The sequence below is a fragment of the Micromys minutus genome (assembly GCF_963924665.1).
Source record: "Micromys minutus genome assembly, chromosome: 16".
Classification (NCBI taxonomy): Eukaryota; Metazoa; Chordata; class Mammalia; order Rodentia; family Muridae; genus Micromys; species Micromys minutus.
The window spans coordinates 27,178,508-27,250,596 of NC_137985.1; the positions used below are offsets into that span (position 1 = coordinate 27,178,508).

General features: G+C 44.4%; 2 protein-coding genes across 2 annotated transcripts in view; one reads left to right on the forward strand and one right to left on the reverse strand.

Moving 5' to 3' along the window:
- Nucleotides 1-14,515: 14,515 nt before the first annotated feature.
- Nucleotides 14,516-40,249, forward strand: KCNJ1 (potassium inwardly rectifying channel subfamily J member 1; the record flags this gene model as incomplete). The annotated part of the gene is made up of 2 exons (XM_080929709.1): nt 14,516-14,542; nt 39,110-40,249. The coding sequence occupies exon 2, from the start codon at nt 39,131-39,133 to the stop codon at nt 40,247-40,249; it is 1,119 nt and encodes a 372-aa protein (XP_080785835.1). The 5' UTR covers nt 14,516-14,542; nt 39,110-39,130.
- A 26,379-nt stretch (nt 40,250-66,628) lies between these two features.
- The window catches only part of FLI1 (Fli-1 proto-oncogene, ETS transcription factor), a 114,282-nt gene continuing 108,821 nt past the window's right edge, over nt 66,629-72,089 (reverse strand). The window contains exons 8-9 of the mRNA XM_080929672.1: nt 70,189-70,236; nt 66,629-68,614 (exon numbers count right to left, since the gene is read on the reverse strand). Of these exons, the coding sequence (XP_080785798.1) occupies nt 68,085-68,614; nt 70,189-70,236 (578 nt within the window). The 3' untranslated portion in view covers nt 66,629-68,084. The remainder of the gene's footprint in view (nt 68,615-70,188; nt 70,237-72,089) is intronic.

The following is a 72,089-nucleotide window of genomic DNA, read 5'->3' on the forward strand; positions in this document are numbered from 1 at the left end:
TTGAGCAAAGAGGAAGGCTGTGCTCAGTGGGAGGTAAAGCCAGAGCTGTTGAGTGAGGCTGCCTTTTCCTGGAGAGTACCAAAGAGCGCACAGGAGTCCTTATTTCCCAACTTGCTCTGCTCCGTTCTCCTCTCCTCTTTCCCTCCCTACCTCTCCTCTTCTCACTTATTCATTTTTCTCTTCCACCCCCCTCTTCAGAAAACAAAGACAAAAACCCAAAGGGTCCTCTTCCCTCTCTCCACTCATTTCCCCCAACATCGAAGTTCAATGTCTACACGAAGACAAGATGGGGCTGGACTTTTTCTAAAGGAAAGGGTTTTGTATGTCTGTTTGCTTGTTTGTTTCCTCTTCCTTCGTTCCTTCGTTTTCTCCCTCCCTTCGTTCCCTCCCTCCCTCCCTTCCTCCCTTCCACCCTCCTTCTTTCCTTCCTTCCTTTCTTCCTTCCTTCCTTCCTTCCTTCCTTCCTTCCTTCCTTCCTTTCTTTCTTTCTTTCTTTCTTTCTTTCTTTCTTTCTTTCTTTCTTTCTTTCACCAGGGTTTCCTCTGTGTAACAGCCTTGTCCAGGAACTTGCTTTGTACATCAGGCTGACCTTGAACTCACCGAGATCTGCCTGCTTCTGCCTCTGTGATCAAAGGCATGCACCACCATACCCAGTTTACACGGAAATTTTTAAGACTGACTTTACTCACATCCCCACCCTCAGCTGCTATGGCTTACTTGAGACTCTGGCTGAGGTTGACTGGGTTAAGGGAGAAAACTGTTGCTTCATGGAGTGAGAGTTTGCTATCTCGGTTGCAGACTGGAGAACTATAAGAAGGCCGGGATCCTGAAAGAGGATCACGGAAACAGATTGTCCTCTTTTCCTTTTTCATGGCATCAGATAGCACCTGTTGGTGTCTACAGTTGGTGTCTGCAAATCCTCTCCTCTGAAACCACCTGTGTTCCTTCAAGGAAGAGATCAAGTGCATGGGGTGTTGATGAGAATCTGGGGGAGAGATCTTCCTTTTCTTCTCCTTAGCTGTTTTTCTGTAAGGCGTGTGTGTGTGTGTGTGTGTGTGTGTGTGTGTGTGTGTGTGTGTGGCATTATGGCACTCCTGCCTTCTGTGCATAGAGCCAGGAAGGGAAAAGTCATGTGTTGATGGCACAGATGGGCTCATTGGTAGTGGTGACAGAGTCGGGTGTGCCCTAGATCACTCCCTTCCTTGATATCAGTAACTGGGGTAACAGGGCCAGGGGCCAGGCTCGGTCCTCATCCATCTGTGCTGAGTTTTTGTCTTTAGCTGGTCGCATCCTGTCTTGGTCAAGGTTTCTATTGCCACAGGGGAGCTCCATGACCAAAAAGCAAGTTGGAGAGGAAAAGGTTCTTCTGTCTTACACTTCCAGATTATAATCCATCATTGGAGGAAGTTAAGGCAGGAACTCAATGGGCTCAAGGGACTCAAGGGGCGGGACCTGATGCAGAAGCCAGGAGGAATGCTGTGTACTGGCTTCCTTCCCATGCCTTGCTCAACCTTTCTTATAGAACCCACGACCACCTGCCCAGGAAAGGTACCACTCACATGGGCTGCCCTTCCCCACTGATCACTAATTGAGAAAACGCCTTTCAGTTGGATCTCATGGAAGCATTTCCTCAACTAAGGCTTCTTTCTCTCTGATGACTCTAGCTTGTGTCAAATACACACAAACAAGCCGGTATGCATACTAACACCAGCATGCCCTGTGAGGGCTGATGTAGGTTGCCTTAGAAGGTCTGCCAAGATCCTTGTGAGAACAAAGTTTCTATTTCCTGTGAGCCATGCCTAAATCCGGTCGTATTTGTCTTCTCTAGTCTCCATAGATCATCCTAGTCACCCCCAAACTTCCATTTTCCAGCTCCAAGTATCCCCCGGAGCCTTTCAGACAAACGTTCCTGCCTTAGTGCCTCAGTTGAAGATGGCAGGGTGAACTCCACCATATACATGGCTGAGAAGACTCAGAGGCAAGCTGAGGACTTCACAGTTCTTGGTTGCACTTGACTTTTCTATGGAGAAAAATTGACGGCAAGCAGAGTTAGCTGTCACACAAGGTAAGCAGAGTTTGGCCATTTTGGAATAGAAGGTAGAAGGAGAAAAGTTATATAATTACCCTCAAGGTCATAGAGCTATAAGTTTGGTACTTTTCCTTTCCCTTGTGCTCCCTGAGGCTCATTTGGGACCTGAATTCTAACATACCTTTCTCACCCTTGACAGAGATCCTTATGACCTCTACCCCAGGGCCCATGAATCCAGAAAGCCAGTGCAGGGCCCAGGCTGGGAGGGCATGCTCTCTGTATTCAGGGAAGGGCCCGGAGTCTGTGGTTTGTCCTGTGTATGAAGACTGTCTCATTACACGGGTGTTGACATCTACGAGCAATGCAGTTACATATGGCACAGGTCATAGTGTTAGAAGAAAACTGTTCCCATCAGCCAAGTGTCCAGAAACATGTCAACTGCAAGGAGCTTGACCGGCCAGGGTATTTTTTGCTTTGTCAGTGGTTTCCAGTGCCAGGGATGGATGCTGGAATCAGGAAGCTAGCCTAGATGCAGGGATGGATGCTGGAATCAGGAATCTAGCCTAGATACAGGGATGGATGCTGGAATCAGGAATCTAGCCTAGATACAGGGATGGATGCTGGAATCAGGAAGCTAGCCTAGATACAGGGTGCTGCTGTAGAAGGTCTATGTACCTGGCAGATTCATGTGCATCTCCTATCTCCTGGAGCTACAGTGAGAACATGGGGGTGAAGAGCTGTGAACACAGGGAGTTATTTGTCATATCTGTAGTGGGTTGGCCTGATGCTGCTTGTATTCTAATGCTAATTTGAGCTACCCAAAAATGGTTGCCCCAGAAATGAAAGAGTTCGAGTGTAGACCCTATCTAAGTGACCCTGTTCCCAGTTAATTGTGATGCCAACAGCCAATAGCTGGGCAGAAGACACATAGGTGGATTTAGTTTTTTCCAGGCTTGGGGTCAGAGGAGAGGGAACAGTAGAAGAATGTACAGGAAGGGAAGGAAGATGCCATGGGTTAAGGGCCAAGACAACATGACTCTCAGGGCTCTACAGTTGTAGTTAAGAACAGCCCAGACAGAACATAGTAAATGGTAAGTGTCTTAGCTAGAATTTTACTTCTGTGAGAAGACACCATGACCAAAGCAATTCTCATAAGGACAACATTTAATTGGGGCTGGCTTACAGGTTCCATTATCACCAAGGTGGGAACATGGCAACATCCAGGCAGGCATGGTGCAGGAGGAGGCAAGAGTTCTCTATCTTCATCTTAAGGCTGCTAGCAGAATAATGGCTTCCAGGTAGCTTGGATGAGGTTTTTTTAAAGCCCATATCCACAATGAAACACCTACTACAGAGCCACACCTTTCAATAGTGCCACTCCCTGGGTCAAGCATAAATAAATCATCAAATTCCACTCTCTAGTCTCCATAGGCTTGTTCAAACATATGAGTCTATGGGGGCCATACCTAAACATAACATAATGCAAAATATATTTAGTCCAACTTCAAAATTTCTAATAAACTATAACAGTCTTATTAAAGTTAAAAGTCCAAAGTTTAAAGTCTCTTCCGAGACCTATCTAATCATTTAACTGTAATCCCCAAAGTAAGACAGAAAACCAGCTTGGCAAACTCCAAACTCTGCATTTCCATGTCTGATGTCAAACAGTCTTCAGATCCCCAACTCCTTTCTTATCTTTGGTTACTGCAACAAACTTTTTCCTGGGCTAGTTCCACTTCACAGTTCGCAGCTTTTCTCAGCACATAGACCACACAGCTCTGGCATCTTGAACATCTTGGGTTCTCCAAGGCAACATCAATGTTACAGCTTCTTGTTTCAAAGTCTGGAATCTACACATGATCTTCTGGGCTCCTCCAAAGAGCTGGCATCATTTCTCCAGCTCTGCCCTCTATAGTATTCTAAGCTCAGGTTGATCCACTCCACTGCTGCTGCTGCTCTTGGTGATCACCCCATGGTCCTGGCATCTCCAATACGCTCAGGTCTTCTGCTGCAGCCAGGCTTCACCAATAGCTTCTCATAGTCTCTCTTCATGGTGCCAAGCCTAAAATCCTTTTTATGACACCTTCAGTCTTGGGCCATCAATTACAACTGAGGCTGCACCTTCACTGATGACCTTCCATGGCCTCTCACAGTGCTAAGCCTTATCTTCTCTCCATGACCCCTTCATGCCTTCAAATCTAGTACCACCTGAGTGACTCTTACACATTATCAAGTACAGCTGCAGCATGAGGTATAACCTTGGTTATCTCTGGAACACAGTTTCTTTGTGCTCTCAGAAACACTCCCCAGAGGATTTCACCTCAGTGATGCTGGTCTCTTCTTAACTACCACTAATTTCTTAGCTCCGGCTGACCAGCATCAATTGTCCCAGTTGTCTTCTCCTCTTGAATATAAAGCCAGAGACACATGGCTGAAGCTGCCAAGTTCTGCTGCTTGCAGAAGCTGGGACATGGCCCCCTTGTTCTACTACATGGTCACTAGCTTTTTGTATTTCAATTTCTTCACTGCCTAAACTTGGAAGTCTGGATCTTGTTCTATAGATAGACCTTGAATTTATAGATCTGCATGCCAGTCTCCTGGGATTAAAAGTGTGTACCACCATGCCTGGACTTAAATTTTTATTTACCTCAAACTTGTTCTGTTCCAGGCTGATCTTGAACTCCGAGAACTGCTTGCCTTTATCTCCTGGGATTAAAGGTGTGTATTAGCGTGCCTGGATCTAAATTTAGCTGGATGGGATCTTGCCCTAAAGTCCCACTCCCTTAATCTGCTCTCTCCTAGAATACAGGATTCAGCTCCATTTCACTTCCTGGTACACCTTTAATACTTGAAACATATATTTTGTATTTTTCCTTTCTCGGCTTGCTATGCTTGTTTAAAATGCTCTTCATGAGACTTAACCAGAGAAAAAGTCTATGATGGGCATTTTTGAGACTTCCTTTGTTAATGCAATTTATCTGAGTCTCCTCAACCTTAACCTCAGGCAGACTCTTCAGACAAGGGCAAAAAGTAGCCACATTATTTACCAAAATACCACAAAAGCAGTCTCTAGGCCATATATTGAAATTCTTCACTGAAACCTCTTAAGCAGTCTGCACAATTCAAATCACTCTCAGTAACAATGTCTTTCATATTCCTGCTAGGATGGCCTATTAAGCCCCCATTTAAAGCAGTCCACAGCTTTCCAAATTCTAAGTTTCAAAATCCACATTCTTCCAAACAGAAGCAGGCCAGACCTATTACAACAATACCCTATTTTAACTTCTGTCTTCGTCAGGGTTTTACTGCTGTGAACAGACAAGCAGAAAGGCTATATAAGAGATGGCCGAGAGATACGTGGATTCTTTAACATGTGCAAGCAAAGCAAATTAAACCAGAAATCACTTTTAGTTTCATGTCAATCACCTAATGAGTGCTGTGGGGGGTGTAGCTTAATAGGAACATGATATCCAGAGCAAAGGAAGTGATATGTCTTCTCCACTTGGGCTAGCAGTGTGTGCTCCAAGGACCAGATTTTTAAGCAGGCTAGAGTATCTAAGGAGTTCTGGAGAGAAAGTATATAAAATGTGGGTGAACCAGAGGGGACTTATAAAAGTGTAGGTGGTGAATCTGAATCTTGTTTGCATCATAAGAAGGTACCTGTCTGGAGACACAGGGTTGGGGTGGGGAGGTTCAGAGCCTCACAAAATTCTGATGTGGTATCCAGCTGTCAAAAGTACTGCGATGGTCAAAGTCACAGATTCAGTGTGTGAACTCAGCCAGCACCAGGATTTTTTTTGGAAGAGCTTTCAAGTCCTTCCAAAACAACTCTTACTACACCTGTTTCTTAAACTCTAAGATACTGTGTTGACAAACTCTGCTGTTTAAGGTCACAGACTACCATGTCTGGATAGCCCTCTAAGCTCAGCCAAATAAAAAAAAAAAAAAAAAAAAACCTTCTTAAAATTAAAAAAAAAAAAAAATGGAGGCCTCCCTTTGTCATCAGGGCTTCCTGTTCTCTGCCTGGCCTTGTCTAGAGAGTGTCTGAGCTCAGATGCCAGGTCTTATTTGGAGGATGAACCTATACATAGCCTCCTACAAGCATTGCGTGACTCAGCACACAAGTCCTGTCTGTATGATAATTAGGTGCTATGTTGTGACCTGTGAGCCCTTCTGCCCCTTAACCCTAAGAACCCTTCTATACATTTCCCCTGGAACAATAAAACGAGCTGTCTCTCTGAAGCTGACTCCCTGAAGTTTTTCCCATCATACAACCCTCTGAACCCTGTTACTGTTTCTGCTCCCTTTGTCCTCTTGGTCCCATGGTTAACAACCCATGTGGAAAGAGAGACCCACAACATTTTTTAGAAATTATTCTCTGCTTCCTTTCCAGGGAGAAGAAACCATCAGCAGAGTAGCACCAAGGTGTAGGTGAACCACAGGATGGAAAGCAGTTGGTCATCTTCACTCAAGGACCTTGCCTTGAGGTCTCAGTGCCACCTTCTCATGAGCAAAGCTTCCCAGAGAAGCTGGACAGGAACACAGGATTCCTAATGCTACCTTCTTCAACTCTAATGAGAAGGGTTTCCCTCAATCATCAGGGGTCCAGAAGTCCATGTGGTTAAATGCACAGCACATGGGGCAGCCATCTTAGGAGAGAGGTCTCTCAATTATCAATCATCTCCTACCAGGCCAAACCATGGTCATTATCCATAGTCTTCTCAAAGAGGACAGTCAGCAGTGAGGTCCTACTCAAGAGCACAGAATCCTGGAGATGCTATTGCTGTTTTAGGATAGACGACATTTGCTTTAGGGGAAACTGATCACAGTCTTACCAGCATTCAGCATATCTGAGAGACAGAAGGGCCCCAGAGCTCTGCTAAGGGACAGGTCTCTTTTTGCAAAGTCCGTTCCAAAGGAAAAAGGCCAAGCACTCTGCGACCAACTGGCACCTTCACACACTTGTTTGTCTGTGTTTTTTTGACTGTTGTGAGTGACAGTGTGGTTTACTAGATGTGCCCCTCACCCCCATCTAGAAGAATTTCATGTCTGTTAAAAGCATACCAGAGATGTCAGAATGGGAAATGATATCTGTAAGTATAAAATTCTGATAGTAACAGAACATAACTCAAGGTGGAAGATAATGACCACAGAGGAGTGAACATCATAGCTTTTGCATTCTGGGTACTTGTCCCTTTTCTAGAGAGACATAACAGTGCCTGCATTGAAGGCTCCCAGAAGTCAAAATCCTAATGATATGACATTGTCTCCTGCCATCTTGTTCCCACTTAACTCTGCCCATCCATCAGCATGCTGTCTCTAAAGCACTGGTTTTTCCTGTGAGGACACTGGCACTGCTTGGTAGGAACTAACTTGTCAATCCTCCAAGTCAGTCTCAGTCCGCCATAATTCTCCTTTCTTATTGTACCCATGTAAACACAGTCGAGAAAGAAGCAACTCCCTCTTCTGTGCATCCCTAACATTTCCCCGGCACTGATGCTTTTCTGTGATTATCACTGTCTTAGCCTCTACAAAATGCTACCTTTTAGAAGGACAAGGGCCATGTTTTACCACTTTGTGATCCTCAAAATTGGTTAGGATGGTGTTTTATTTAATGAGACCCCCCAAAACATAAAAATTCTATATTCAAGTCTACCTCTTCTCTCTCTCTCTCTCTCTCTCTCTCTCTCTCTCTCTCTCTCTCTCTCTCTCTCTCTCTCTTTCTCTTTCTCTCTCTCTCTCTCTTTCCCTCTCTTCCTTCCTCCCTCCCTCCCTCCCTTCTTTCCTTCCTTCTCTCTCCCTCCCCCCTATGTGTGTGTGTGTGTGTGTGTGTGTGTGTGTGTGTGTGTATGTTGGTTCATTTTTTCATATATGGCCTTCTTAGAACTTTTCAGCTATGAAACAGAGATACATTATTCTTCACTTCTAAGGGAGAGAGATTAGAGAAGATAGGGATTATATTAATTAGAAGTCACCTGATTTATGTATGAAATTGTCAAGGAACAAGATATTTTTGAAGAGATAAAAATTCAGGGAAGCCCCTCTGTCCTGTCCCTACAGAAGCCGAGAGGCCTGTGGACAGTGAAATTTTTTTTTCAATGATGGTATCTCATTGTCACCCTTGTTAAATTCAAGAATTAACACTTACCTACAGAGTCAGGGTCAGGGTTTAAGTGAGATTTAAAACATCAAGTCACTCATAGACTGTAGCTTTGCAGCAAGATAAAATGATTTCAACTTGTAAACTTACTTTGCCTGTTTGTTTTGTAAAGAAGGAGAAAAAGTATGTAGAGTTGGGTGGGTGGGGAGAGGGAGATCATCTTGGACAAGGTGAGAAAGGGTACTCTATACTCAGAATATATTGTCTGAAAATATTTTTTAATAAAAATCAAAATTAAAATATTGTGATAAAATTACCTTGATGTAATCAGTAGAACTATTTGGTGGTGATTTCTGAATGGATCCTTTCAATGTAAAAGTCATGGACTTAAAATCTATGTGGTGTTTTGAATGGGAATGACTTTCACAGGCTCATGCATTTGAATGCTTGTTCTCCAGTTGATGGAACGGTTTGGGAAGGATTAGGAGGTGTGACACTTGGAGAAAGTGTGTCACTGGCGAATGAGCTTTAAGGCTTCAAATGCACACTCTTCCTAGATGGTTTTCTTTGCCTTGTACATGTGAATCAGGTACAAACTCTCAGCTAATGCTCTAGCACCATGCATGCCTATCTCTTGCCACTTTTCCTGTTATGATGGTCTCAGACTCTAACCCTGTGGAACTGTAATCCCCAGATCAATGCTTCTATTTTGGAAGTTTTCTTGGTTATGTTTCCCAATTCCTTCCAGAACTTCTAGGTACTTGTCTGGGCTCTCTGTGAAGTGGATGTTATGGATATATATATATATATATATAACTTTTGTTGAACATTTGAAAGAGAGAGGCAGGTGAGTCTCTGTGAGTTCAAGTCTCCTGTAAATTGCATATTCTAGGCCAGCCAAGTCGGCACAATGAGATTCTGAAAAACAAAACCAAACTAAGCCAATGAAAATGAACAACAGAAAGATTTTCTTAAGGGCTATGCCTATAAGAGAATTTGTGGAGGAACTAGGAAAGCCCGAATGATGAGTCGGGCAGCTTGGCATCCTTTGTGAAGGAGAGAGGGAAGCAAAGGTGAAGAGGATACGACCTATGCCTTCCATCTTTGACCCACAGTCCCTTGCTTACATCTCAGCCCTTCTAATAGCTGGGCGATCTTGATGCCCCTTCTTCAGACAATGGCTAAGAACAGCTTATGGAACCACAGTCTTGGAGCTGAAGCTGTGAGTTATTGTGCGTATCTGCCCATGGCCATATACAGTACCACATTCTGTCATCATTCAGATGCTAAATCTCCTGCACCAAACCTATTCTTGTGGTGTCTCTTCTATCCTAAGCTTCCTTTGCTATGTTTCCCATCTTTTTCCTGCTGTGAAAATTGATATGTCCAGGTGTATCCTCCCTCTACCCTCACTTCCTGTACTTGGTTTTATCTATAATATCATCTCAATTTATTTTGTCTTTTGCTTTGTCTCTGTTTATTCTGGGTTTTGTCAGAGCCTCTTTCATGTGAGAGCCTTTCCTCAGATGTCTGATGATCCTTGGCTTCCCGGCATTGAAGAGAGTGACACTTACTGATGTAGTGAGGAAGGGGCTGCATTTGACCCTGCCAGGTGGAGAGATCTCAGGCTGTCAGTAATAGAGATATCTCTTTTTTTTTTTCAGCCCAGAGTTGCCTTATTAGGATTCCTAATGGCCAGGATCCAGCACTTGAGCCCAAAGTAGGAGAACAAGGTGTGAGCGTCTTGTTAGGCAGTTCAGATTTGCACAGAGCATCAAGAGCTCACTGTAGAACACCCTAAGCTGTAACTGAAGAAGCCAAGTTCACACCCTTTCTCCCTTTCTCTAGAGTAAACCTCAAATCCTGGGCTAAGAGACCTACTTTCTAAAGGCCTTTTCTTTTCTCTTCTTTCCTCTCCTCTCCTCACCTTTTTTTGTCCTGTTCTTTTTAATACAAGTCTCTCTAAGTTAGCTGTGGCCCTCTTAGAACTCACTGTATAGATCCCGCTGGCCTTGAATTTATAGAGATTTGTCTCCCTCTACTTCCTGAATGCTGGGATTAGAGATGTGTATAACCATGCCCAGTCCTAAAAGGACTTTAAACCAGTATTCTTATCTTTAGTACCAAATACCAGCCCTGGTCAGAGGTATCTATGCCTCTTCACCCTGGGTTTGGGTTCCAGGAGCTTCCAGCTTGTGCCCTGACACCCATCCACAGGTCCTGAGCTGTGTTCTCTTCAGTTGTTTTCCATTTTCCAAACCTTGTAAAATCTCTTGACTACTGTTTTATCTTTCTTGAAACCTTGAAACTTTCTACTTTTGGGATTCCTTACTCTATTTATCTTTAAAAACAACGACCTCTATTTAATCTATTATATTTTTATTTTAAGATTCTTCTACATCTCTTGCCTGATTTCCCAAAGGATGAATTCTGCATAGAATATTTATGGATCCATAGTTTATAGTTGTTACAAGCGATTGTTAATGAGTTAGATCAGAGGAGGAACAAAGACTCTAAACTCCATCCCCGCACTGGGGGGTATTTTGTCTGCTCCACATATAATTTCCTCCATGAATCAGCCCTTGGGAGTACTTTTTTACCACTGGTCGTCCTACATTTTAGTCTCAGTTTATTCGCAAATTCAATATATCCCGAAGCAATTATCTTCTCTCTGTTCATGTATCAGTAAAAGTCAAGGGTCCCTGACCGATGAACTGCAATGCTGTGTGCAGAGTCCTTGAACAGCCAGGTGAGCTTCTCCTTCCCTCTTTTTGACCCGGTGGAAGTCACCTTGACAACCTTGCTGGGATTGGCAGCTGTGCTTTGGCTGTCTGTCTTCTATGCTCCTCCCACCCCTCCAGCCCAGTGCTTGGTTCTGGTATGCAAAGTCCTCTGTGCTTTTCCTGTGGGTTTCCACCTCCAAAGTTATTGTCCCCAGAGACCTGCCACTGTTCCCCTTTGTTGTAGGGAAAGACTTTCTGTTTTTTCTGAGTCCCATAGACACCATACAACTTCTGTTCTGGCCATGTGACAATATTTTAAAAATGTTCTAAATTCACTAACTTTGGTCATATTCTAGTGTTGGAGTGAGATGATGCATAAGAGTCCCCTTGATGTCAGCAAAGCCAGCATGGTTAGATGGTTAGATAAGAGACAGGGTACCACTCTCCTCACTCTGAGTGCAAGCGCTGTGGAATAGAGTCCAAGGTTTATCCCTAGCTGCAAAATGAGGTGAATCGGAGGATAGGGGCTGGAGCAGAGAGTCGGTGGGAGAAAGGATGGACAGCGCAGTCATACGGGCATCAGCTTTCCTTATTAGACCAGATTTGTAGAACTGGGAAAATGCATTGGACCCGCCCTCCTCTGTTGCTTGGCAACGGGTTTCTTTGTCATTCACTGCAGGTGCAAAGGGGCCCAATAGGGGACAAGAAGGCTGTGGATAAGTTAAGGTCAATACCTGGTCAGCATATTAATGAGACAATCTGGTGCTGTTGTGCAAGAGGCACCTGCCTTGCAAATAAATGAGGCAGTTAAGAAAACATTTATTTCCCTCATTTGGGGCTTATTCTTCATGTCTGATAAGCACTGTTTATCTTTGAGCTCTATGTGTTTGTATACATGTTTGCCTTGCCACGGTCATCTGCTGGGTGTCTGGTGGGATGAAAAGACAGACCCACAATTCACAGGGGCAGGCAGGCAGAGTGTGGGCTCATGAAGATACTGCTTGGGATAGTGGTTCATGAGAACTCCTTCCCTGAGATAGTCTAGTATCCCAGTGGGCTCTCTTGTCAAGCTCTGTGATGGTCCCTGTTCTCCAAGAAGCAGACTACAAGATGAGATTAATGGAGTGAGGGATTTAGTAGGGAATATGCCCACATGAGAGAAAAGTAGAAGAAAGCCAGAAGTAACCAAAGACTGAATAAAGGAGATGGGGAAGGTGGAATGGTGGAAGTATCCTGGACCACTGCAGAGACTGAAGAAGAGCCATATGGCCTCAACAGGCTCCTTTAACATCCTGCTATGCTGTACCAAGGCTTGAGTGTTGCTCCATTTGCATTTGAAGGTCTTTAAGGGTTGTTTCCAGGGGGCTCTATATCCAAACTTGAGGGGGTTACACTGCTTGGAGTTGGGTTGGGGTTAGCCTGAGCTTTGGGACCATTTCATTGTTGGGGTTGAGGAGATCTAACAATTAAGAAGAGAGCCCCACTCTGAGGGGTGAACCTAGGGGCAGAGGCTTGTAGCTGGGGATTAGAGTGCCCACAGGAAAGCTTGTGTTGAAGTAAAGTTTACACTTAGGAGGAGCTTTGAGCTGCTCTTGTTTTTCTCTGTGTCATATGACTGCTCCCTGAAAAACATTTCATATTGAACTTAACATGGGAAATTCAGACAAAAGTGGTTTTACTTACAGCCGTGCCTTAGTTCTGCTTGGATTTCTATAAAAAAACAAAACAAAACAAAACAAAAAAACCAAATCAAACCAACCAACCAACCAACCAACCAACCAAACAAACAAACAAACAAACAAACAAACAAACCACAAGAGACCGGACAATTCACAAACAACAGGTACTTATTTCTACAATTCAAAAGGCTGAAAAGCCCAAGGTTGGCCCAATTATGAATTATGTGTCTTATGAGGGTCTAGTCTACCTGACCAAGATGACTCCTTCAGCATTATGTCTCTACACTGAAGGCAGGAAGTAGATAGATCCCTATCATTGCAGCAGCAGAGAATATACCCATTTCACCAAGCTCTTCTACAAAGATCAAAGATCAGGATACCATCCTTGAGGGCTTTGCCCTCATGACTTTACAACTCCTTATAGGCTCCATCTTTTAAGATGATCACATTATCAAATGCACCTCAACATGTAAGACCACAACAATCTACTACATTCCATTTTCTTGTCTTTGACATGAGCTGGTCATGTACATATTTGAAGCCTGATACCCTTCACCCATGTATTCCTGGATATGTTTCCATTTCATCCCCTTTGTAAACACCATCCTGTGTCAGTACTGCTCTGTAAGGCAATGTCTGTGTGACTTTTCCCAGGGATACATAAACAAGAGTCTGTTCAACCTTGAAAGGACACTGGTGACAGACAAAGGAAACCATTTCGCCCAGGTCTAACTTGATGAAACAATGTGGATATTGGGGTTATTTACAGGAGGGCAGATGAAGCTTACTTATAGAAGTATAGGTGACTGCACTACTAAAAAGCCCACCCTAATATGATTGACAGCTCATCACCGACATCATCAACATGATGAAAACTACATCACCAAAGAATCTTCTGTCTGCTAGCAGTTATTTTCCATCTACGAAGTTCTGAGTTCTTGTGAGTCTTGCAATTCTCTTGTGAACTCTGTTCTTCTCAGTGGAATGCTTCAATGTGGAAGAAACAGCTATGCAGTAGTGATGGTGTTAGAGCCATTGATTGGCACAGCATCTCCAATCTGAGGTGCTTCTCGGACCTTTTGCGTGTTTCCTTGCTTCCACTCCCGAGTTGAGGCTGGTGTTTCCTTGCTGTCAGGTGATGAGGCTGTGCTTAGATGGCCACTGTCTCTCCTGCACGATAGTGGCTTTCTCAATCTTCTCATGGTGATCAGTGGTGGAGTAAATGTTCAGAGAGGACATTGCAGCCTAGGCACCTAGAACAACAGTTTAGAAGGGGTCTAGGATGAGATGTTGGGGTGACTCTAGAGGGTGGGGTACGCTTATACCAATACACTTTCTGTATTATCTCACTCACTTCACAATGCAGACCTCTAATGTAAGGCAACCCTAGGTAACTCGCCTCGGGCAGAAGTTGGTGGATCGGGTCTCAACCCTGTCAATCTATCTCCTCAAGGGTCTGTGCTATAAAGACCAACATTGTCCTATAACTATAGTGACAAGGTAGGACTGTTGGAAGGTCAGGTTAGCCCGACCTACTAGAATAGATGAGTAAGTCACAAGGCAGGTAACACTTTGGAGGGGCTCCCCGAGGACCCTGAATTTCCACTTTAGAGAATCTTGGCCCCTGTATATTCACGTATGTGATGTGGACAGTATCAGCCAAGAAGGCCTTCCTTCTGGTTTTAAGCCCTGGCTCCATAAACCAGTCCCTTTTAATTATCTTGGCAGCTCAACACCTTCAGTGTATCTCAATCATTTAATGCCACGCCTACTCTTGTTGGATCCGGTTATAAAGTAAACCATGTTCTTTGAGAACTGCTGCATATAGATGAGTCAGGAGCCAGTCTAAGCTGACCCACAGACATAAAAACCAAGGGGGCACCTTTAGCTGGGGCATCCAAACTCTCAAATCAAAGGTGCAAGAGACTTGCTCACATCAAGCATCTGCCTGCTTCCTTGGGGACCAAGAAAATGAACATTTGTCTCCACATTTACCCCAGCAATCCATGAGGTAAGAGGAGAAACATCTCATTGCTTCTCTGTTGAAAAAGTAGTTAATTCTCATGCAAGCTTAACCCTCTTTTATTCTCTACCTGTAATCTAGACAGATTTGTCCCTCCCTGCTCAAGGGATAAGAGTGTGGTTTTAAATCACCTCTTGCCTTTGATCTGCTGGTTGTAGGTGGATTAGTAGAAGGATTACACATTCTGCCTTCCCTTGGCCACTTCTCAGCTCTGAGGCTGGAAGGCTGTGAATGAGATTTCGTCACTCTGGCACAATCTTCTCTTGACTGCAGGGATAAGCACGGGGCTTTAGTAGTAGAACTTTCCTCCGACCTTCTCCGCCTTGAAGGCAGAGGATGAAGGTACTTTGGAAGTCTAGTGTAGCCAACACAAGTTGCAAGTTCTACATTCTACATTTTGTCTCAGTCAAGTGCTTTGCTTTCCTCCGTAACAGTTCATGGACCATTTTCAGAGCAGGCATTTAGATCTGTCATTATTTATTCAGCTTCCTAAATATTGTTCTGACAAGTTTTCTGGGTGGTAATGGTACCAACTGGTTCTCTACACTCTTCCAGGCATGGAGCGCCTTCTCCAGATGTCCGTCTTTAATGGATTCTGTTCATGGCTACTCAAAAGAAGGTGGCCCTCTGTAATCAACATTTAGACAAAGGGCAACCTACCACACGTAGAGCAGAGCACAGAGTATGGAAGGAGGCAGAGGTAGACAAGGGTTCCCCAGGCGCGCCTGTGCTAGTGGAGCAGCCCAGTGCTGGGATTTCTCATTGGCCCTTGCTCTGTCCTACGTGACATTTTATGTGCCCATGCTCCTATACAGTCAATCAACTGTGGCTTTTCAAGTCACAATGGGATAGGATTATCCAGGAAAACAGCAGTCGTTCCAAGTTTGTTTTCCCTCCCATTTTCTTTTCTCTGACACTCAGTTCATGGAGATGGGTTTCCTTCTGCACAAGGAAGTGATCAAGTCCTCTCGGCTGAAGACTAAACTTGTAAAGAAGCAGAGAGCACAATTGCTCATGACAGAGTCTTGGACCTTTGATGATGTTGGTGGCTTTTGGTTTGCTTTGTCTGATTCTTAAAAGCAATCACAATGTAAGATGCTTACCATGGCTACACAAGTTCTGCTCTGGAGAGCTGAATCAGAGTCCCCCATGAATGTCCCTTGACTTTTCTCTGCCAGGTGTTTTCGGTACTAGGTTACAAATCTCTCTTGGGCTTTTTCCCAGCCTGGTGATTTCCCACAGATCCAGCTGTGACTCACAAGTTTTGCCTTTTTTTTTCTGCTTAAAGATTTCCGTGGACAGATGGCTTTCCCAAACCCTCTTGATGGAACTTTCTCCGGGGTAACATCTATGTCCCAGCACTTTGATCCTCCCGTAACCCACACTGGAGTTCTCTCTTTCTCTATGACCAAGCATGCTTTCGACGACCCTTGTCTTTTCTTCCTTCTCACTCTCGTCAATATTATGTCTTTTAAATCTTCCTCTGTGTCTCCACAAGCATTCGATGTTCTGGAAACCGTGCTAGGTCCCGGGACAACACCTCATGGCCAGACAAATATGTGTCATTGGCAGCACTGCTGTGGTGAGCTGGCATTCATAGACTAGGCCCTTGTGTGGTGTGTATGGCCTGGGGCTTCCGCACAGCAAGCAGGGCGCTCACAGAATCATGGCTGAGTGCAACGGCAGCACACTGTACTTTGCTGATAGAAGACTGCAAAAATAACATTATCCTAAAAGCCTTAGGTAGGCAGGATGGTATCTTACTGGGGCAAGAGAAAGAATATTCCAGAATAGGGAAATCAGGCTAAAAAGGGCATATAGGCATTGCACATGCAGGGTGTGTTAAGCCAGTGGCAGCAGGGTCGGGGTGAGAGTGGATGTGTAACACAAGAGAAACCATGGGGTGTGCAGGACAAAAGTCCTCACAAGAGGCGATGGGCTGAGAAAGAGGTAGCAGGTCACTAAGGGGCAGAATCTTTGAGACCTAGCTGCTGATTGGCTCTATCAGGGGAAGAATGAAATAAAGCCGGAGACCTGGCAAGGTCCTCAAGGTTCACCCTATGAGCGTGTAGGCTTTGAATGGCAAAGAGCATCTTCCTTCCACGTAATCCTTTTACCTCCATCTGGGCTGCAGCTTCAGAGAAATGGAGTGAGAGATATGTTGGGCAGTGGACTTGCCTCTTGTCTAGTCCACATCCCTGAAATGCAAGGGTGTCTGGGGGAGAAGTTGCAGCCGGTCTCTTGGCTGCTTGAGGCTGAAGTGAGGCGTTGCGGTGGATGTAGAGTCAGTTGGGCTTCAGAGGACTAATCTCTCAGTGGCACCGCAGGACACAGCAGTGAGTAAATGCAGCAGCCTGAGGTTGAGACGATGCCAGGACTCACAGCACAGTTGCTGAGTGTTAGAGGCTCTTCTGTTACTAAACCTATTCACTCCAACTTGGACCAAGCGAGTGTTGCAAGATCATTCCTCCCAAGGATGCTACTGCTTAGGCCCCCTCAGCAGTGTGGTCATTCCTCCCAGGGATGCTGCTACTTAGCCCCCCCCCAACGGTAATGGGATAAAAGGAAGTTGAGGCAATGTCTCTTGAGCTCTTCTTGCTTAGCTGCATGGAGCTTGATGGTGATTGTACAACCTGCGGGGTACGGGGATGAGGCTGTTGAACCTCAGGTCTTCACTAACCTTTGAAGTCACACACAGTAACATTTGAGACCCATGATATCCTTCAGTGGGCCCTGTTTGGGAAGCACTGGGGCAAACCCTGGTATATGCAGACCTGGGATTCATACTTGGGTTCCATGAGACCCCAGGACCCCATTCATCCCTTATCCCATGCCTTTTTAGATATTGTGGGGGGGGGGCGTTGGCTTTGAAATGTTTGATAAGATCCCACAGTTCAGAATGTCAGGAAATTCAGTGATCTGGGTTCTAAGTGCTCACCTGCTTTAGACAGCCACTGTAAAGCCAGCTACCTCAGGACCTCTGTCCCTCAAGATAAACTGACCCTTAGGTCTGGAAAGAAGCCCGAAGTAACTCTGGTTTAGCTTTTGTAATATCTAAGAAAAGGCAAACCCAAGCGTTTAATGAAGGTTGATTGTATGTTCCTGCTTTCCTTCAACCCTCACATCAAGGCCTGGATCTGTCTTTTCAGATAAGATCATCCCCTGCCGAATGGCTGAGAAAAGGTAGCGCAGACTATGGGCACACAGGCGAAAGCCTCCTGTCTAGCTAGTCTGCCTCCTGGAACATGCATGATTCATGAATATTAGCTCTTCTCTGAAAGGGCAAAGAATGGCTTTCTGGGTAATGGACGTAGAAAGTGGAAAGTTAGGGTGTGTACCCTGGAACAACAAAACTGAATATGAACCAGCAAAATCTTCAAGGGACAAAAAGGAGCAGAGGAGACAAGCCTTGTGGAAGAGTCTTGGAAAAGTCAACAGTATTGAAAGTTGACTTAGGTCATGGGAGTCCTGGCACTGACTATATGCACACATGTCCATAGTCAAGGAACTGAAAATAATAGACATCTTAGAAATAATAGCAAGAGCCCAAGGAAGATGCCAGTGACAGGCAGCCTCAGAAGTACTGACAACGCCAAATGCTGGGCCTCCCTCAATTGTTCCTCAAAGCACCTGTTAGTGCTGTAGCTGCATCCTGTCACAAGCAGGTCCAAAACACTGCCTCAAATCCTTGAGCCCGGCCTATTCATTGCACAGAAGAAGAGACTAAGATCCACAGTTTGGTAGAAACTTGCTCACAGGCCACAAGAAGAAGATAGATTCTGAATTCTCCAAGTAAATCTTGAATGCAGTAACTTCATTACTCACAGGAGACAGTGAGCCAGGAGCCAATAGCTGTCTACTCCATTCTTAGTGGCATGGAATCAGTGCCCCAAGAAGCAATGGCTGCTTGCTCTGTTTTCTCTTCTGCATGCAGGATGCCTGCAAGCCTGGCACACTACTTAGATTCATGGGGACCACCTTTGCTTCTGAAAGAAGATTCTTGTTCAGTCCTCTAAGATAAAGTACTATCCACTTAGATTTTTTCAAGTCTCCTCCGATTGCACTGACACTGTGTTTTTGGCTCAGATCCAGGAACTGTGTTTATTGGAGTATATTGTGTGCCACCTGATCCTCAGAGAGATGATTTAAACATGCACCAAACACTATTTGAAAGCAACGGGTTAATATGGTGGTTACTTTTTATTTGCAGAATTAGGGCAAGCAAAGTTCTCTCAGGTGACTGCCCCTAAGGGAAATCTCATGGTTCGTTGCCCTTGATTAAATTCTTGGGAGCTTTCTGGCTCTTTCCAGATCAACCATTTGTCCTTGAAAAGTGAACTTGGCAAATGCAAATGACTGCAACTAGTGTCTCATGGGAAAAAATGTGCATAAAATTTGGACCCATGGAGTCGAGTCCAGTGATGAGATATTCAGACAGATTAGAAGATCTGGCCTCATGCTGATCTGAACAGTCAACCTTCTATTCCCATGTCATTGGGGGGTTGAGCTACCTACAATTATGCATGGAGTGTGTTTGAATTCTGTTCAGAGATAAGGTACAGGCCATGGCATAAGATCATGTTAGAAGACCCTCAGGAAACCATGCCCTGGTCTGGGTGAAGTATGAAGACAGTTCTGCTCCATGAATCTTTCAATCTCATTGGAAACACAGATAGGGTGTCAGGCCTGAAGGCTGCCACCTGTTAGGTAGCTATCCACAGACTTGGAAGACATTGAGGATAGACCCCCATGTTTCCCTGGTAACACTAGATATAGAAGCATCACAATTATCACCTAAAGAGTTAAACTTCTATAGGAAAAACTGGGGCTTGAAGGATTTGGTGAAGCCTATCAACAGACCTGACAGCTAGAATCTGAGCTCCAACTTCTACCTAGGGTTCAGGTGTGATATTCCAGTGTTTCCTCAAAACATTGCCTCCTTTAGTCCCATTCCTGCCAATCACCTAGAAAAACCCACCCCACAGGAAGCTGCCCAATGTACTCAAAGGAATACAGAGGCTACTTTCTAACATAAACCTGAGCAGTGACTGCTTCCATCACGGCCCACTTTCTTGGGATTACATCACTTGATTAAACTGTTTTTTCTGACACCACCTGAAATAAAGTCTGTGTCCTACAACACTATACTGGAGCATCTTTCAAACTCATCTAATGAAATATAAAAACAGGGAGCCAAATAGTGTAGAACGAGACCCAGTGGACATCTTTGGAGTTTTTGCCTGGTTACATTGAATTTTCCTTGTGTTTGGTGGTAAGGCCTGGACTCCCCTCTCTTGGGCAGAGGCTATTCTGTCTACAGCTCCCCTGTGTGTGCACATCTGCGCCTGGCTACAGGATCTTTTCTATTTTCCTATGATGTGACACTCCTTGGCTCATCAGTTCTTGCTCCAAATATACCATGCTGTCTCCATACTAATCTAACTCAGGTGTCCCTTACCACAAAGGAGTGGCTGTGCTATACCTCTTCTATGTTTTCTGGCTGTTTCTATTACCAGCTGACAAAGTCAGTGTTTTGTTTTGCTTTTCTTTTCTATAGCTTAATACCAGATCTTCATGGTGCTGGGTTTTATGTTTTTGAAACATTTTTACCTAATATTACCTAATGTATTTTACTGTGTTCTAAAGGAACTTAACTGTTTCTTATGATACACTGTGTCAAGTATCGGCCTCTTTCTGGGTTCTGATTAGATCATTCCTGATATTTAAAGTCAGGAAACGAGAGCCACACCTGGGAGAGGAGCGAATACCTTTTCTTTCTATAGACACAAAGACAGAGCGAGGTCCTTGTTTGTCAGGATGACAAGACGGTCTTGGACTTTGTGACTAAAGGCATCTCTGGATTTGGGGAGAATATGTTGCCTCAACTTCCAAGATTTTAGACCTCTCAGTTCTTGCCGAAACGACTCCTGAATCCTCAGTGCACACTACGACACACTGCCAGGCTATGTGTGGGTCCTGACTCAAGAGCTCAGACAAAGGCCTCAGAGTTTGCTTTCTGTGCTTTCTTTGATGCAAGCTCCTCTTCACTTCCAACCCATTCGGATCAGATGGGTCCTTTATAATTAAAACAGAATCAATCCACAACCTTAAGGGGAAAATATTATTTATTTGAAGAATGTGGGCCTCATGGCTAAACAACACGTTTGATGGGCCGAGAGCATAAGTCAGGACAACAGCACAGACCCTAACGCTGTCTTACGACTGCACTTTCCTGGTAAATGACTACCAAGTGTTCTAAGCTACCTTTTGTACGTGCTTTCATTATTTGTAGAAAATATCCACATTTTTATGCCCTCCTTGTAAAACTAATCCAGAAATCATCACTGTCTTTAAATAAGATGGCCTCAATACATGGACAATGCCCCCACCTTGGAGTATTCTCCTATTAAGCCAAGATAACTGACACCTTTGTTCAACTTGCCACCTCAAAAATAAAAACCCAGTGCACCACATATGGACACATTTAATGGTACTTAGTAGCTTAACCTGCCTGCATCGATCCCCTGCAAGAGTTGATTGGGGCATCTGAGTACTGTCAGACCCAACAACTCTTCTCTTCTCCAGATCTTCAATAGAACAGGACCTATTTCCTCAGAGGACCCTAAAATATATCATTTTCACAAAATTATAAGCTTTCTTAAAAAGGTGCAAACATTATTACAAGAATTTTAATTGATTAAAAAAATAGAGTACTTAAAATGGGCACTTAATATACAGTAGGTACCTGATAGCGCCCAAAGCAGTTCCTGTGTATTCCCTGACGTGAGAATATAACACTACAGGAGATGTATAGGGAGATGAGACACTACATTGTCTGCATACTTCCCCCATTTTTATAAGATTGGAGCTGGTTGGTCTCTCTACTTATTCTTGGTTGTTCTGGAACTCTCTATTTAGACCAGGTTGTCCTTGAACTCCCAAAGATCTACCTGTTTCTGCCTCTTCAGTGCTGGGACTAAAGGCATGTGCCACTATGCCTGGTTCATTGTCTGTGTACCTAAAGGACGGAAAACTCTATGCTCCATCCAATAAATCCAGCCATACTGACAACGGCTGACCCAATGAAGACCCTTCCGCTTTTTAATTTCAAGAATTTATTTTTATTTTTCAAATTTCTGTGCATATGCATGCGTGCCTACGTGAGTGCCTGCTACCTGTATGTGTGTGTCCTTGGAGGGTAGAATAGGGTTTTGGATCTCCTGGAACTGTTGTTTAGGGGGCGGTTTAGGACTCTTGATGAGGATGGAATTTAGGTCCCCTGTAAGAGTAGCAGATGTACTTGAGCAGGTCCCACTTCCATGTAAGAGTGAAGTTTTCTCTGAGGCAGATTTCTTACTCTGTTTCTGATATCAAAAGAAAATTTAACAAAATTGTCCGTAGGACCAGAGACTCCCCCCTGATATCCCACTAAAGCAAAGTCTGTTTTCTAGAACTAGGATCTAGATAGAGGTAGAACAGAGGAAACGATGATGATGATGATGATGATGATGATGATGATGATGATGATTTTGGTGGTGATGGTGATGATGATGGTGGTGGCAGTGGTGGTGGTGGTGATGGTGATGGTGATGGTGATGGTGATGCTGGTGCTGGTGGTAGCAGTGGTGGTGGTAGTTGTGGTGACGGCAGCAATGATGATGGTGATAATGATGACAGACAGGATGATGGTCATGATCATGATGATGGTCGTGGTTATGAGGAGGAGGAGCCAACGAACAAGAGGCATACAGAATTTCTTACAGCCTCATGGGTGTGAATTGAGATCTTCCATTGGCCCTATCCTGGAAAAAATACACAGGCAAATGTCATGCCCACTTATTGGTCTTCTTAAGGCCACTTCTGGTTAATGTGTATTCCTTAGTCTTTTTCACAGTTTATTACCACAGTGTTTATTGGGTCAGTTTTTAAAATCTGTCTAGTTCACTCTTTCTCCCCAAATACCAGGCCTGCCAATGGATGCTCTTTCCCAGTTCTCAGCAGGGTTCCCTGCATATGACAGGATTCCAGTGAAAATAGAAAAGGCATCAGAGAGCATGGGAAAGGAAGACAGGAGAAATGTGAAGGATCAGTCTTCCTCTGGCTTTCCTGCCTCCCCAACTCCACTGTAGATGTTAGAATTCACTTATTTTTTAGTCAACCTGTTGGTCAAATACTGAGGGGCCTTGTATTTTGACAAAAGATTGGGATCTAAGATTCCATTCTCTGCCTCATATTGAACCCCTCTGGGAGGCAGGGAAAGTAGCATTGTTAGGGGGTGGGGAGGTGGGGTGGGTGGAACAACTTGGCTCTTAGTCACAGAGTAGTGCTACAAGGCCTAGGTTTGGTCCCCAGCGAGTGTCCCAATCAACAGCAGTCACTCACTAAGCCTCAGTTTCCTCCCTTGTAAAACACAGTTGAGCATACCTACATCAGGCCATCTCTGAGAGGCCTGAATGAATAATTATTACTAAGCTCTGTTTCTGATACCACATAGGAAGCCAGTCACTCACCAAGTGCCTGCTCTTTCCTCCTGCCAAGGAGAGATGAAGTCTACAACGACAATGCTACAGTGGGCCTTCAGTCATTTGTTAGAAGTCACTTGTAGAGAATGTAGCTGTAACCACAGCTAACAACACAGTGCCATGGAGCAGTTGTAATAGTTGAGCTAACATGGATTGTGCCTTAGATAAAGTAAGACCAGTAAATGTCATTCTTCTGATCTGTCCCCAAATTACTCTGAGGCTAAACTAGATCCAAGAGAGGTTCATGGAACCTTCAGGATTTTTCCAGCCAGTTTAATGCATCTGGTTTTTTCCTGATCTTCAAAGAACTCTAAAATACCTCTTTTTAAGCTGCTGTTTTCCTATGTTTCGGCATGGGGTTCTCCTTTGTATTCCTCTGCTAGTCAGGAGAGCCTTTTACTTCTTGGTCTTCCTGCTTGGTCCCACCTTGTTAAGGCTCCCCTGAGAAGCAGGAAACCCTCTAGGAATAGTGAAGAGGTTGACAGCTGTGCTCAACTGGTTCCTGAAGGCTATGAGGGCCAAGCTGTGATCAGCATTAAGACTAAAGGAGCACATACTGTCTACAAATGCTTCTTAAATGAGTAAGCCAATGAAAGTCAGCAGACTGGTGTGCCATGTGTGCAAAGGCTTGCGTGCTGGAACTAGTTTGTACCCAACACTACCTATGTGGCCTCACTGAGCTCTCTTAACAGAGGGACCAGGTGGAAAGAGAAGTCGGGCTAGTTGTTCATCCAACAAGCGGTCCAGCAATTTCCTAGGGCTGTATGAAAACCACATGTTTGTACCCAGTAAATACTGAGGAGGGGAGGTGGCAGGAAGGAGCATTAGTTCTCCAGCCACCCTGGATGAACTTAAGAACCTCCATTCATCTTCTTGAGCTACTCTCATACTTTATGACACAACATTTGTGTCACAGACATTTTACACATGGTGAAGTCATACACGAGAAGTGTACATGTTCCTGAGCATCTGCTTCCATTACCAAAGACCTGCTCATCTTTTTATCTTTAGCGTTTATGAACATATCAAGAGTTTAAAAGTTGAAAAGAGAACAAAGCCAATAGTATTCTATGTAAAAGCTTGGAGAGACCAAAGAACATGGAGGTGGGAGAAAGAGAAAGAATCTGAGCAGCTTGAGGATGGTGAGGAAAGTCTGTTACCAGGGTGAGCCTGAGGAGTGAGTGTGACATATCAGGACTTTAGGTTGATGCTGCTGAATTCCTGAATGCAGAAATCATGGAATATTAGTGAAGGCTGGAGGAAGGGAGGGAGAGAAGAAGGGAATTAAGGGAGGACGGGAAAGAGGGAAGAAAGGGAGGGACAGGATGCAAAACTGCTTGGTGATTCCCTTCCCTTAGTCCTGATGGGTTAGATGTCAGAAATGAGCCCTGAGAACCCCCAGGAGGCCTGCTTGGTCATACCCCAGAGGATGGCAGAGCTGGAGTTCAAGCCTGACTTGAACCTGGCCACCTGTTTTAAGGCCAGAGTCAGCGGGCACTTGCTCAGCAGGGGGACTGGGATAGTTTAGGGCTCAGACTGTCATGAGCTGTCTTTAAGTTTCTCCCCCAAACCATCACATATTCCATGTACCTAGAGGACCTAGATTTGACTAGGTGTCATCAATCAGGTTATTATGATTTGTGTCAATCCAGGTGAGAATTCTTCTTTGCTTATTTGGTTTGGTTTTCTCAAGACAGGGTCTGTATTAGTCAGGGTTCTCTAGAGTCCCAGAACTTATGGGTAGTCTCTATATAGTAAGGTATTTGTTGGTGACTTACAGTCTGTAGTCCAATTCCCCAACAATGGTTGGCAGCATCTGTGAGTGGAGGTCCAAGAATCTAGCAGATTTTCAGTCCCACTAGGCAAGCAGGTGAAGAGCAAGAGTCTTCCTTGTTCCAATGTCCTTATGTAGGTCTCTAACAGAAGGTGTGTCCCAGATTAAAGGTGTGTATCACCACACCAGGATCTGTGACATGCTTGTCCCAGATGACCTTGAGCTCAGATCTCCTTGCCTATGTGTCCTAAGATCCATAGACTCTATCCCTCAAGGTCAGGATCAAAGGTGAAAACCCAGTGAGATTGTGGTTCATTCCAGACATAGTCAAGTTGACAACCAGAAATAGCCACTATAGGGTCTTTCTATGTAGCCCTGGTTGTCCTGGAATTCACTCTGTAGACTAGGCTGCCCTTGAACTCACAGAGATCCATTTGCCTCTGACTACTGAGTGCTGGAATTAAAGTGCTGGAATGTGCCACCATGCCCTGCCCAAAGATCTCTTAAAAGGTTGACTTCTGAACATAGAGGTGATGCCGCCTCCCCTGCCTCATGCGTTACTACCTTTGATAATGACACTTCAGGAAGCATGCAAAGATATCGGCCCCGCTTTAATCCAAGGGGCCAGCCTCTAGAAGGTCTGAGATCTTGTCACCTATTGACTAGCTCCTGAGTCTGGACTCCATGTCATCCCTCTGCCAGCTCCTGCTCTCTGCAGCAGCAAGATCCCATCAACCAACCCCAATTTGTTTTCTCTCTTGGGGTCCTAGGGGGTACAGGTGGGCAGCAGGGGAGAGGATGGAATGGTGCAACTACGAATCAAGGCAGACTTCTATTCTTATTTTTTAAATTATATACAAACTATTATATTATTTGGTGTATGCAGGTGTTTTGCTTATGTATATATGCTTCTGAGAACAGAAGCAGGTGATGTATTCGCTGGGAGTAAAATTACAGGTGGTTTTAAGCTTCCATGTAGGTGCTGGAGATCAAACTCGGGTCCTCTGGAAGCACAGTCAGGCTCTTAATTGCTGAGTGATGTCTCCAGTTGAAAAGACCGATTCTGAGTGGTTGTGTGGACTCTTGGGTTGTCTTTGAGTTGGTACTGACTGGGAGTAAAAAGAAAATTAATGATACTAACTCCAGAATACAAGAGCTGTGGGCAAAGAATAAAATGCTAGAAATAGTGGAGGCACAAAATGGCAAAGAGCTGAAAGACAGAGAAAGAACCAGAGACCATGCTGTATGGGCCAGGGTGTGGCAAGAACTCTGGAAAGCCTGTACACCCAATGCACTGAGCAGGTCAAATCCACGAGAACATCCTTCCACCCTCTTTGGTCTGGTCAGAGCCCCAGGAGGCTTGTCTGGCGGGCTAGTGGGAGTGGAAATCCCAGCAAACAGCCCTGGGGTTGCAGAAGAGCACCTGGAGCTGAAATTCTAGATCATAATTCATCCAGTGTGGTCTGATGGAGACCTCTACAGACATGGAGCATATATCTGCAAATAAAGGATGGTGTCCAGAGTGACACTTTCTGCTCTCTGTACTCCGGGATTGCAGTACCTGCACCGCCAACAGCTACTCTGAGTGGGGCGAAGGCCTGAGGATTTGAAAGAAAGATGTTACTCTATTACTTGTGTTACCAGAATGTACTGCTTTACTCTCTCATTCCAGCTCTCCAGATAAACAGCTACAAAGACAGTATGCAAATTCCCTAGCTGCTTGGTGGAAGCCACACCCCCTTGGGTGAGTCTGTAACCTTGGGCAATAAAAACAATAGGAACACAGGTGTGGATCAGCTTGTGACTGGGCCCACCTAAACTTGACTGGAGGGCGTGTGCTATTCCCAATGTCAAGGCATACTAACAGGCCGTTCAGTTAACCCTTGAGAGGGGATGGACATGGTTCCCAACATGGGATCAAGCATTTGTTGGTGGTAGAGGTGTTGGTGGTGACATCAGGGTCACTTGATGGAAAAAGTTGGTTATACCCCTACTCTGTTGCAGGCACATAGTGTATGTTTTCAGCTTTAGCAGGATACAACTCCCATTATGCAATCTCACCATCAGAAATGTACTTCAGTAGTTGTTTTGAATAAGACATTTATAAAGCTACCTGACAATCATCACAATCAATATAAAACTTTTTTTTTTTAACCTCTAGAGAACTATTAGCAGTCATCTTAATATCTGGGCAGCAACTTGCCTAACTTTTCTTCTGTATAGTCTTGACTATTCCAAACACGTCTGGAAAGAGGGTTGTAGAATACCTGGCCACTTTAGTGTAGTGTAATTCTGTCAAGGTTCATTCATGCTGTAGCATAAATGTAGTGCACAAGTAGTGTGCATGTAGTATACATGTAATGTACATGTAATAGATAACCCTTCCTTCTGAGGGCTGAATAATAGCCCAATTCTAAAGGTGCGCCACACATGTAGGGTTGCTTCCTCTTTTAAGTTGTAATGAATAAAGATGCTATAAACATCTGGGTCAAGTGTTTGTGTAGAATATGGATATATTTCATTTAACCCTTTCCATAACAAAGCCAATTTGGAAAACTATTACAACCTGGTAAGGTTTGAGACCAAAAACATTCGCCCCATTCATTCTGATCAGGATAGAAGGACGAATAGGAGGAAAGGAAGAGAAATTTCCTTCACCTTTTCTGGGTCATTGTACCTGGAGAGGGAGGAAAGGCATGGGTGAATTTGCGTCAGCTGCTGCCTGCTGGTCCTTTGGGAGCTGTGACTGCAGTGGGCTGTTTGCCAGCCTGGGTTTGTCCACGAGTCATGGAGGGATGTTCCCTGTGCTTGTCTTTCTCATTTCAGGGACAGACACAGAGTAGGTGAAGGGTGTATGAGTTTTGTAGTCACAGAAGGAATGGGGTGGGAAGGTTCTGTAACAGTGGTACCATTCTGAGAGAGCTCCTTCTGTGGGTTCTGCCTGTAGCAAGGAGGAAGCCATTTCCATTACTCAAAAGAAGAGGCCGAAGAAGTAAACTGGGCACATATGGAGAACAGCTCTGTGGTATACAACTGGAGGGTCACAGAGACTACCAGCTCCACTTCCTTCTGGCCTCAGGGCTTTCCCAGAAAACACCTTGATGTGGAAGGGTAGATGTCGTGCCTCCCCATTAATGTGACTCTGGAGGCTTGGCAGAGCTCAAGTCCAGATGGGTAATCATTGACCTCTGAAGGCTCCCTGGGGCACAGTAACAGAAACTACAAAAAGACTGATCCTCAGCTATTCCATGGGCTACCTCAAGCTGTGTCCTTCTCTTTACCCTTCAGGAAGCTCCATGAAGTGCACCCTTGACAGGGGTCACCGGAACCCAGAATGAAAGGCAGTATAGACAATGGTGCCTTCTAGTCCTTCTAGGCTCCATCCCATCCCTAAGGCTGTTGCAGCTCTGTCTGACCATAAGCTCTGTCTGAATGTCCTTATTCAGCTGAAGAAGCAGACCCTGTATAACTCAGGGGTTATACAGCACCCAGAGTTCAAGGGTATAAATGACTACCTTTAGATTCAAATTCTCAAACCTACTTGTCACATTCTGCTCTGGGGACTCACTAAGACCAGGACAGGAAAATAGAAAACATCAGCTAGAATATGGGACCAGAAGGCTTCCTACACCCCCACCCCAAACACAGAAGGCCTCCAACTTCATATGCACCCCAAGTTGAGTTGAGATGGTCATTGTTCATGGATAAAGGATATGGATACAGGTTTTCATGTTCCTCCTCTCCAGGCCTTAGGGTATGGTTACTCTTCTTAGGAATGTCAGGGTTGGGAATTCTACATGTTTTCTTTAAAGTACAGCATACATTCTTGTTGCAGACAGTATTCAGGTCTTTTACTCACATGGAATTCATTTATTTCTGGGCTGAAAGGACCAAGTTGATGTAATAGAACCCAAACCACAGAGTACCAGAAGGGTCAGACTAATAACAGGGTTTGTGTGCACATAATAAATACACGTTTTTATAAACATTTAAATTCTTTCACGAAACTGCCATGCCATTTGAGGTGGGTGGCTTGACATGTGAAATTTAAGAATAGTGTCATTACAGATGTGTCTAGTTTCCAGAATAACAGACTCCACCCAAACACACACTATTAAGGGATACACGAGTGCTTGGTGATTATTTGATTTGCAAAAAATTGTTCTTCACTTTATAAAATAATCCACTCTAGGATTCCTTTAAACATCTAATACCCTCCTGAGTGTGTAATATGACGTATCCACAGTTTCTGTCTCTGTACTGCCTGCTGAGAATGTTCATTGGTTTTGGTGTAAGGTTATATACCCAGACACCTCCAGTGTAGGGGTTCTCTGCTTAATAGGGAGAGGAATCAAGAGACCAGCAGGCCCAGAAAAAGCCTCTGGGTCATTGTGTTAATTTAATTTATATCCTAAATTTATTAGGAACCAGAATCTGCTGTTAGGACAGATACTCTCAGGAAGACCTGGACTGAGACCAAGCCTGAGAACTTGAGTTAATTTCATGAGAGGCAGAGCAGGTCCTTCTGGCTCTCCATATGTGGAAGAAAGAGTCTGTCCTGGCCCATCTATTTAGGATTGTACCAAGAATTCTTTAGAGAGTTGTGCCATGTCTCTAGACAGTGGCTTTGTGTGTTGGGCATTCCTAGGTGTTTTTTCCCACTGGATGCTTGCCCTCTAACCAAACCCAGAGGCAGGTAGGTCTGATGGAGACCCAAGGTTTATTCATACCAACTCTGAGAAGCATTTCTCCTCTTTAGATAAAGGTAAGTAACTTGAGTGATCTTTGGACACCCAGGCTACCAGGTAGCTGAACAAGGTTTTGTCTCTGAAGAACTTCTCAGGTATTCTCTGTTTCACACTCACCTGCCCACCCAGGTTCCACAGCGACTAAGGGTTACCACTCCAGAGCCCGCGATCTGACATTGCTACCATGTCTTTTTTGAGTCCTCTGTACTTTACTGGAGTCACTTGTTACCTGCCAAGCTGGGGTAACTGGGTACTAGGGACAACACAGAGGACAGAGTTAGTTGTTAATGCCCCCAAACCAGTGCAGAATTAATGTATGTCAAAATGACTGCTCACCTTAGGCAAAGGGTACAATCAAACATCATAGGGGAAGGGGATGGTCAAGCTGACATTTTAGGTTTGTCAGGAGTGATAGTGAAGTTGAGGCCAAGAAGTCTGTGTGTGTGAGGGGATGGTGGAGGTAGAACATCAGTCGTCCCCAGAAGAGGAGAGAGCATGTGAGAGAGATTTGAAGAGGGCATTGTTTGGCTTCCATCATAGGAGCACAACAGGGGTGGATTGCCACCTATGCGTGTCTGTCTTCTTGCCACCGAGTGTCACTCTTGTGTCTAGGCATGGTAGCACTGACTCTGCAGCCAAGACGGTGTCCTGTGCTACATGGGCTCAGCTTGGTATCACCAGCAGGTTCTCCCATCCATTGAGATGGGGGGGGGGATCCTCATCTTTCTATCTTAGTTGTCACCATCAGAGTGAACTCCTGCCTGATGGAGATGCAGGAACCCTGTAGGTAACTATTGGCATCTCCAAATGGAGGACACCATTCTTCCAGCTGCAGGCCATTGCCTGATCCAGCCACGCAACCTGCAGAAAGAAGCAGGGATTTTGATGGCATAAAGTCTTCATCTGCATCCCTAGGTACCTTTTTCTTCCGCTGGCAGTTTGACCGTGTCTGAGCTGTCTACTACAATGAGTGGCAAACCTTGTGGCACCAGTGACACTCAGATCCAATCCAGTGTACTCGGTGCCCTCCCCACTGAACCCCATCCCCACATCCTTCTATCATCTTCTTGGTGCTTCTGTATAGACTCTTCCTTGACCAGAAACCTTTTCTCTCTCCGCTAGTAGGATATTTCCTATTACTATCTCTGACCATTAAAGTGGCTTCTCGAACAAGGCAATGTGACGTGTGTGTGTGTGTGTGTGTGTGTGTGTGTGTGTGTCAAGTCACCATCCCAGCCCATAGCAAGCAGGTGTTAAAAACATGTTTGTCTTCTCTTGCTATTACAGTATTCTGAGTATACGATGGGGCTTAACAACAAAGGTTCTTCTAATCTTTGTGCTTGTTTTTCTGCTTTGTGACCCTGTGCAAGCTGTTTGACATTCCTGGACTTCTGTTCTCAGGCTTTCAGAACTATTATGAAATCTAAATGCAAGGATACAGGCAAGGGACTTTTGCATCTGCCCTTGGCTTTTGAGCCCCAAGATGTCCCTATCAGAGAAGCACTACTTATGTTGTGCTCCAGGGGGTGCTGTACACACAGCATGCAACAGTGTCTCCTGGGGTGCCCTGCAGGACAGAGAGGTACCCTGGGACCCCCCTTTACCACTCTCCTCACACTTTCTCTTTTCACTCTCTCTTTTCAAGGGTAGGGGGCTTTGTCTTCATCCACTTTGGGTCCCAAGTCTTCACTTTTAGCTTTCTTTGCTGTTAACTCAGGCTCAGCCTACTTGCAGGTAATACAGCAAAGTTTTCCTTTGGTAAAGCGCTGTACGCATGAGCTCAGAACTGGTGGAGCTCTCCTTCAGTTCCAGCAGAGGCAGGTGGATCTCTGAGTTTTGAGAGTACCCTGGTCTACAGAAGTGAGTTCCAGGACAGCCAGGGCTCTACAGAGAAATCCTGTCTTAAAAAAAAAAAAAAAGAAAAACAAACAAAAAGAAAGAAAGGATGGAGAGGAGGGAGGGAGGAAGGAAGGAAGAGAGGAAGGGAGGATGGAGAAGGAGGAGAAGAAAGAAGAGGAAGAGAAGGAGGAGAAGGAGGAAGAGGAGGAGGATTGCTTGGGAAAAAATGCTAGGAGTGCCACTGTGTGCTTCTGAGTTTCCATCCCCGCCCCCCTCCGCACCCCTCAAAGTTCTATTCTCTGCTGCCATCTTCATAGACCCTAGGTGAGTGCTACTTATAAAAAAATTGAATAAAGTAGGGATTATGTGTCATTCTTTGCATACTTGTGACATGCCACCATTTCCAAAGGTTCTCAAGAAACAGTTATGAGGTACACTAGGCATTCTGTTGGGAAGCCACAGAAGTTCTCAGCATCCAAACTGATGCTTTTCAATCCCACAGAAAACATGTGCTTCCACTGAAGAGTGGTAATGCCTCACCTCACAGACATCTTCCTGGCGTGCAGCTTTGTCTGCTCCCAGCCTGGCTTGTCAAAAGGAATGATAGCACGCTTATGCCTCCCACTGAGACCCAAAGCAGAGGTGTCTCTCTGCTCGTGAGAGCTGTGATTCTCTCAGGGTGCACAGTGACACCCCATTCCCCTACCCCCGAAACACACACAAACCAGTTTTCTAGACAGCATCTTAAACCTGAGCTTGCAGTCTTTATGTCATTACGATGGCCTTCTGTACACCATTTGGTAGCCTCCTTCATAGCAACGCAAACCAATGCTGAGTAGTGCTTGCACACGTGACTTGTGCCAGCAAGCAGTCAGGAGTGTCAGCTTTCACCATTTGTAGTTCATGTATCTGCCTGTCTCCACCCTGAAACCTTCGGGTGACCGGGTTACACACTTGGCTTATTCATATGGGCTCTAGGGATCTGAACTCGGGTCCTTTATCCTTACATAGCAAGTACCCTTACCCCTCAGAGCTATGGTGAGCCGAACGCTTTTGTTGATAATGTCTGTGACACTGTTTGCCCATCAAAACCTGATTATGGGTACCAGGCAAGAGGCTGCCTCTTCAGAGAACAAGTACACTCAGCAGCAATGGTGGTCACACTCCACTTAGTTGCTGTGGTAGAGAAGATCAGCTTTTGCCTCAGATCAGCCTTGCTAAGAATTGTTCCCTCTCTCTATCCCATTCTCTCCTCTCCGAGAAGAGGCTTCTGCCTTTATTATTGACCAATCTCTTCCTGAAATAATCTTTGGCTTTCCTAGGCCAGAGCTTTCTGGAAGTGAGCTCTGAGGCCAGTATCACTCATAGACACACTTGTAGTCAGAACCTTTCTTTTCCTCCCCTTTTACCACCCTTTTCTCCTTTGGTGTAATTACAGCGTGACCATGTGTTATTCCATGGTGGTGAGATTCAGTGATATGCTGTTTCAGTTTTGGAACCATGAATATCCTTTGCTACTGTTTGTTGGATGCTCTGGGGACTTTGCATATTCTACTCTATGACATTTGTAAGGACACCGTTAGAGCCAGCTCACCGAGGAGACTACAGCTTTGAAAAGCAGAGTGACTTTCTTGGCTCACCTGGCCACTAAGTGGCCCACCTAGAGTTTAAGTTTAGGCCAGGGGACACAAGCTGGAATAGTTCCACTTTGCTAAGTTGCATCTGGTCATTGCCTGTTCTAGAAACAATCTCATCCCAAGTCTTCTATCTTCTTATGTTTTGCTTCCCATGCAAAATGCAGCAACTCATTCAGATAGTGGGTTTCAACTACATGGCTCTGAAGTCCTACAGAGCACGGTGTGTCTGTGAGGGCACTGATACCACCCGACCATATGGGATGGCTTCTTCTAGCTTGTTCCCAAACTCCCTTCTGGACAGAGAGAGGGACCCAGGAAGGACTATGTTGCGTTCCCATCCTGGACAGGCTACTCTGGTTTCCTGAGGCAAATGTCATGAAGCACACGTAACCCTCAAGAGTGATATTTTCCTGTACACTATCCAGTTTAGATGCCCCTAGGATGTAAGGCTGGGAAGGACTGAGTCCAACTACCCTCTTTAAATGAACTAGACCAGCAGTTCATAACCTGTGGGTTTTGACTGCTTTAGAGGGTTGCAATCACACTTTTTATATCAGACATTTACATTATGATTCATAATAGTAGCAAAATTACAGTTATGCAGTAGCAATAAAATAATTTTATGGGGGGGGGGGTTCACCACAACATGAGGAACTGTATTAAAGGGTTTCAACATTAGGAAGGTTGAGAACCCACTGAACTAGGTGCTCAGTTATGATGAGAACAAGCGAAGTAAGCTCTAACATGCCCAATCAAAGGTCTCCAACTCTGTGGTCTTGGGAGAGTCTAGAGGTAACACAGGAAGCCAGAGAACTGGAGGTTCCACAGGCTCTGTCAGTTTGCAGATCCAACAGGGAAGAAGCTTTCAGACATCCTTAGCTCTCAGCTGATTTTCACAGAAAAGAGGAAGTCCTCTACAGAAGTGTGTGTGTGTGTGTGTGTGTGTGTGTGTGTGTGTGTGTGTGTGTGTGTGTGTTTTGGGGGGTGTCTTTGTGGTATTCTCTCTTTAACAAAGGTGAGCTCAAGAGGTTAAACTTGAAACACATTAGTTTAGTGCATGACAATTACGAGTGACTCTTTGGGTGCAGCTTCTTTGTTTCTATCATGGCACCTGGCACTTAGTAGGTGGTCAATAAGCAGAGCATGTGCTCAAGTCTTTTGATTAAAACACAAGAGAGGATGCACCAGTCACCCAGGGACACATTAGTGCGAAGATCTGGAGATGTTTGTTGACATCAGTTGAGTCTTGGACTGAGACAAGACAGAAGGATTTCACAGAAACTTGAAGTTCCTCTGCATCACAGTCACCAGGGGATTAGAGAAATCATTTGACATCTACCTCTGGGCCACCTAGCTCTCATTTCCTACTCTTAACATGTAAACTTGACTCCCAGCAATATCCTTGAGTTAAACTGAGCTGTGTAGGAACTGTGAAGAATCTTAGTTAAAAGGCACAATAGCCTCTGTAATTCAAACTCATGGGTAATACAAACATTGAGCTTCCTCTGTTTCTGCCTCGGAACAGTCAGGGCTGGGAAAGAGGCAGAGTGATAAAAGCTGTAGGAAACCCCAGTTCCTGGTGTTCTTGGGTGGATGTCTCAAGAAAACCTCTGCACGGAGGTTCTTATTATCAGGGAACATAAGCTCGAGGAGAGCCAGTTGCTGGAGTGGATGCCTCGTGCAAACAAAGAGCACGTTTTTTACAGAGCCATAGAGACTCTGAAGGAAGATGCATTTGTTTTCAAGGACCTCCACACAGTGCTGTATTGAGCTGATTTAGAAGTATGAAGCTCTGGAGTTCTGATAGGAGGACCATCCTTCTCAGAACCATCTTATCCCGTGGATCTGCAGCAAAGGAAGAAATGGCCCCCAGCACTGAGTTCGGTACCTGGCTGACTTTCCAGCCCTAGGCTGTACCAAGCTCCTTTAGGATTCTAGTACACGTTCCCCGGATCTTCTTTCTGCTCTATGTGCTTGCTTTAATTCTGGTACTCCTGTCTGGGCCAGGCACACAGTTAAATGCAGGGTAGTCACTGTAGTACATAGGAATGCCTGTCCTAAGATAGGTTTCCTGCAGGCGGAGCTGATGGCAGTATGGGTAACCACCAGTTCTCAACGTTCACACACACATCTATCTATTGACTTATCACAGCTCATTTGTGTAGTTCTTGCTACCTGTGATGCCAACACATTTTAGGGGCTGGCTTCTATGTCACTGTTCTGTTCTCAACAGGCACTCTCTGGAGGGTACCTGCTGTGTCATATCACAGTGACAGTCCTCCGTGTCTACTCGCTTATGGACTCATCTGTTCCTCTCCCCTAGACCAGCTGAGAGCTGCAGGTTGTCAGGGATGGTACCCACGTGGTCAGGCATTGCTTCTGTGATGTCTAGCACAATGGCTGGTACATACAGTAATGTCAGCATGTTGCCAAGTACGAATGATAGATAAATATGTTAATAGATACAGAAAGGTGTATGCAATTGGTTGAACATATCCCCAGCTGCTGAATCCATAGCTAATGAGAAATTGTGCAGAGAAGTTGTTTTGGGGGGTTACGCAGACCACAGTGGGTTCCAACATACTCAGCCCACCTACCCATTTGACTATGAGTCCTTTGAGTATAGGAAGAGTGTGCCTATCTTTCTAATACTAAGGAATAAGCAGAAAGCCAATGAGCAGAAAGTGTAGGACAAAGTCTTGTTTTCTGCAAATGTCCTATTTACAGAATAAGAAGGCTAGGGCATAAATAGCAAGCACCAAGAATATAATCCACTTGTTTTTCCAGCCACCAAGAATATCTGGGTAAATATTAGCTAATGGGAAGCCCTTTGCTTGCTATTAAGATTTACTGATTTCAATAGAAAGGAACCTAAATGCTGGGGCACGTTATATAACCTAAGACACCAATGATAATCTCTAATTGCCCAGTCGCTCATAAATGCACATCGGCTCTGTCTGTGGTTACATTAAATGGCACAGTCCAAGCAAAGTGGGTTATGCATAATAGCAGATCTACCGTGTGACTGATGGGTTTGGTTAGTGGATGGATTTACCTGTTTCCTTTGGCTGTCTTAGTTCTCCTCTCTCTTTCAACAAACAAGTCAACATCATAGGCTGATCCCATGTAAAGCTCACCCCCAGTAAAGTCCAGTTTTTCCAGATTAAACTTCACAATAATATCTCACATTTCTTATATAACAGTGGCTGTTGTGTAGGGAGATTAATGTGGTATCTTGTTTCTTCCTGGTATGATCTTATTCTTGTCTTGCTAACATGTCCCCATCTATGACTCTCCATCCACCTGTATCTTTGTGATCACCTGGAAAGGTTAGTATTCGGTATGTTTCCGAAAATTGACTGGGAGATTGATGATAACTAATTGTTTCCAAGCCAAAAGTTATTTGGCATGCCTTAGGAGAACAGTAAGAGAGCCACAGAGCGTGGCAAAGGAAAGGGGGGTCATGCTGGCATCCAATCCGTGTCTGCTGCCCAGGACCTCAGCTGGTGGTTTGTCATGTCTTAGCATGACGGTATTCAAGCCATGTGAGGTGTGAAAAAATATATATATACCTAACTCCAGCCTCGATCTGAGAACAGCCACTTGTGTTGGTTTAACTCACACAACTCCACTCTTGTGTTAACCATTGAAAGCCAATGCAAGTAAGCATCATGGTGAGGCTTAAGGTCTGTTAAGGTGGGCCTAAAAGAAGTCAGCCTTTGTACAGTCAGCGTCGAACAGCACCACCTGCTTGCTTTTCCCAGCATGGCTGCCACAGATCGGAGTGTGCTCAGAGTGCTGGTGAGTGTGGGTTATCTGAAGAAAGCACTATGGGAGGCTAGGAAGTGACTGCTGTATTTTGCTAACACAGTCAAGGGAAAGGCAAACTTACTGGGGACATGTCTTTGCTTTACAGACATACCCTTCACCTTCAAAGTGAAGTGAACTTTAGAAGGGTGGAGAAGGGTGGAGGGCGAGAAAAGCTAGGAAGCTGATGGTTTAGAAGTCATCTTGAATTGTAATGTGTGTTGAAGAGAGTGTGGGTCCCATGGATAATGCTGGCCTTAGAATTGGAAAGAGTCAACCTGTGAGGAGTTTCCACACGCTTGGACACCATTGAGTATGTATCTGTCACCATTGGGTATGCGTCAGGATGCTCCTTGGTGCATATTCAGCAGACAGCAGTAGCCGGGGAAGAAGCCTTTGGCCTCTGTGTCTCACTTGGGGCTATCTCCTAGTCTGACTCTTGGAGACTTGCAGTCAGAGAGGGATGGACAGAGCTCCCTCAGTGTGTGCAGGGCTTGTTTGGCTCTCTTGGTAACTCTTTCTTGTTCTTATTTTTAGAGCCTGGCCTATACATTTCAAAACGCCACTATGGCTGTGGTTTTCCACTCGCAGCTTCCACTTGGTGTGGCCACTGCGTACGTTTACCTGGGTGAAGACCAGGAGCATGACACTGAAGGACGCCACCTTTGTTTAACATGTGTCACTAGGCTGGTTTCGCTTCCTAGTTCTTGTGAGCAAACACATTTGTGAAAGGGGATTTTGAGATCTATTTTTAAAAATATCTTTGCATTTAATGAAAAAAATACCACAAAGACAGTGCTAACCACAATGGACACACCTTGATTTTTGGGGGGACGGGTGAGGCAGGGGAAGAGGTATTCTAGGCTTAAGACCCTTGAGTTTCACTGTTGTTAGCTGTTTAGGGGGAAGCCCCATCACTCTTTTGCTGGACATCAATCTCTCTCCTCTTTCTCTCCCTCCCTCCCTCTCTCCCTCCCTCCCACCCTCCCTCCCTCCCATACTCCCACCCTCCTTCCCTCTCTCCCTCCCTCCCTCCCTCCCTCCCTCCCTCCCTCTCTCTCTCTCTCTCTCTCTCTCTCTCTCTCTCTCTCTCTCCCCCCCTCCGTCCCTCTCTCTCTAACACACACACACACACACACACACACACACACACACACACACACACACACAAACACGCCTGTCTCTGACATTGTTGTGAACAGGCGACATTCTGTTACTATGTGCTTCCCATGTGTACCGATGCAGACTGGTAATGGGAAACACTAGGCAGTGGGATCTAGGAACGAGATTAAACATGGTCCTACCTCTGTAGAACATCGGTGAAGTCAGCATGCATCAGCTTGGAGCCCAGTTGATAGCATGGAATATCACTGACCACCCTCATTCCATGTCAGCTGGGAATCTTGGCAGAACATGGTGGAGGAGTAGAAGCAGGTTTCTAGATCCTCAGACAGAGCCTCTGAGATCACCCGGTGGGTTGTGAGGTCTGTTGAAAACAATCAAAAGAAATCCAACCAATCCTGTCTTCAAGTGTTCTAGGGAAGCACACCGTTAGGATAAGGTAGTTGACAAAAGAGCCAAAGCATAACCAGAACTGCTCCAGAATGAAGGCAGTAAGCTGGGATGCCACTTCCAGACATGGGTTGGTCTTATATCCTGGAGAAGTCACTGAAACTTGTTGAATCTTAGTGCCTTCATTTATAACAGAAGATATGAACTGAGTCAGAATATCCCTTGATAGATTGGTAGCAGCAAACAAGACAATTTAGAGGATATATTGATACAATAATATATTGATGAGTTTTCTTTTTCAGTTACTTATTTTTATATACCACAAAAATATGAACAGTCCTCTAGGTTTATGATATTACAAAAATTATTTTATCACCTCAGGTTAAATTTTAACACTGGGGTGATTTGCATAATAATACCCAATAAAGAAAAGCACAGGTTATAATGGGTCACCCCATTTTTAAGGTCCTGTGGGACAGACTGGAGTCAGGGAATACTTGAACATCTTGTCCGTTAGTAATGTCCCACTTTCTGTGTGACAGAGTCTATGTATGGTTTATTCTGACATCCAGAACAAACGAGTTGGTTTGTGCAAACGATTAACAAGTCTGATGATTTCGAAATTTTCTTCTCAGAGGTATTTGGGTCTGTGTGTGAGTCACCTCTTTTATCATGGCAACCACTATAATCTTACCAACCCTCTAATATGTTTTCAGATCAGGGCACTGACAGAAAGGATGTTCAAATATCTTCGAAGATGGTTTGTCATTCACATATTTGGGCATTCTCGGCAACGAGCAAGGCTGGTCTCCAAAGATGGAAGGTGTAACATCGAGTTTGGCAATGTAGATGCACAGTCAAGGTTTATATTCTTTGTGGACATCTGGACAACTGTACTTGACCTGAAATGGAGGTACAAAATGACCGTGTTCATCACAGCCTTCTTGGGAAGTTGGTTCCTCTTCGGTCTCCTGTGGTATGTCGTAGCTTATGTTCATAAGGACCTCCCAGAGTTCTACCCACCTGACAACCGTACTCCTTGTGTGGAGAACATTAATGGCATGACTTCAGCTTTTCTGTTTTCTCTAGAGACTCAAGTGACCATAGGCTATGGATTCAGGTTTGTGACAGAACAGTGTGCTACTGCCATTTTTCTGCTCATCTTCCAGTCTATTCTTGGAGTGATCATCAATTCCTTCATGTGTGGTGCCATTTTAGCCAAGATCTCTAGACCCAAAAAACGTGCTAAGACCATTACATTCAGCAAAAATGCGGTGATCAGCAAGCGGGGCGGGAAGCTCTGCCTCCTCATCCGAGTGGCCAATCTTAGGAAGAGCCTTCTGATTGGTGGTCACATATATGGCAAGCTTCTAAAGACAACCATCACTCCGGAAGGAGAGACTATTATATTGGATCAGACCAATATCAACTTTGTAGTCGATGCTGGCAATGAAAACTTGTTCTTCATCTCTCCACTGACAATCTACCACGTTATTGACCACAACAGCCCTTTCTTCCACATGGCAGCAGAAACACTTTCCCAGCAGGACTTTGAGTTGGTGGTCTTCTTAGATGGCACAGTGGAATCCACCAGTGCAACCTGCCAGGTCCGAACATCGTACATCCCAGAGGAGGTGCTTTGGGGCTACCGCTTCGTTCCCATAGTATCGAAGACCAAGGAAGGGAAATACCGAGTGGATTTCCATAACTTTGGTAAGACGGTAGAAGTGGAGACCCCTCACTGTGCCATGTGCCTCTATAATGAGAAAGATGCCAGGGCCAGGATGAAGAGAGGTTATGAGAACCCTAACTTTGTCTTGTCAGAGGTTGATGAAACAAATGACACCCAAATGTAGCAGTGGCTTTTCCACCTGCAAGAAGCCTCCCAAGGACCTCAGGGCTAGCTGTGTTTGGAAGCATCTGGCAGTTGGGGGTCTGAAAGCAGGATGAGAACCTGAGAAGTCTACCAGCACAGTCACCCCTGAACCCCATGGCTGTGAGTAAGCATACAATGGATGCTTGTGAATAAAACTGGTATGTGAAAGCCAAAGAGGAGCTCACTGTGGCTGCATGAGCTCATACAGTGTTGATGGAAATCCAAGGACATATAATAAAGTTAGGAGCTTTAGAGGCTGCAGGAGCTAGCCATATTTCCTGTTTGATTCTACAGATAAAGAAGATGTCATTTTTATCTTAAAGTAGACTTTTATCAATGGAACATCTGTCCTCTGAGTTGGGAAGTGAGCCAGCCAATCATGACAATAAGAGAGTGTCATCCAAAGAGTCACTAAAGGCTCCAACCTTCTCAAGCTCTGCTGTTTGAAGCCTTTGTCTGAGTCTGGGCCCATGTCTTCTAAGGGGTAAGGTGGCCACTGACTGCATCTCTCTGAACCCAAGATACAGAAGAACAGGAAGCCCCAACCAACTTCATTATTAGCCCACAGAGAGTTTGGCCTGAATGATTTTCTGCAGTGTATTAAATGGAGGGCAAGTCCATTCTTTAGACACTAAATGAGCATTCTCTTGCAAAGGAGGATGTCTGAGTTGAGAGTGTGGGTGAGGAGACTAAAGAGATGACTGTAAAGTGCTTGCTGCACAAGCGTGAAGGCCTGGGTCTGGACCTCCAGTAACACATACAAAGTCTGACCCCTAATCCTAGTACTGAGGAGGTGGGGATCCAAGGAAGTCTTGGGTCTGCTGGCCAGCTGGATGGGTGAGGTCCCAGTTCAACGAGAGACTGTTTAAACAATGTCAAGGGGCTGGAGAGAAGACTCTAGTTAAAGCCCTGTGGCTGCTCTTCCAGAGAACCTAAGTTTGGTTCTGGCCCCGGTACTGGATAACTGTCTATAATTCCAGTTTCAGGGCATCTGATGTTCTTTTCTGGACTCCATGAGCATCAGGTGCACAGACATACATGCAAGCAAAACACCATACACATACAATTAAAAAACCAAGGTAGAGAATGACTGAGAAAGAAATCTAGCCAACTTCTGATCACACACACACACACACACACACACACACACACACACACACACGGCATGGTGATGTTTGTTTCAATATTCGATGGATAGGTTATGGGGCTACAGGTCTGATAAAAGAGGTTTTATTCCTTCCTCTTTCAAGATGGTACAAGGAATGGCTAAGCGGTCAGCCTGGAAGAGGGTGGGATGTTAATCCTGAATGGTTGTGTTTCTCTGCCTAGTGGTTGAACTGAAATTCTAGGTATGAAGGAAGAAGGAATGAGATACAGCTTCACAGACAGGATGTTGCCGCTTTCTTGTCTCTGAGGGCCATCCCTACATCTTCCAAAGGGAACAAGTTAGCAGGAGAATTTACTTTGGAGGATGGTTCCGACGTGAATGTCTTGTTTGTTCATTTCCCTATCTGTATCATTCTGAATTCACCTTGAAAAAAAATACACTTTAAAACTCCTCAAAAATCAAAATACTTTTTAGTGTGTGATTAATAAATTTCTGTAACTGTATGAGCAAAAGTGTCACTTATGCATTAACTGGGACAGGGTGACTGAGGACAATATTCTTGCTAAGTTAGACTTTCTCCCTAAGGGGGCAGGACAGGTGGGAAGGAGGCAGACTGCATGTGTTTGTTGTCTAGACTTCCTAGGAGGAAGTGAGCTAGGCTGCAGACAAGTCTCTTCTGGTCCAGCTCAGCACAGCTCTTCAGCATGAGTCTTGGCACAGAGAAATACAGCTGCAAATCCCTGTGGGTAAGGATAGCTTTGTTTTTCTATCTTAGGGGTTGAGTTTGTACAGATCTTTACACATACACTTCTCTTGGCCCAGACCGATGGCCTTGCCAGTGGTCACAATAGTGAACACATCTGGCCCACATGGAAGGTTACTCTATTAATGACATGATTTGTTCACCAAGCTAAAAGAAATCAGCTATCATGAGCCTACCGGAGCTGGAATTCTCTGCTGGTCCAGACAGGAGGCCTTACCACTCTGCAGCTCCTTCTAAACCAGCAGAAATGGTATTCATTAAGGTCATACCCTCGGTGAATACTACTTTGCTCTCTTCTGCCCCCTGGCAGTGTGCTCAGGAACTGCTGGGAATGCTCAGAAGCAAGCCATCCCTTTGAGTGTTAAGGGAGGTGAGCAATGTGGATCTTGCTGATTGGCATGTTTCTGGGTTTCCTTTACATACTCCTTTATCAGAGCCCAGAAACTCTACACTGGACTCTTCTTTTTAATACATATTCTCTAGACCCAACACACATACCCCATAAAGCTCTTAGGAAGTGGGTTCCGGGGTCAGGCAACTCTTGAAAGTTCTCAGGTATGCTGGAAGCTCAAAACCAGAATTAGAAACTCTGGGCACAATGCTATTAACAACTCAGAGATCACTTAGGGAAGAAAACAAATGAGAAGCTGAAGGCATCCGGAGGCCAACTGGTGAATCACATGGTAAAGGACCAGTTCTTTGTTCCTACAGAGACACCTTTTTCTCAGTAGGACCTGAGCACATTGGAACCACTATCATTTATATCTATGCCATCTTATATACTTACTGTTTGTCCACTTTAAAAGAAAGTCTATATTTCTTTAAGAAAAACTGCATCCTATGGTACACTGTTATGTTCAAAGTTGGTCTTGATGCTAATCCCCTTTGGCTTGCCCAATTTATCTCTGTTGCTATAGGGATATTGATGTGGAGAGTTGGGTCCCACTTGAACCCTCCTAGTCAATATTTAGAGTGTAGATTTGAGAGGCTAATGGGCAGAAAGAAAAGGGCAGTTCAAGTCATGATGAGAAGGTGTGTCCATTTCTACCACTAAGGCTTTGGACATTAAAAATAAACTTCCTGGGTTCATGGCAGGAAGGCTTGGACTACAACCCTTAGGTTCTTAAACCTAGAAGTGAATCGTCCACAGTGCTTCTGTGACTGGTATGGACATGCACTCCCTTTTTAGAACAAACAAGAGAAAACTTCTAATGGCCTGAATGCAAATGAGCCTTTGGCTCCACCCCTGGGCCGTTGCTGTCTGCCATTACAGGAAGTGTGTGTCAATCAAAGCTTGACAGGCAAGATAGAGCATTTTATTTTGGAAGCCAGAAGTTTAAGAACAATGACTGGAATTTCCTCTTTCTGTCCAGTAAGGGCTGCATGTCACTGGGGAGATAAAAGTCCAGGGGTAGGGAATAAAGGTTATCTGGAACTGTGCAACACAGAGTCATGCGGGGGGCATGCAGGAGGAGGACTTTTGGAGGAAATCTACTTCAATGTCTGTCATTAAGTTTCCATTAAAAGAACATTCGGTTAGGAATTCAAAAATAATTTAATCTCTCCAGCCTGATGCACACAGCTGGACTCTTGGAGAGGAGCCCTACCAGAGGGGATTCAGACACTCACTGGGCTAGGAACCAGCATGTGCCTCCAGCCAGCCCACCTTTGATTGGTTCGGGTGCTCTGGACACAAGCACACTTCAGGCAGGGAGAAACCCAGCACAGGGCTGGTTAGTAAATGTTTACTCGCTTTAGGCTCTGCTGTAAGCATTAAAGACATCTTCCCTTATTAACAGTCACAGCAACCTTGGGAGGTCAGTAGCATTACTGTGCTGATTTTTCATGTGAGGCAGCTGGGAGTCTGCCTGGACAGCCCATGAGTTTAATTCTCCTCTCTGAATCCTGAAATAGATTCAATAGATTCATCCTCTGAGACAATACACAGGGCCATCAGACGTTGACCTAGAGTCCACAGAGGGTGAATGGCCTTTGTCTTGGGCATACGCTTTGGGAGAAGTGACTGATGGTTAGCCCATGTGCAAGCCTCTGGCCAGGCTTAGCATGTACTCCTTGGATTATGGTTTTGTTTTTTTGTCTTTTGTTTTTGTTTTTGTTTTTGTTTTTGTTTTTTTTTTTTTTTGGTGCAGTTGTGTTGTAGGTAATATGCTTAGCAGAACTCCAGAACTACCGCGGGAGTCCTGTAGATTTATCTAACTTGTCAATGTAACAGTTACAGATATATATGTATGTATATATACATGCACATATATATGTATACATGTGTATTATTTAACACTTGTGTGTTAACAAACACATATGTATATTTAATTAATTAATTTATTTTTAAAAGATTTATTTCTTATATTATGTATAAGTACACTGTAGCTGTCTTCAGACACACCAGAAGAGGGCATCAGTTCCTGTTATAGATGGTTGTGAGCCACCATGCAGTTGCTGGGATTTCAACTCAAGACATTTGGAAAAGAGTCAGTGCTTTTACCCACTGAGCCATCTCTCCAGCCCATTTAATGTATTTAAAATATACATATATTTTTAAAAATATTTAAAATATAATATTTAAATAAATATAAATATTATAAAAATAATATATATTTAACACTAATGTGCATTGAATACACACACACAGACACACACACACACATACCAAATATGCTAGGCCTTATGCTTATGTTATAGACATACATAATTTAAAACTATTTAACATTTTATTACAGTCTCTAAAAAACAGATGTCTTTCAAACAGCTTAACTTTATGAGCCTCTGTGTCATTTTTTTAAAGGTCTTTTGACAGTTGGGTGGTGGTGGCACACACCTGTGATCTCAGCACTCAAGAGGCAGAGACAGGAGGATCTCTGTGACTTCCAGGCCAGCCTGGTCTACAGAGTGGGTTCCAGGCCAGCCTGGTCTGCAGAGTGAGTTCCAGGCCAGCCTGGTCTACAGAGTGAGTTCCAGGCCAGCCTGGTCTACAGAGTGAGTTCCAGGCCAGCCTGGTCTACAGAGTGGGTTCCAGGCCAGCCTGGTCTACAGAGTGGGTTCCAGGCCAGCCTGGTCTACAGAGTGGGTTCCAGGCCAGCCTGGTCTGCAGAGTGAGTTCCAGGACAGCCTGGTCTACAGAGTGGGTTCCAGGCCAGCCTGGTCTACAGAGTGGGTTCCAGGCCAGGGCTACACAGAGAAACTGTCTTGAAAAAACAAAACACCAAAACAGTAAAAAAGAAATTTGGATAGAGTTGGGGAAGTGTTGAAGGAAATAGTAGATACAAAACTTCCTTTGTAGGAGGAACAGTGACTCACCTGCCAACGTGGGTCAGGAAGCATAGAATTGACCCCTGGGGACTTTTGGAAAAGACACTGGCCATGGCACAGACCTCACGGCACTAAACAAGGAAATCAGAATATTGGGCTCTGGATTTTATTTCAAACCAACAGATGCTAAGGTGGAGTTCACTGTAAGCCAGGAACTGGGTCTTGCTCACTTTGACCAAGAGTCCAGAGCTTAGCCAGCCTGGAGGTCACTGTAGAATTGCCAACTGTGGAGAAAGTGGTTTTTTTTTTTTTTTTTTTTTTTTTTTTTTTTTTTTTTTGTCTTATTCAAAACTCCGTAGTTGAAAAATGATGCAGTTTGTAGGTTAACAGTAATCTGACTGAAGACTCTCTGTATCTGCTACTCTGCTTTGCAAGGAATGCACAGACAGTATGTTGTCTTAAGGCCCTCTGCTTCTTCACCAGCTTGACTGTTGATGAGTTTCTTACTTTTCTTGTCGAATTCAATAACTGCTGTTTGCATTGGTCTGTTTTTATTTTCTGAACAGAGGATCAAATACTAAACTACATCCCAAGTCCAGGCTATTTTCTTTGAAAAATGATGTAAAGAATTTATATGATTCTGATGTCGCAGAACAGGGCTTAGAAACACATTTGTGTCCTCATGGCCTATGCTCTGTTTCTTCCTTGTTCTATAAAGTGAACCACTGTAAATAGTTTTAACCTGCTGTCCTTCAGTTACTGATAGTCTTATTTGTAATTGATAAGTAGTAATTGTAGATATTGATGGGAAACAATGTGATGTTTTGATCTCTGTAAGGACCGATGAGAAAACCAAACACTGAATGATCATCATCTCTGATCTTTATCATTCCCGTCTTTTTCTCTCCTCTCCCCAGTCTTGGGGGCCAGAGTCTCTCTGTATCCCTGATTATTCTGAAGTTCACTCTATAGACCAGGCTGGCCTTGAACTCATAAAGATCACAATGCCCCTGCCTCTGAGTGGTAGGCCGAAGGCATTTTCATCACAGCCATCTCAATAGTTATGATTTCTTTTTGGTGAGGACAGTTACACTTCTCTGCTTTAAATAACAATATGCAGCCTGACCTCCTTGACCCGGTCACCATGCTGGAAAGTGGTCACTATGTGGTCGGTCTCCTTTTAGAAAACAAAAGCAGCACCAGCATTAACACTTGCCTCTTTCCCAGTGAGCTGAACTCTGGGGACCCTGTCCTGTAGTTTTAGTCAGTTAACAGTTTCTCCTAAGGATGATCACTATTTAGAGAGATCACTATAAAGGGATAGTTTGCGACGGTGCCAACATCTGTGTGACCTTCCTCGCACATTTCTTCATATCACTTCGGAGTTGTTCTGAACCCAAGAGACTCTAACTGTGGCTGTCGGGTGTCTCTGAAAGCCTGTTCTCTTTGCAAGGCTTACTCTTCCCCCGCCCCCAAGACAAAGCTGGACTCTTAGAACGAGGGTTTCCAGGGTTAGATAGTCTATCTGGGGCTACCAGCTTCTCAAGGTTCTAATCTGACTGGTTGAGAAGTCACGACAGATGTTTCTGCTCCAGTACAGGGAAAGGGTTTGTCTGGGGAGAGGGGAGGGTTGAATTTCCATGGCTGTCTTGGTAATTACCTTTTAATTAGGGTCCATAAACTTTTTTGGGTTTCTACCACTATGTACGAGTATATTACAATTACAATGAATCAATGAAATTAGTAACATGAATAAATGCTAAAAATGAAATATAAAAAAATGCCAAGTTAAGTGGAGGAAGGGAAGGCTTGTGAACAGTTAATCTTGACTTATTGGTAGGGTAAAACTTGAAGTAAAGAAAGGTGAAGGAATACAGAGTTGGACCACCAGTTGGACACATGCCTCAGTCTAACAGAACTGACAGGGAGTTCTGAGAAATGGCGGACAGGCTTGCACGGGCAGAATATCGGCAGGTGGACAGATAAAGCGACAAAATAGTAGGTTTGGGGTCAGTCAACTGCATGCTCAGCTGAGCTTAGTACTTGAGGGGCAATGACATGACTCTGTGGTTCTGTGTGTTCTAAAGAATAGATCTCAACATTAGCACCAGGAACAGATAGAGAAATCTAGAGGCAGAATCTGGCTTTCTAGAGAGACAGGGTTAGTTTTGCAATTCCAGTTATTTTCAGAAGGAAAGCTAAACCTCTGGGGCTATTACAACACACCCGGATGCCAAGGCTCCAAGGAAAGCAAGTAGGATTGAAGCCTGATCTTCCAACCTTCTAGAGTTCCAGGCATTTTCTTACACGTCTGACCTTCTTGAGGTCAGCCTACAAATTTCATGCTTTGAATCATTGCCTCTGAAGGGAAACTCACCTGGAAGAGGGCAGCAAAAAGGACGGATCAGGACAAGCAAATCTGGGGATGCAGACTATGATACCCTTGAACCATTTCCTTGGGTACCAGAGGCAAGATATGTCTGATCACACATTTAAGGAGCTGAGAATCTCTTCTGGTCTTTATAGCTACTGCGTTGATGGTGTGGTCTTCTATAAAGGATAAAGGAGATAATTTACTACTCACTGTATGGCTGGGGCCACCAACAAAGCTGTATTTAGATGACCCCAAAATTGTACACAAAGAAACATTATTTATTCCCATGGTGGGCTCAGATCCTCACATCACCAGCTGAGGCTAAGGTCAGAGAGGTAGGGAATATAGAATGAAAGGCAGGGGCTTTGAAGAAAGCATGTCACATCTTAACGCATATACCCCACATCATGCTCTTGACCCCTTGACCTGAGACCTCTTCTTTACCTTAAATTTTCTCTCCTTTGCTTTGATCAAATGCTCACTTCCTCCCATGGCTGGTTCATTGCTGCTCTTGGCACCCAGAAGCTCAGCAACAAGAGACCTGAACACTCTCATCTCATGCTGTTAATATACATTTAGAGAAACCAAGGGCCCCAATCAGTGAGGAAAGCATTCTTGCCAACTCTTTCCAAGCTCAGGACAATCATCAGGTGCCTGGGAGAATAAGGACAGGAAATGTATTGGAGGGGAATGGTAAAGGGAAGGAAGGGAGCCCACCAGAAGAAGGTAAGCAGAATCAAGTTGGCTTGGCACTGTCTATGAAGTGTGTTTAATGGCCAGCAGGAGGCGCTATGTACTTCCAGATGCAAAATGTAACGCTTAACCTGCTTGACCTAGCCACACCCAGGAAGCCTTTGTGATGACTGCAGTATTTAATGGGGAGACACACTTTTGTGACTCTGACCATTGTTAGCCTAATAAGATGACAAATTTTAGGAAACTAAATTGTTACACAAATGTGCTACGCAGCAATCTATTGCAGGGCACATGAGGGTCTATGAGATCCTGTATGATTTAGGAGACACCTTAGGAGGCTGAAATACTGTTACTCCCACCTAAGGAAACTGAAGCTTCCAGGGATCAAGATACCAAGTAATTCATGGTCCACATGTGTCAGTCAGGGTTGGGCATGTGTGTTTCTCTGTGTGGAGCATTCATGTGGGGCTCATTATTGGCAGGCACTGTTCTAAATGCTTTGCAAACATTTTCTTATTTAATCCTGCAACAGCAGAAGGAGGCAGAACAATCTCCCTGGCACAAGCACCAGCCAACCTATATCCAAATCCACGGGCTTTCCTTCCTCAGTACTAGGTAATCCCCACTCTCTCGGAGCCCGCTTTCGAATCCTGCACCCGGAGGCTTCCGTATGAATTTGGTGAGCCACTGAACCTCTTGAGGCTGGAGATTTCTCATCAGCAAGACGATGATAATGAAAAAAGTCACACAACACTGTGGGAAATAACGCCAGAAAAATGTCTGTGGAAACAGCATAGATTATACAGTGAGAGTCTATGGTATGGGATTGTTATTACCAGACTCGTTACAGCTTAATCCAATTAGATGTTTCTTCCAGAATTACCTGTAGTAAGGAGGACCCAACTCTGCAGTAGCCTGGGTGCAAGGAAGGCAGGCAGCGTGCGATATCACAGCATGAACTGCTTGCACCTTTAATTCAAATTTAGACAATGAGCAGAGTTCTAGGGACGATGGAAGTTCACAGACCACCACAGCCCTCCGCTCAGAGGTGGAATCAGCCCAAGGGCCATTGCCCTAAAGAGAAAGAGCCTTCTGGGAAGATGTTAAGAGGAAGCTTAGGCTATGGGCAGGAGGGCAGTAAATAGTGGACAATCTGGGGAGACAAAGACAAGGATCAAGAGAGCGAGGTGTTCCCAAAAGAGAGATGTGTGTAAAGTCCAGTATGTGAGAATACATCATACTGCAAGTCATGTTTAACACACGGAGAACACAGAGCCATTGTCCAAGTTATTCTGAAAGCTGATAAAGGCACATCCCTTGAACCCAGGCATTCAAGGCTAACCCGGACATTAAGAAATAATACCTTCATCAAGAATATAAATAATTATAAAAAGAAATGCTTTTTATATCTTCAAAATGTCAAGTGAAAGAAATATACATTGGAAAAATATAAACATTTCAACTTACATTTCTTATTAACATTTGGAATATTTTGGGATCATAACTGTCATATCTATATCTCTGTCTATCTGTCTATCTATCTGTTTATCTATCTATCTATCTATCTATCTATCTGTCTGTCTGTCTGTCTGTCTGTCTACATCTCTGTCTGTCTATCTGTCTGGCTATCTATCTATCTATCTATCATCATATGTGTATTTGTACAAAGACTCCAAAGTAGCCACAAACTAACACACTCTCTCTGTCTCTGTCTCTCTGTCTCTCTGTCTCTCTGTCTCCCTGTCTCTCTCTCTCTCTTTCTCTCACTAACTCAGTGTTTTCTGGAAGCAGGTGCTTCTGAGAATAAATAAGACTAGAGAGAGACAGCTATGAAGAAGGCAATCATCGTGAGCCCCACCTTCTGGGGGCTCACTTCATAGAGGATGAACACAGAAGACTATCAACCACATGATCCTCTGTTGTCTTTATTTTTTAAGATTTATTTATTTATTACATGTAAGTGCACTGTAGCTGTCTTCAGAAACACCAGAAGAGGGCATTAGATCTTATTACAGATGGTTGTGAGCCACCATGTGGTTGCTGAGATTTGAACTCAGGACCTCTGGAAGAGCAGTCAGTGCTCTTAACCACTGAGCCATCTCTCCAGTCCCTCTGTTGTCTTCATTATTAAGAGAAATTCCAATAGTGGTACAAGCATCAGGAAAATCTAGAAGGGGCAATGGGGTAGAGATGGAGCCAGTTCAAAAAAGCTGCCTCCAAGAACCTAATGTCAGGAAGGACTGGCGGGAAGTTCCAGAAGGCTGTCCTGCTTGCAGGCCTGGGGCCTCTACCTGAGGAAGCAGTGCTGTGCAGTATCAAGAGCCCAGGGTCTGACTCCTCTCTCAGTCTGTTCCCAAGGGGCTATGCCACTTCCTCTCCGTGTGTCTCTGAGAAGAGTTTTGGGAGTACAAGAGCTGAATGGGGGCATCTTTTCACAGATCTGCGTTCAGAGGTGTCCCATCTATCCCCACATGTCCACAGTGAAACACACCCTGGAAATGACAACAGTCACATCCCTCCGCCCCTGCTCTCCTCAAGGCCCTGCTGTTAAACTTTAGCAGGGCACTACTGGGGTGGGAGTATATGTGTCAGGCCTTGCCATGCCTAGGACCACCATGAGAGCTTGTCGTGAATACACCATGTCCAGCTTGGAAAAGTATCTACACATGGTTGTCATCTAGGATCTTCTGAGATTGATGGCAGAATCGAGGTTACCAAGATCTACTGATCCATCCCATCCTTACAAACCTGGGCTTTCCTCTGCTCACTAAATCTGCTAATATCTCCACCTTGACAGGACATTTTCTACCTCCTTGAGTCCTGAAGCGTCCTCACCCTGGGATGCTAGAGCCCCTGTGACCAGCTGTCCCTCCCCAAGACGCTGTGTAGGAGTGTATGCACAATGGTGAAACTGCTGCATACACTCTCCCGTGTCCTGGGTTTCTTTCCAGTTGTTGGGAAACCACCCTGGCTCTCCGAGGCTGGCCTGGAGCCTGTTGCTTGAAGAGCTATGTGTGATTTGGGGAGCAGAGGGAATGGTTGGCAGGGAAAACCAGAAGCACAGAGGGCTTTAAGTAAAGTCTGGAGTTCTCCTTACAACACCTTTCAGATACCACTAGCAAAAAGGCCACTGGCTCCATGGCAGATACCAAGGCCAGCAATGTGTTCTTCCAAGCAATGGCATTCCTGGAGGCTGGGTGGGGGACAAGGGGTATGAGGGAGCAGACATCAAACCTCTAACACAAAGTCACAGAAGCTCTTGAGCACTCCCTCCCTCCCTCCTGCACCCCTCCCCCAAACACCACTGCTCTTACTACTGACCCTCTTGACACCATCTCTTTTTTGGGGTTGCCTTGCCTCCCTCCTCTCTGGCTCCCTTTATCCCACATCCTTCTCAGTCTTCACCCTTCCACCGTTGGCACTGGACAAGTCCCTCTGACTGCCAGGTAAGCATTTCCCAAACCTTTCCTAGTTTGATGATGACCCCTTACTTGTACTCAATCCCTTAAAGTAACAGAGGGTCAGTTCTCCCGACAAGGGACACACACACACACACACACACACACACACACACACACACACACACACATACTGTGGGCTGCCTGACCAGGTAATAAGGGGCAGTTCTCAGAGCTTGGGGAGCACAGTAAACCCAGGAGCTCCCCCGACAGAGATGTCTGCTCTTCCCTAGGCGGAAAGGCAGGAAAAATGTAAATAGGACCTCAGGGGGTTTCAGCTGTCTCCTGAACTGACCTCCAGATCTCACCCCGAATTAACGTCCTTTAGAGAAAACCCTATGCCAACCCGCGCGGGACTCCGTTTCAGCCTTGCTCCACGCCCTCCCCAGCCTGGGGCTGCGCCCTCAGCTGCCCCTGCGCCATTGCTCCTCGGGTAGCGCCTGGACCCCGGATGCAGGAGGCGAGCGATCCGCGGGGTCCAGCGAGCAGGCTCCGGCAGTCTGCGCGCGGCGGTCCAAGGCAGCAGGGTGAATGGACGGCATCCAGCCTGGCCGGCAATTTGAAAATAAAAATAAAACAGAGGGAAAAGAAATAAATACTAAGGAGTGCGCCAGAAAGCCAAAACAAATACAATGGCGCGGGTTTCGAGGCCAGGAGTGGGAGGTTGGGGGGGCCTTTGTGTTCCCGCCCCCTGTGCCTTGCTCCTAATTGAAGAAACACAATCCCGGCCGCCGACCCGCAGGCCGACAGGGCATTGCCGACGGCCACAGCCCCGCCCCCCGCCCGCAACAGGGGCCAGCTTGTTCTTTGTGCTGGCAAATATTTATTTTGGTTCCAGTGGCCCCCTTTCCACAAAGACCACCTGGTTGTAATCAATAACACCTATTTTCAGATAATCTGCTGCTCTCTAGGAGAGCCCAAGAACTCACCCAAACAGAGCCCTTTTCAAAGGGCATTTTAAATGGGCTGGATTCACAGAGGACTGAAGCGGGGACTGGGGTAGGGGCAGCCGGAGGGGCAGGGAGGCTAGGCCTGGGTGGTCAGGAGGGAGCTGGGGTCTGGCTTGCCAGGTGGGGCAGCTCTGACCTCAAGGGGTTCTACTTGATGAGGGGCTGGGGCCTTCCAGGAACCTTTTAAAATAAAACCAACTGGCAGCCTTTAATTTGGCAGGCCGAATGTTACTACAAAGGTAGCTTCTAGAAACTCTGAACCAGCCACCTCTGCCTCTGTTCTCCAAACCGGCATCTATGCACACCCCCAGGAAGAATCGAGCTACCAGGGAGTCCCTTCTAGCAGCTGAGGGTCTTCACCCATTGCAGAACTATTAATTTGAAGGGTTGAGAACGAATCAAACTACTGTTCAAGACTAGCAAGGCCTGTCTCAAACGAGAAAAACATTAACCAGGAATGCAAGTCCACAATTACAGTGGGCCATATCTGGGGATTCAGCAGGGAAGAGGACAAACACCCAGGCTCTGTGGAGATGGAGAGTGATGGACTTGCTGGGTAAAGTCCTAGTGTGTGAGACACACACATACACACACACACACACACACACTTTGAAAACTGTGAATGCTTTGGATGAGAACAGCCCTTCTGGATACTCGATTTCTGGAGAACAGATGTCAACAGAGATGTCCACGGGCAGAGAAGGGTCGAAAGGGGGTCGAAAGGGCTGCTCATTCAAATATGCCAGAGGGTGCAACCACAGGCCAGGGGCCAACTCCACACACTCATGTCCTCTCGGAGCTTTGGAGCCTTCAGCTATGAAAAACACTACCTTATGGGATTTTAAAGGATTAAATGAAAATCAACAGCACGTTACTCTCATTCAGCCTCCAAATGGTACATTGTACTCTAGACCTGGTGGCGATATGTGGTCGTTTTGTAAAATAAGGTATTTGTAGAGTTCCAAAAACTCAATTTTGTATTTTAGGATGGAGCGTAGAGATCAAACACCTTTCAGAAGCCAGAATGCTTGTGAGAGGTGCCATGTTGTGTGCCTGTGTACTACAAGTGTGCATGTGAGAGTGTATGAGTGCATGTGTGTGTGTGTGAGTGTGTGTGTGCATGTGTGTGTGTGAATGTGCAAGTGAGTGTGAGTGTGTGAGTAAGAGTGTGTGAGTGTGTGCTCGAATGAGTGTGTGTGTGCACACGTGCACGTGTGAGAGTGTTCATGTGAACGTGTGTGAGTTTGTGTGTATGAGTGTGTGTGCATGTGTGTGTGCATCAGTGTGTGTGTGAGTGTGCATGAATGTGTGTTCCTGAGGAGAGCCTCAAATGTCATTCTCTAGGAGCTGTTTATCCTGATTTTTGAAATAGCTTCTCTCATTTCATCTTGCACTCACACAGGCTAGACTAGCTAACCACTGGGTTGCAGAGATCGTCCTATCTTCTCTCAGTTTTTGGATTACAAATGTGAGCCATCATCTCCATCTTTGTGTGTGTGTGTGTGTGCATGTGTGTGTGTGTGTGTGTGTGTGTGTGTGTGTGTGTATGCATGTGTGCTAGGGATCAAAGTCAGCTCCCCATGCTTGTACGGCAAGCATCTTACCACTGAGCTCTCTCCCTAGCCCATACCAAGGAAGGTTAATAATATCTTCTAAGTTCTACACAAAGCTTGAGCAAGTGCCTGTCCCTCAAAACTCAAAGAACCCACCTCCCGTGACATCTTCTTGTAACAGTGTAGAGATGGTCTCTGTTTCTGTGTGGTCTGGGTGACCATAGACTTCGAACAGCGGAGTCTAACAAATCAGCAGAAAAAAAAAACCTAACTCTAGACTGTCCCCGCCTTAGCCCTTCACCCTCGCCTCCAAGCCATGCTAAAACATTCCTCACGTTCTAATGCTGTGTTCTTAATCCTCAAAGATGGCTAGAAATGGGAACGGGCTGATTTATTCACTGTTTGTGTGGGTAAGGCCAGGCGGGGGCTGAATCTATGTCTCTGGGCTTCTTCAAGAATGTGGTGCTCTCCCTCTGGTGAGGTGTCCTTGGGATTGGTTCTCAATGCTTCATTTGTGGAAAGATTAAACACGGGTGCAACTGACACAGTGGGGGTTCACGGTCCAGGAAGGATTTTAGGAAAGGAGCAACCTACAGGATGCGGGGTGGTGTATTGGAATTTGGAGTAATTGAATTTGCTGTGTAGCCGGCAGTTATGACTTGGGTCATCCTTTGGCTCAATTGTCATAAATCCACCAAGACCAGGAAATTCCATGGTTAGGCCAATCTTTCTATTTTTCTCAGGGATCCGAGTGGTTAGGATCTAGTGAGGGATGATATCCACCTTCTGGAGAGACTGATTGAGAGTAAACTGTTTTGCACTGAGACGGTAGTGTATGTCCTGAAACTCCAGCACCACGCTTTCATCTTCCCGCTGTATCTCTCCCAGGACAAAGGACAGATCCTCAAGTGTAAGGGACACTTGTCTATCTGTTCTGATTAACAACATTCTGGAAGTGAAATTCTTTCTTCCCCAAAAGATCTCTTCCATGTGTAACAAGGTTGTTGTTTTAACTCAGTTTCTCTCTGTTGTCTTCTGGACCCATGCCTCTTACAATTAGCTACCAATCATCTGGACAATCATCTCTTGAAGACTAGGTGTTTCTTCTAGAGCAAAATTTAACCTATATGCATGTGTATACAAATATGGTTTTTACATCAAGATGGAGGAATTTTGTTTTGAGGGGAATTTTTTTGGTGTGTGTGTGTGTAAACTACAGATGCTCATTAGAGCCCATCTGAAATTAGCCAGGCCTTCGAAGAGGAAAGGGGTCTAGATCTTGACCTAGATGAAGATCTGCTCAGTGCTTGGAGGCCTGAGGGACCATGGTGTCTTTGGCAATGTAGCTCATTGTAGGGAATGGAAGCCACTGGTTGGTTCTCTTCCCTATTCACTTCCATTTCCTTCTGAGGGCTCTGGCCACAATAGAGGATATTGCCATTGCTCAACTGAGTTGGATCTATTAGGGTTTGAGGCCCTGGATTCCAGATAGCAATAAGTGGTTTGTAAAGATCTGCTGAAAGCACAGGCTGAGCAGCCTCTAGAAATATTTTCTGGGGGTGCAGGTTCATGCGATTATGCAGTGAATTTAGTGACAGAGAAACTATGACAAGCCCACCTTACTTCTCCGAGAACTGTCTGCATGGCTCTGTGCACATAACTTGCACTTCCCATGGCTCTGCGTTCTCAGCGGGGTGCCTGACATAACTGGCTCTCCGGTGGTTGTGTGCTCTATTTTGCTATTTTTCCTAAACGACAAACTCTTACATTATGCAGAGTATTGGGTGATAAGTTTATGCTGTGGGGAAAAGAAAAACATAGAAAGAGCAGAGGAAGGTGAAACTGTCGGGAAAAGCGGAGATGTCTGGGATGTATTGCTAGGATATATGTGATGCTTGATTAAACATTTCTAGAATGCCAGGGGCTCTGAGCAGTATAATAATCATTGCGGGAAGAAATACTGCATCTACTGGGGAAAGGAATTAACACCAAGCAGGGATTTGGTAACAACTGCTAGCAAATTATAGCAGTGATCTAGTCTGAGGTTTGGACTGCATTGGCCCCGGTTTTGTGCCTCTGCACATCTTTGGCCTTAGCGGGAGCGGGACAGACCCAGCACATCATTTTGCTTCTCATCTGGGCCTTCAGCCCTTCTGTCTAGCAGGTGCAATTTGATAAACAGCAGACATGCACTGGAGCTTTTGTAAGCCAGGCACGCAGCCAGATGTAGTCCCTGCCCTTCTTTCTCTTACTGTCCAGCGGAAGACACAAGCTTGCAGACACAAAGAACTTGGGCCTTCTCAGCGCTCTGTTATATTGCTTAACAGCCCAAAGTGACTCAAAAGTCTCAAACCCCTTACTCCAGTCTGACATCATAACCCAGAGCATTGCTTTTCCCCATTTCCCAGCCCTTCTCTCTTCTCCTGTTCCCTTCTCCTCCTCCATGTTTTTTCCTCCTGGTGAGAAGAAACATTAGTCATTTAGAAAAAAAAATCCATTTTATATATATATATATATAATGGGATATAGGATAATTAGGGGGAAGCCAATTTATAATGACTATTTCCCCCATTTCTCCTATTTCCTAACTCAGAAAGTGCACATTCGTGTGTGTGCACATACATATGTGCAAATGGAGGCAGATAAAAGCCACAGATTAATAATTTTATTATCTGTCCTGCCTCTTCAATCTCTGTGCCTCCTCAAGCTGTGATGTGGCTGAGCAGGACAAGTGTCAGCCTGTAGTGGCACAGGGCTGGCTGATTTGAGAGGTAGTGTTCAGCAGGGTGGGCCAAGCTGTGGAGTGTGGTGTGTATGGGAGTCAGAGTTCTGCCAAGGCGGGTTGTAGACTGTGTCCTTGTGGAGTGGTAACTTGGCTTGTGGTGTTAAGGTTGAACATGCTGAAGTGGACATACACCAGGGTAGGTCAGAGGAGGGTCATGGGGTGGACATGAGTCGGGAAGGGAAAGGAGCCTGTCACATGTGCTTAGGGAGAGTCCAGAGAGGAAAGACTGGTTTTTGGCTGGGGATGGTAAGGAAGTGTACTCAATATGTCTAACAAAAACCATGGTTCTCATCACAAATATGGAAAAGAAGAAGTAGAGGAATCTGAGGTGTCTGATTAGAAATGAACACATCTGAATGAGCTCAGGATTTTCAATACAGATTGAGATGAATATGGAGTATGTACATATTTGTATATGAACATGGACATATGTAGATGTATATACACACAGAGAAAATGCACTATATATACACATACACATACACATGCACATACACATACATATATGCATATAATGGTTAGTGCTATCCTCTGGGAAAGCTTGGAGCTAGGACCACTCACAATGGGCACACCCAGCACCCACACATTGGCTTTGAAAACTCATTTCCCACTAAAATGATCCAGTAATCCCCGAATTAGGGACTGGAACCCTCAGGGTGTATTTGAAGGAACAAATAAGGAAGTTAGCATGTGTCAGCTAAAGCTGGAACCCACTTAAGTGATTTTCTATTGGGCCAAAATAACCATCAAACTAATGAAAAGAATATATCCAAGTCTCTCAATAAAACTGGAAAACAGGAGTCATTAGAGATGTACCTTTAGGAGCACTTATTTATACTTAAACACACACACATGAATGAATTGATGTGTTCGAATTTGGTGTACGGGAGGGGTATTTCCGTGATTCCACGAGGAACATCTCCACAAAATGCTAATTACAAGAGGGAAAATGTAAATTTTCAGAAGAGCCTGGAGAACATCATCTCTTCCACAAACCATCTAAGTGAACTCCATCATTATCGAGATACATTGAGAACATGGACCTCCCAAATAGCTGCCAGGGGAGGGATCAAGTATGGCTTCTATGGTCGTTGCTCAGAGGGAAGCCAGATCTAACGATGAGCACACACCAGAAAACCAAACCCTGGGGGTTACTGTACATGTGATCAGCCCATGGCATTGTACATTTCCAAGGTTCTGAAAGTCAGGGGAAGACTGGGCATTCCAGGTGTTGCTTGTGATTCTGAGTGGTCCTTTCTTCTCCTACAACAGATGATAATGGGTGGGCCTGGTGGCACAGGGATGCTAAATTGTGTTACTATGGAAACTGAGGCAGGAGGATCATGAGGATTAACTTGGCTGCAAAGCGAGTTTAAGGCCAGCCTGAACAAATTAGTGTCTTGCCTCAAAATAAAGAGTAGAGCATCGGTCTAAGAGTGTAGCCCAGGGCTTAGCCTGCCATGCAGGTGTGTGACAGGGTTGGTTACGTTCAGTTCCCAGAGTTGGGAAAAGATCCGGCCAGAAAGAAAAGTGATTGGTGCCTAAGTGTGTCCTGGAAGTAACTTGTCCAGGTTAATTTTCTGGTTCTCTGACTTGTGGTGGGCTCCGTAGGAGACTCATGTTTGACACACTGAGGCATCCAGAGCTGTTGAAGCATTAGTTAGGAAGTCTCTTCAAAGGCTCAAGAAAAGATGTTTATTTGTATTTTCCCAGCCGTTTCATAAGTTTGGATGACCTCAAGGCTTTATAATTTTTGTCTTTGTGTGTGTGACAGTGTTATGTATCTGAGTGAAGTGTGTATGCGGTCTATGCAAACTCACATGTGAAGAAGCAGGTTAGTGCTTACATCCTCGGCGCTGGAGAAGGGGATCAGGTGACCTTCCATTCTCTAGAAGTTCTTTGCCCTCCATCTCATCCCATTGAGACAAGGCCTTTTACCAAACCCATAACTAGACTCACAACTGGCAAGTCACAGGGATGCCAACTCATGTTTCTCTCCACTTCCCCACCACACAATGTTGATTACAGATGTGTATGACACTGAGATTCCAACTCAGGTCCTCTGACCCTGACAAGTGTTCTTACCTACCAAGTCATCTCTCTCCTGCCCCCAATTTTTGAAATCTAAAACTAGTTATTATGTACAATAAAATAGTATATTACTATTTAACTCTTTCTCTCTTCCCTCCCTTCCTCCCCCTCCCCCTCTCTCTATGTCTTCATGATGTCATGTCTTCCTCTATTGTATAATATTTTGAGACCAGATCTCTTCACTGAGCTTGGAGCTCACTTATTGGCCAAAAGAACTTCAGGGACCTGCCCATCTCAGCCCCACCACTGTGGAAGTTACAGATGAAGATACCAAGCCTGACTTCCTAAGTGTGAGCTTGAGATGCAGGTTCTAATGTTTTCCCAGCAAACACTTTATCCACTGAGCCATCTTCTCAGCTCCTGATGTAACTCTGTATTATATCAGGGGGACAGGAGCCACATTTACAGTTTTTAATGATAAAAAGGAAATATCAATCAATTAAGACATCCATGTTGTATCTTGAAGTTCTGTTTTGTTTTGTTTCGTTTTTAACAGAGAACACTTCATTACATGGTCTTACGTCATTTCTTTGATAACCCTGGATGATACTACCACAGTCCTGTTGTGTGGAGTCCTGGCTATCCTCCATGCGGAAGTGAACCTCAGAGACAGGAATTGATCATTCAGCGAGGGACAACTAGATTCACAACTCGGTCTTGCTGACTGTGGATCCTTTCTTTGACTCCACTTCACATTCACCAGTGATCAGTTGCTGTGAACCAGCGTCACCCATGAAGCCTCTGAGTAACCATAGGTTTGTGACAGTGTCGGACACAAGGCTATCAAGGCAGAGAACCCAGCCAACTTCTGAGTTATCAAGTCAACTTCTATTTCTTAGCCAATGGTACGATCCATCCAGTATTTCTGACAAAGTATAGTTTTAGCTTCCCTCTGGGACAGTATCTTATATCTAAAGTTCCTGAAGCTTCCTGCATGCTCCACTGACTTGAGGTGACCACACAGAACCAGTGAAGGACAAGCACCTTCACAGGGCACCGTGGGGCTGGGCATGGCAGAAAACTCTGGAAAACTCAATCTGTTCCTACTTTTCGCACATTTGAGGGAAAAAAAGCCTTCCTGACCACAAATCAAAAACCCATATTAAGTGGCCTGACAGAGCGGCTACCAGCTAGTACAGTTTTAATGATGTCCCTTGAGAAATCTATCAGGTGACACCGTCTAAACACACACACTTCCTGTGCAGCATTTTGCAGTGGGCTTCCATGCTGTTCTTTGATACCTCACAGGATCACTGGTGGGAGAGGCTCCTCAGCTCCCTGGCCGGTAGGTATTGATAACTTGCCTACTAGATGAAAGGGTCAAAATTTGAGAGCAGGGTCCCTGGGATTATATGCACACTCATTTGATTTCCCCCAAGTGATCTCTCTCTTCCCACTAAGAAAACTCAAGCATTAACTGGGTTAGAATCCAGAAGGTTAATCTAGCAATTGTAGGTAAGTGAGCTCTCTCCCTGCAAATGTTTTCCCTAGAGTTTTTAAGCTAAGTGTAAATTGACTATGTGCTTAGGAATTTGCCAGCTCAGACAGGCTGTAACAATTAGACAGGAGGCCAAGTAGGAGTGAGAGAGGGAGACAGACCCCAGACAGGAGCCTGCATTTCTTTCAAAAACTTCTCTTCATATTCTTTCTCAATTGGCTGAAACCCTGGAGGTTTGCCTGGCTGAACCACTTCCTCTCAGAAGTGGCCATTCTCCCAGGGAACCTGGGATTTGTAGTATTCAAACCAGCTGACCTTGCCTAATCCTTTAGAGGGACTAAAAACATGCAGTGTCCTTTATAGGAGCCTTCTAGTGATGAAGTGCTCGGTGTGTATTTTCACAAATCACAAAGACCTTCTTGAATAAAAGTGAAGCCTCTGTGTTCACCAGAACCCAACTCCTGCCCCTTTCTATTCTGCATCCTCGCTCCTGGTTTTCACAGACACTCCACTTCTTTGCTACTTCAAGTGTTCTAGATGCATAAAGGAACCTCTGTGAAGAGTCAGACCACAGCAAGGTACAGGATGCTGGCTGGCAGCAGACCTCATGCTCACAGACCACGCCCCCAAGCACATTCTTCCAAAGTTAACTTTCCCAGCAGTTTTCAAAGCACCATGTTTGCCTGATGGTTATCAATAAAGAAACACAAGGGAAAATGGTATGTGACAGCAATTCCTCAGATTCCAAACTTTCTCATAGAAAGCTGGCTGGAGATGTGGTGGCCCAGCTCTTGAGGGCACTTCCTGCCCAGGGACAGGGTTCAGTTTTCAATACCCACATGGTGACTCCCAACCAGTAACTCCAGGAACAGGGATCTAACACTCCTCCTCTCTGGCCTCCTTTAGCATCAGGCACTAAACGTGGTACACATACTTGCATGCAGGTAAAACACCCATGCACATAAAACAAAGTAAGATAAGTAAATCTAAAAAACTTTCAAACAATATATTTGTACCTTTCCATTTGAAGGGTATTAGTTTCCGAAAGTCACAGAGATACCCAAATCCCTGAAGCTTAAGTCACTTATATACAATGGCATGGTGCTTCTATATAATGTATTCACTATATTTTCAAATCACTCTAAATTACTTCTATTGCTTAATGAAATGTAAAGACAAAGGGAATAATTGCCACACTATATTATTTGGGGAATAAGAGAATATTATATATAATGCTTTATATATATTTCTAAATATTATATATAATAACAAAATTATATTTAGGGGTAGTAAATGTCTGTACATGTTGAATGCAGATGCAATTTTTAAAAATGATATTTTTTGATCTGCAGTGGATTTTTAAAATATGCACAAAAAAATACCTTGCTCTGGTTGTGCTTTGGGATTAATGGATATTCCTTTCTTCCTTGGTATTCTGGATCCTTCTCTCTCACTTGGTTTCAACTGAAAATAGCCTGTTTATGAAACCGTACTTCATTCACTTACGATGGACAGAACTCATGTGTTGGGCTCATTACCCAGGTGCATGCACACACTATTGGTTACATAAGGCTACAATCACTTTAAATGTTCTTACATATCTACTGGTTTTTTTTAACCTCTCAAAATGTTTCAAAGCAACAGATATTGAAAATACAACTTTCTTTGAGTATATCCAAAAGACGCTCCAATATATCACAAGGACACATGCTCCACTATGTTCAGTGCAGCCTTATTTATAACAACCAGAAATTGGAAAGAACCCAGATATCCTTCAACAGAGGAATGGATACAGGAAATGTGGGACATTTACACAATGGAGTACTACTCTGCTATTAGAAACAATGACTTCATGAAATTCTTAGGCAAATGAATGGAACTAGAAAATATCATTGTAAGTGAGGTAACCCAGTCACAAACAAACAAACAAGACAAAATAAAACAAAACAAAAACCCACACATGCTGTGCACTCACTGATCAGTGGACATTAGCCCAAAAGCTTGGATTATCCAAGATACAATTCAAGAAACTCAAGAAGAAAGGTGCAGATGCTTCAGTCCTTCTTAGAAGGAAAGAATAACATTCACAGGAGGAAATAAAGAGGCAAAGTTTGAAGCAGAGACTGAAGCAAAGGCCATTCAGAGACCGCCGCACCTGGAGATCCAGCCCATATACAGCCACCAAACCCAGACAATACTGCTGATGCCAAGAAGTGCATGCTGACAGGAGCCTGATATAGCTGTCTCCTGAGAGGGTCTGCCAGATCATTACAAATATAGAGGTAGATGCTCACAGCCAACCATTGAACTGAGTACTGGGTCCCCAGTGGTGGAGTTAGAGAAAAGATTGAAGGAGCTGAGGGGTTTGCAACCCCATAAGAACAAAAATAACAACCAACCAGAGCTCCCAGGGACTGAACAACTATTCAAAGAGTACAAATGGAGGGACCCATGGCTCCAACTGCACATGTAGCAGAGGATGGCCTTGTTGGGCATCAGTGGGAAGAGAAGCCCTTGGTCCTGCCAAGGCTCAATGCCGCAGTGTAGGGGAATGTCAGAGCGGGGAGGTAGGAGGTGGGAGGGTAGGGGCACCCCCATAGAAGCAGGGGTAAAGGAAAAGAGATAGGGGCTTTATGGAGGGAAAACTGGGAAATGAGACAACATTTGAAATGTAAATAAAATATATTCAATAGAAAGTATAAATAATTTCTCACTAAAAAAGAATAAAGTTCTACAATTGTCTACAACTCAAAAAAAGAAATTAAAATTACTGCTATACATTGTATATTTATGCCAGCATTTCCCTGTAAAATTCATATGTTGAAACCTAATCACCAATGTGTAGCTATTTGGAGGTGAGACTTTTAGGAGGTAACTAAGTAAAAATGAGGAGCTCTCATGAATAGAGGAGTATGTATGTATGTATGTATGTATGTATGTATGTATATCACCAGAAAGCTGTTTGCTTCCTGGAACTGTGTAAGAACAGTGATCAGGGACTACCTGTGAATGAGGAATAAACAGCGAGTCTCCCATCAACACCAAATCTGATGGTACTTTGGTATTGGACTTCTGGCCTCTAGAACCGTGAACATCACATTTCTGTTGTTTATAAGCCCGTGAACCTACAGTAGTTTATTATAACTTCTCAAATGGACTAAGCCATCCGTCTGCTTTGACGGGCTGTGGCCAGGTTTGTAACAGAAGTGGAATGTGGAGAGAATCTGTTTCTGTTAGAATCCCTCACGGGGTTGCTGCGCCGTCTCTGCTCTGCTGCCACAGTTTATCAGATGAAGCAGCTCTCATGGCACAAGTGTAGAACGGTGGAGTGGACCAGCAGTGAGGACGCCATGGATGTCTGTTTGCTGAGACTGTTCAGTCTGGACACTACAGGAACTAAGTGTCAGTCCTCCCTCAGCGAATGCTTAATCACAAAATTTCTCTGCTCCTGTCGAGTGGACCAGCTTCTGGAGTAGAGAATGAACCACTGTGACACTCAGGGGACAGGACTGAGTGTTGCAGCTTTGTGTAGGAAGCACGCCTCTTTAGAGGGCTAACGAGTGGCTGGAGAGATGTGTCAGGAGCTGAAGAGAGCATAGGTATGTTTTCCAGCATCCACGTTAGGCAGATCACAGGGCAGCCAGCTCATAACTGCCTGTAACTCCAGTTTCAGAGCTCCTACATCCTCTTCTGGCATTTCCTGATACCAGTATGCAGGTGCCACAGATATACATATGCACAGTATACACACACATACACACACACACACACACATACACACACACACATACACACACATACACACACACATGCACAGGTATACACATTTGAAAAGTGAATTAATGGTGTGAGCATCCTGTTCTTACAGCAATGGGTCAGGGATAAATGCCTCTTAATTTTCCCTAATAGTATTTGTATATTTGCAAACTGACATAAACTATTTATAAACATACCTAGCCTTCCTCATGTCTTTCAATGTCTGAGTTATCAATGCCAAGTTGTTATTCTTTTCTCTGTTAGAAGGCACTAGGAAATCCATATATGAATGTAGATGTATGTGTTTGTTTCACTAATGGTCACTGTTTCTGTTTTGAATGTTGATAACAGGGATGATAAAATATACAAAAGAAAAAAAACAGAATGTCAGCTTAAACATATTTTTATATCCTCTTCTAAAATCTTGTCTTTTTGTTCATAAAAATAATTAATCTTACTTTTCCTTGGATATGCGTAGGTTCTAGGACCACGTGAAAAACACAAAAATCATAGATGGCAAAATCACTTACTTAAAATGGCACACTGTTTACACAAATATTCTTCTACTATCTTTTAAATCATATCTAGATAGTATATCACATCAATCCCAAGGTAAACACTTTGTAATTAGTTGTTATAATACATGATTAGGTAAAATGCCAATAAAAGAGTCTGTGTGTGTTCACAAAAGATGCCATGATTTATTTACTTATGTGTATGGGTGTGTGTGTCTGTGTAAGCATATGTTGTGTGTGCAGGTATCTGAGGAGGCCAGAAGAGGGTGTCAGATCCTTGGAAGCTAAAATTATAGGCAGTTGTGAGTCACCCCAAGTAAATTCTGGCAACCCAACCTGGACCCTCTGGAAGAGCAGCAATCACTCTTAACCTCAATAGCTCTCCCCTTATCCCACAATTCAAAACGCTGTCTGAATGTTTTCAATCCTGGTTGGAGGAATCTACAAATATATACCTGTATATGCTTTGTCTATGTAAGGTACAAATCAGCATCTATATGAAAATACATATATCAAAATATGTGCTTAATGCATTTTATAATGCAGGGTGTTTTAAACGTTGTTTTAAACGTTGGAGATCAGTGTTCAGAGCTCAACTCCTCTTCTTCAGGTAGACCTACCTGGTCTAGAAGTTACTTTGTGTGAATCAGACCACAGGTTGCAAACTTCTTTAAGGGGTTTTGAGAGTTACCAGTTCTGCGAGAGTCCCTGCAACAACAGCAGCTATTTCTAGTCTCAGTCATCTTTATTGTAAAGGAGAGGAACAAGATCCTTAAGCCACGGGAAGCAAGCTTCTCTATTGGGCTGAAAAATAGAACTGGAGAGTACATAAAACCATAGTGTGGGACTGAAAGAAAGCTAGACTCTTGTTCTCCTTCTTCGGGGGAACAGTCAAGTCTAACCAACCAGGTCCTGGAGAGGGCTGCTGCTGTAGTTCCCCAGATACAGCTTACCTATGGCCTGTCTCTCACTTACAAAGGAGACAGAAGCTTTAAAACATCATTAGTAACAAGCGTCTGAAACTCACAGATACTGTGTCTCCCGCTGCACTGCAGTGCATGCATTTGGGAGGTTATTGATGGTTCAAGAAATAAGTAAGAATTTTTTCCTCAGGGCCAATGTGATGCCTCAGGGGAAAAAGGTGTGGTGTCAAAAGCCAGATGACTGAGTTTGATCTCTGGGACCCATAAAAAAAGTCAGACATGGAGGAATACCGATAGTCTCAGTGCTCCCTATGGTCAGAGGGGAAATGGAGGCAGAAGATCTGTCAGGAAGCTTGTGGGTCAGCAGGTCTGACATCCACAGGGTGGGAGAAATACCAAGAGAGATTCTGCCTTAAAATTAACAAGGAAGGAGAGAAAGAACTAATTTATAAAAGTTGCCCTCTGACTGTTAAATGTGTGTCATGTTGTGTGTTTTTACACACAGACACACAGACACAGACAGACACACAGACACACACACAGACACACACACACACACACACACACACACACACACACACCAGTAATAAAGACAACTTCCCTATGGGAAAGCCTTTAATCTGGCAGTAAATAAGAAAACAATGTCATCAGTTCTGAAAGAAGAAGAAAAAGAAGAAGAAGGCACAATTTATTAAGGTCAAATTATTTTACAACTTAGTCTTCATTGGACAGTTGTCAGCTTAACACTTAAAATCGTTTAAAAAGTCACGATTACCTGAAAAATTATATATATTTTCACATCTAAAAAATATATTGCATATATAGAGCAGGAGAGCTCCTCGTGCACACGAGGAGAAGTTTGTCTTTTCAGGTCATTACAGCTCTGTTATTTACAAACATTTCTGAAACATTGTAGATCTAAACGGATCTTTTCTCTTGTTTGAGCATGTGTGTTAAATAACTGTATCACGGCCTTTCTTCCTAAGAACTCAGGTGACTTTTAACTCCCCATTTTCTGTTCATCAATAGTCACATTATGCTTATTAAAAACAACAACAAAAAAGACCAGCTATAAAAACGTACAAATAGCCCAAATGTACAGATTGACAAAAGATGTACAAATTATATTTTAAAAAAATAACAATGATTGATCTGATAGTAAAACTGCATTTGTGACCGAGGTCAACTCGTTTATTCACTCTTTAATTTTTAATTATTTATTTTTTAATACTGTGAGATATAGGAAAATAACTCTGCATAATTTATACAGTTAGTTGCCTTTTGGTTGGTTGGCCTTGGTCTGGTGGTCTGACAAACGCCCAGCGCTTGCGAATCTGTCTGAGTTTAGAAGTCCCTATGACCTTCCAAAGTTCTGGGACTCACTGTCATTAAAAAACAAAAACGTTATTTAATCCTCTGTCTTTCAGGAGTGTCTGTGTTTGTGTTAAACTTTCTTCATTCATATTCTTACTATTTCTGGAGAGGATAGTCAGCCAAGCACTTACTGCTCATTGTGAGGAATTTTTTTTTTTTTTTAATACTCATGGCTTTTTTTTTTTTAATACACACATACACACACATCTTTTAAATTCCAGTTGGGCAAAAACTTCACTGGCCTCACAGCCAGTGTTCCAGTTGCCATCCGCTGAATTAAGTCCTTCTAAGATAAGATTATAAACATCCTGCCTTGATTTTTACTAAGTCCCAAACCAGACCAACCCATGGTTCATGATCGTAGGGAATCCTAAAATGATGAGACCCGTGTGCTGATAAGAAACTGCTTTGGTCATAAAGAAAATGCTTACTTCTTCCTCAGAATCATGGTATAACCGTTCCAGTAACCTAAATATTTAACTCATTCAAAGACAGGAGGTTGAGAATCCAAATTGGTGGACTGGCCCATGGAATGATCTTTCTTACTTACTTTCTTTCTTTCTTTCTTTCTTTTTTCAGGCAGAGGAAGCAAAAGTTTTTAACATAAACATAATCATTTTTAGAAGAACAAGTACAAAGGTTCTATCCAAAAGGAAGAACATCCAGTTTTCTTATCTCTTCAAGGCTACTGTGTCTTTAAAGTCCAGAGTATCCAGTAAAATGAGAGCTGGAACTTCAGCCAGAAGGCCACTCGGTGTTAAGTTCTAGTAGTAGCTGCCTAAGTGTGAAGGCACGTGGGTGTTAGGATGGCGGGGGACACTGGGGTTGGGGTAGATCCCAGCAGTGGGAGAGGTCCAGTATTGTGACGCTGCTCCAAAGAAGCTGGAGGAGGTGACAGGCATGGAGGATGGGTGGGGAGGGACAAAGTTCACCTTCTGTTGATGGGCGTGGTAGGAAGGCATGTAGGAGATGTCAGAAGGGTATTTGTACATGGATGTCTCTGTCGGGTGTGGCTGCAGGGCCTGTGCAATGCCGTGGAAGTCAAACTTGTAGGCATACCTTTTGCCATGTACTTTGGTCATAATGTTTTTATCATAGTAGTATCGGAGGGCCCGGCTCAGCTTGTCGTAATTCATGTTGGGCTTGCTCTTCCGCTCTCCCCAGCGCCGGGCCACCTCATCAGGGTCCGTCATTTTGAACTCCCCGTTGGTCCCCTCCCAGGTGATACAGCTGGCATTGGCACTGTCTGACAGTAGTTCCAGGAGAAACTGCCACAGCTGGATCTGCCCACTTCCTGCAGGCAGGGAGGACACAGGAGAAAGTAGTCTCAGTCCTGACTCTTAAACATGGCAATTCTTTGTCCTTTCCCCAAAACAAAACAACAACAACAACAAAAACCTTTATTGGCTGGGCATGGTGGCATGCACCTTTAATCCTAGAACTTGGGAGGCAGAGACAAATGAATCTCTGTGAGTTGGAGGCTGCTAGCCTTGTCTAAGACAGCCAGGGCTGTTACACAGAGAATCCCTGTCTGAAAAAAAAAAAAAAAAAAAAAAAAAAGAGACACACCAAAAACAAATCAAAGCCCCTCCCCCCATAAAAACAACAAACAAACAAGACCAAACCAACCAACCAACAACCAAAAACCCCCTATTTTCTCTTATTCCAGAATCTCATGGAGACAATCCTTCTTTACTTTTTCTTTCCTTTAGAAAACAAAATAGGCACATAGTAATTGTACGTAGGGTGACACTTTGGCACGTGTACATAATGATTGATGACCTCAGGGAGGTAATTCACATGCCCATCACTTCAAATCTTTGCTCGCCATCAAAGACCTGCGCATCTAGCCAGTTTAAAGGGTACAATACATGCTGTTAATTCTACTGCTGCTGCCAAAATGAGTGTATTAGGCAAGGTTAGATCTTAAGACAGATTGCCCCCACGGCTGGCTGTAGTGAATGTTGGCTTTGTCCCCAAAAAGCTGTTATGATCTCAGGGAGCCCCACTCTCCACATCCTTTTGTTCTACCTTTTCTTCTACAAAGACCTGCGTCACTACCCAATGTTCACTTAGTACTGAAATCTCTCAAGCTATTCAACATTGGCCTTAAAGAGTGTCAAGCATCCCAGGGCCTCTGGAGGTGGGTGTGGGGAGTGGCAGAGAGAGCCTCACAAAATTTGGGTTCACTAAGCTGGGTTGTTCTCCAGCAGCTTTCTAGTGCCCGGCTCTTAGTGCTCGATTCCACACAGAAGAATGTGAGCAGAGGTGACATTAACAGGAAGGGATGCTGAATGGCTCTTTATCTGCTGGGGAAGAACAGTCTGGCTAAAGAGTAGGCAGGAGACCCAGCTAGCATTCCCTGTGGTGCTCCAGGGGCAGCAGGCCTGTGGGCCTGGCTTTTGTTTGTGAGCTCCCAATCTCCATGGTTTGGGTTTAAGAGAACACATCTGAGAGTTACTTTTAATGGCGAATCCTTAACACCTTTGTCAAGGTCACTTTGTGTGCAACTCTTCAGGGACGTTCTTTATCAAAGGCTCGATAACTACAGCACTTGAATCAAAACCACAACACTTGGGGACATTTATTCATGAGCCCTGTATGGGGAAAAACGGAGAATATATCTTCCCTCTCGGGGAACTTCCACCTGAGTCATTTGCCATGATCATAAACCTCTGGCAGCAGACACTGCTACTCACTAACGGGCCTTGCTTCTGATTGTGCACAGTTGCATGTTTAACTAAGGAAGCACATGAAGCCTCCAGACAGGTGTCTGGACTTAGGAGTAAGAACAAAGGAGTAGGTATCTACCTTACAGATAGAATGAATATTCTGGAAAGAAAGGCTTGTAGGTTAAAGTTAACTCACCAGGGTTTGCTAGGCGGCTGCTGGTTGGCCCCAGGATCTGATAAGGATCTAAAAAAAAAAAAAAAAAAAAAAAAAAAAAAAAAGCTTGCTTTATTCCTCATCAAATAATTTGACAGCACATCAAGATGAAGAAAAGCTCAACGGTTCCTTCCTTTATCTCAGGGCCATAGGGAAGCTTGATCACAGTTAGGGCCCAATCAACAGCATAGCTTCTTCATATTTGGTTTCTACACTTTTATATTATGCTGTCATTACCCACCCCCAAACCAAGTCACCCACACGTTTGAAAAGCATCTGTCTTAATTCAACCAGGCAGTGAATAAACTGAAAGGTTGCTTATTAAACAGGCTTAACGAAGTTCCCGCAGCGATGACTAGCCATTAGTAGCTCTTTCTAATGCTGAAGACATTACACATGTCTGAGTTTTCTGATGGACTATAAAAACCTCCAGGTAGCCTGGGTTCTTGTCCAGCCATGTCATGAACTAAATCAGAGTTTGGACAACCTCTGAGTATTTGTTTTCTCGGCTATGAAGAGTAGGTTGGGTTGCTGGCCTCTATGCCCTTCTATCAAAACTCTCTGTAATTTTAAGCCTGAAAATGTTAACACTAACCAGAATTTGTATTTTAGCTATGAAATCACTATTTTTTAAAGCACTGCTTTTTTTCAATCATAATAGTAATTATCAACAAATTTAAAAGAATTAATTTGAATGGTTCTTGAAGCCTTTTAGTCCAACACTGCTTTTTTTAAGATTTTTTTTTTTACTAAATTTTAATATTTATTTTGATAAAACTGAAATTATTGGGGCAGATATTCAATTTTGTTGTTGTTGTTGTTGTTGTTGTTGGAACTTCTTTAAAATTTGCCCGACCTGACTTGGTTTTCACTTGAATTTCACCTTTTAATGCAGTTTCTCTTTCTTTATTTTGGGTGCTAATGGAGAACCATGGTTGCCCACCCCCAAGGCAAATAGCTTGTTCAGATCTTAATTCAGATTCTTAATTAAGATAGTGCAGCTGAGGGCCATGGTTGTCCTCAGCTCTGTGTAGGGTCTCCCTGTGGCACCTTTCCCCAGAAGACAGGAAGCCACAGGGATCGCTGAACAGAAGGCTCTAGCTCAGAAAAGAATTAAGTCAAGGTAGGCTGTCAACTTCCTATTTGTTGTAAGCACACAAGCAAGATCAGGGCTGAGGCCAGGGGCTGGGGTATGGGTGGATCGGGTCAGGGCAGGGACAGGGACAAGGGCAGCAGTCATAGGAGGTCATGCTACAGAGGGTATCATAGACTTCAGTCTCTAAGTCACTTTTTTACTAAGGGTCTCCGGTCCGTAGCTTCCAAAGCACCTTTGTCCTAACTCAGGATCCACCAAGTGAGGGCATTTCCGTATGGTTTAGTAAAACGCTTGCATGAGAAGTGGGGGCTCCAGAGCTTCAGCTCTGCTTGCCTTGCAGCAAATCCTTTCACCTAGCTGAACCTCTGCTTTCTTCTTATGACATAGGCACTGGACCATTTGAGTTCTAAGTTCCTTTTAAAGGACCTCTCCCTGGCTCCAGGACTTACTGCTTAGTTCCCAGAGATCCCTCTTGGAGAGAAGAGACAGTGTGTGAGCTAGAGTTGCCTCTTGGTATACACAGGGAATTCATCCTAAGGCCTGTCAAGGATATTAAAATCTGTGGCTGCCCAAGTCCTTTACATAAAACGGGGTGTCTGTCTATAATCTATGCCTATCTATCCATAGTCACTAAGTCATCCTAGATTCACCAGCGTGACACAATTCTGAGCAAACAGCTGTACAGTATTGTTGGAGGCATAGGGAAAAGGAAACAAGTCTGTCCACACTCAGTGCACATGCAGATTTTCTTCTGACTATTATTGGGCTGTGGTTGGTTAAATCCCCA